The sequence below is a fragment of the Schistocerca americana genome, chromosome 7, assembly GCF_021461395.2.
Source record: "Schistocerca americana isolate TAMUIC-IGC-003095 chromosome 7, iqSchAmer2.1, whole genome shotgun sequence".
In the NCBI taxonomy this organism is placed as follows: Eukaryota; Metazoa; Arthropoda; class Insecta; order Orthoptera; family Acrididae; genus Schistocerca; species Schistocerca americana.
In genome coordinates this window covers 241,938,309-242,010,397 of record NC_060125.1, presented here as the reverse complement: position 1 = coordinate 242,010,397, position 72,089 = coordinate 241,938,309, and the positions used below count along the sequence as shown (strand labels likewise).

At 43.3% G+C, this 72,089-nt stretch overlaps 1 long non-coding RNA gene across 1 annotated transcript; it reads left to right on the top strand.

Annotated features, from left to right (window-relative positions):
• The first annotated feature begins 17,670 nt into the window (after positions 1-17,670).
• On the top strand, positions 17,671-43,149 carry LOC124622059. Its single transcript, XR_006980595.1, has 3 exons — positions 17,671-17,829; positions 26,866-26,970; positions 38,411-43,149. It is a non-coding gene; the product is annotated as an uncharacterized LOC124622059 (long non-coding RNA).
• Positions 43,150-72,089: the final 28,940 nt, after the last annotated feature.

Genomic DNA, 72,089 nt, shown 5'->3' with positions numbered 1-72,089 from the left:
CACTCTAATAATGCAATATTTCTCAACAAGTGGCTGCAGCCATCACACACGCCATCGCTGACTTTGATCATCGCGACCCTACTCTAATAATGGTCCTGCGTCATGCAGTTAATACTTTGAATGAAATAGTTAACTCATTTAACGAACTTCTCTACAGTGAACTTATGTGCTCGACCGTTCTCTGTGGCTGCCTCCACTCGACTCTAATCCAAAATGATACTGGAGTTAGCGCCTCAGACCTTTTGGCCAATCAACGGCCAGAGAAATTCTCGCTACCTTATAAGGAAACGAATATTCTCTCTCCAAGTAGATTTGACGTATTAATTTGCCGTCATAACGCCTCCACCTCTTAAAAGGCTCCCCAACAATAGGCCTTGCAACATATTGCACAACATTACTACTAGTGAAATACTCATTTTCCAGAAATACTATAACTCGATTAAAGATGTTGCTACATTGTGATTTGTGATACAACGACGTTGATACCCTACAGCCACACGTCCACTTTTAACGTTGCTTCTTCACAATTAACTGGTCAATTGCACAGTTGTTGTTCACAGTTGTTAGTTAAAATTGCCATCGTAGTTCCTGGACTGACACAGAGAATAAAATCAGTCTCTAAAGTTTTTGGATAGGCAATGTCTTCCTACAATAAGTTGGTAAAAACCAGAGGAAACGTTCCTGTAATTGTTAGAAGTGTAAGTGCAGATATTTTTATTGTTGACTGAGGACAGTATATTGAACAAAGTTACATCAGTATTTGCTTCATTTGCAGACTAATGATTATAGCTATTAGGAGTAGTATGTTTTTAGGTTGTTTAGTACATCCAAGCCGATGTGGCAAGAGCTTATTCTCCCTTGGGTAGCAAGTCAGGTGTTGAGGCGTGGACACGTGGATGCAAGACGGATAGTCTACACTGACAGGGGTAGTCCAGTTAGTAGTGCGGTTACGGCTGTACAGAAAACATCAAGTAGTAAATTATGTGATGTGTTTGTGGGAAAACTGTTAGATGCAGAGAAAAAAGAACTAACACACTGAAGTGGATACGTAATAAAGTACCAATGATCACAATATCTACACTCACACCCTCCACAATCTGTATACTTGGAAACAAGTATTTGTTGAGATATGTGCCTTTGAATGTCCGTAGTTCAAACCCTGCATTTTACATGGAGATGAGGCAGGATTCAAAAGAGATGGCATAGTAAATTACTATAACATCCACGCGTGGATAGATGATCTTCGAGGACTCTTGGAGGTGAGGCGTCAGGATCGCTTTAGTACCAACGTACAGTTGAGGACAAACGATCTGCGTTGCTGGCGAGTACAGTACCCCTCGCCTTTTCGTTATGCTGATCCGCACAGCCTTAAAGTCTACTGCACAGCATAACAGGCAAGGCGACGAAGTGCTACCAACATACTATGCACAGGCGTGAAATTGAAAAACCATCCGACCTTTGTCAGACTTTTTCAATCATATTTAAGACTATATTAATGCTGATTAAACGTAGGTGCGTTAAATTGATACTGAAATAAAGTGTCATGCACGGACCAATAACAATAAATTCTTAACTACTTGTTATAGTACTGCAGTATCTGCCATCGTCTTCAGAAGTGGATATCGCATACGAAGTTCGTAGGGCGTTAATAACTGGATATTGCAGACGACTTCGAACAAAATTTGAATGTAGCTTCGTAAAAGTTCCATGATCAAACGACCTGCGTTGCTGGCGAGTACAGTTTACCCTCACTAGACAGTGTATATTATCATTATACACGAGGTGAAAAGGGTTAGGTGCTTTGGCCGAGCGGTTCTAGGCGCTTCAGTCACGAACCGCGCGGCTGCTTCAGTCGCAGGTTGGAATCCTACCTCGGGTATGGATGTGTGTGATGTCCTTAGGTTAGGGAGGTTTAAGTAGTTTTAGGTCTAAGGGACTGATGACCTAAGCAGTTTGGTCTCATAGATCTTAGAGCCATTTCTTGACCTGTCGCGTAAATTTTCTTTACATAAACTGCCGTATCTTTAGATTGCGTAGACATAAAAATGGTTCAAATGGCTCTGAGCACTATGGGACTTAACATCTATGGTCATCAGTCCCCTAGAACTTAGAACTACTTAAACCTAACTAACCTAAGGACACCACACAACACCCAGCCATCACGAGGCAGAGAAAATCTCTGACCCCGCCGGGAATCGAACGCGGGAACCCGGGCGCGGGAAGTGAGAACGCTACCGCACGACCACGAGCTGCGGACGCGTAGACATAGAAGCTCACTTTTTTACACCACCAAGGGACCGTATACCGCAGGAAGTGCGATACATTTCCGCTTATTATGTCTACCCGTACTCGAGGTAAATGGGTTGTGAGGGTTAGGTAGACAGATAGATGGTCAAGAAAGTGAGACTAGTAGGGTTCCATTTTTACCGCTTCATGATTGAAAACACTCTGACAAAATTCGGATAATTTTTCAATTTCACGCCTGTGCATAGTGTGTTGGTAACACTTCGTCGCCTTGCCTGTTATGCTGTGTGGCAGACGAAAATAGCTTCGACAGTTACTGAAGATGAGGGCCGCATAAATAATTCCCCCTACTCTTTATTCGAAATGCTCTAGTTGCAGTCGATACATCAGCATATTAATCGTAGCTTCGCTTTCGATCGAAATCATGTTTACAGGAATGCAAATAAAATCCATTTGCCTATGCACGTGGTAATTCAGATCCCAGTATTAATGCCACCGTTTTAGAAGTGCGAGCATTCCCATTGCTAGCTAGCTTAAGAAACACTTCGGCTAATAAACGTTTTCTGGCTATGGCAGGTCTATTGGAGAATTCGAAACATTATAGAATACGTTTGGCAGCTATGTCGCCGTTTCTTTCCTGGGGTGGTGCAGAATTATCCTACTAAATTTACTCGCTAATAACAGTATTTTGTTATTTAGATTGGCTCTGAGCACTATGGGACCCAACAGCTATGGTCATCAGTCCCCTAGAACTTAGAACTACTTAAACCTGACTAACCTAAGGACATCACACAACACCCAGTCATCACGAGGCAGAGAAAATCCCTGACCCCGCCGGGAATCGAACCCGGGAACCCGGGCGCGGGAAGCGAGAACGCTACCGCACGACCACGAGCTGCGGACTGTTATTTAGATACACATTCTGAATGAGTGTCACACAAGCGGTGGCATAAAGGTAGAAAATTCATATTTTTGAGTCCAGAAAGATCTATGGAACAGAAACTGCAGATCATTTTACCATTTTAATTGCGAAATTGCCGGCTTATTCGTGTCTGGGGTAATAATAGAGGGCTGTTTGCCTCGGTTGTCTGTTAGCGTAGTGAAAGGTGTTTGCTACTGCAAGGAAAGTCTGGTTTGTTTTCGGTTCTAATCTCGATGGAGGCAGATGGACTATCAGTAAAGCACTTTTAAGAAATTGCCGCACCCCCAATACGTTTTATTGCTATCTTTATTCCGTACTGGCTCCCTGTGGATGTCAATATGAAACTCTTCTAGAATTTCATACTTGTTGCTGCCTACTTTTTCCGCTTCTGTCAATAACTCAATTGACTTAAGTGTGGCACTGAATGATTTTTGACTGAATTTAATTATGAATCTTCACACATAGCTAAATTTGCACACTTTCATGGTAGGTCAGCAACGGTAATCCAGTATGACTGGTCTGAACGTTGACACAGATCGTTTCGCTGCCGAATGCGCATAATATTTTGCTAATTCGAAACGATCTGGGGTACTTTGTCTTACTAAAATCTCGATGAGCTGAAATTCATTTTTATTAGTACAGTTCATGCTAATTAGTGTTTCTTCTTTCATTTATATCTTATACCTACATGTTGCGTTTAACACACTAATCAGCATTAATATAGTCTTACACATGATTGAAAACACTCTGACAAAATTCGGATAATTTTTCAATTTCACGCCTGTGCATAGTGTGTTGGTAACACTTCGTCGCCTTGCCTGTTATGCTGTGTGGCAGACTTTAAGGCTGTGCGGATCAGCATAACGAAAAGGCGAGGGGTCTCGCTCGTTTTGTCCACGACTGTACAAGCAGGAATTCTGGGTGATACTCAAAGGATCATACAGTTTAAACAAATTTACAGGTGCTGTGTAGCACCGATTTCTGCGTGACGAGCTAACGGCGCTATTGGAGAAAGTTAGCACTGCAGAAAGATGTTGACTGTGCTTTATGCACAATGGGGCATCACCCCGTTTTAAAGGTACTGGTAACTGCCCAGACCATCGACAACGATCAGACGTAACAGCATCGTGTAACCGATGCAAGTGATGCAACCCTAATGCAGCCAGGTGTGTTTAAAACAGCGGTCCAATGTGAAGAAGAGCCGAAGGATGTGTCAGAATGAGTGGTAACCACTTGCTACATTGCCTGCAGTGTCTGTTTCCCCCGCGTAACATACAGATGAGAATGACAGAACGGATTAGCGCATTTCTCAACAGGTGTTGGTTCTCGGACATATCGTACTAGAAACTTTCCCACTAGTTTTGAGCAATATTATCGCCTATCAGAATATGTGACACTTATTTTTTACATAGAGATGAGGCAGGATTCAAAAAACATGGCATAGTAAAGTACTACAACATCTATGCGCGGATAGATGCAGATCCTCGAGGACTCTTGGCGATGAGGCACGAGGATCACTTTAGTACCAACGTACAAGCAGGAATTGTGGATGATACTCAAAGTATCATACATTTTACCAAACGTATTAACAGGTGCTGTGTAGCACCGATTTTTGCGTGACGAGCTAATACCGCTATTGGAGAACGTTACCACTGCAGAAATATGTTGACTGTGCTTTATGCACAATGCGGGTCACCCCATTTTAAAGGTACTGGTATATGCCCAGACCATCGACAACGCTCAGACGTAGCAGCAGTGTGCAACCGATGCAAGTGACGCAATCCTAATGTAGCCAGGTGTGTTTAAAACAGTGGTTCAGTGTGAAGAAGAGCTGAAGGATGTGTCAGAATGAGTTGTAACCACTTGCAGCATTGCCTGCAGTGTCTATTTCCCCCGCGTAACAGACAGATGGGAATGACAGAAAGGATTAGCGCATTTCCCGGACGTATCGTGTGTGCGAAATCTTATGGGACTTAACTGCTAAGGTCATCAGTCCCTAAGCCCACACACTACTTAACCTAAATTATCCTAAGGACAAACACACACACCCATGCCCGAGGGAGGACTCGAACTTCCGCCGGGATCAGTCGCACAGTCCATGACTGCAGCGCCTGAGACCGCTCGGCTAATCCCGCGAGGCCCCGGACGTATCGTTCTAGAAACTTTCCCACTAGTTTTGAGCAATATTATAGCCAGTCAGAATATGTGACACTTCTTTCAAAAACTTTGTATTTGTAACCCTTATATTCTTTGTTCCGCAGATGTAGGTTATAAATGATCCACAGTACACGGTACGTGCTGTTTGCCTACAGTGGGCCGTGACGCTACGGCCGGCCTCGGCCCGCAGCAGGTGTCACCCGGCGCTGCGGCGCATGGTGTCGGACTGCGGCCGCCGCGGCCGCCCCCGGCCTCCGCCCCCGGGCCCCGCCCCCACCGCCGCCGCCCCCCTGGCCGCCTCGCTACCGCCCCCGGCGCCGCAGCTGGTGGAGCGGCGCAACGCCAGGGAGCGGCGCCGCGTGCAGGCCGTCAACTGCGCCTTCTCCAGGCTGCGCCGACTCGTCGCCTCTACAGCCGGCAGGTTGGCGCATGCGCACACACTGCTTCTGCTCGCTCTCATCGGCGTACCGATGGTAGCCACATACAGTTTCAGTTATTACCACGTCCACGAAACCTGGACACGGTTGGTTGGTTGGTTTTTTGGGGGAAGAGACCAAACAGCGAGGTCATCGGTCTCATCGGATTAGGGAAGGACAGGGAAGGAAGTCGGCCGTGCCCTTTCAGAGGAACCATCCCAGCATTTGCCTGGAGCGATTTAGGGAAATTACGGAAAACCTAAATCAGGATAGCCGGACGCGGGATTGAACCGTCGTCCTCCCGAATGCGAGTCCAGTGTGCTAACACTGCGCCACCTCGCTCGGTACCTGGACACGGTGTTGGTTCTTACCTATACAGGGTGAACCAAAATTAGCGCACTCTGACGCTACGCGCTATTCTTTACATTTTAACGGTACACAAGTGTCTCTAACAAAATTTCGTCCAGAGCATTTTTTGGTAGGAAAAGAAAAGCAATTGGGCAACGCTGTAATTATATACAAGGTGCTACAACAAAGTAACGAGACTGATGTGAAAAAAAAAAAAATGTTGCTCACCGTTTTAGTCAAGTTTAGTGTTGTCTCCTTCAAAGTAGTTTCCTTCTAGAATGAGATTTTCACTCTGCAGCGGAGTGTGCTCTGATATGAAACTTCCTGGCAGATTAAAACTGTGTGCCCGACCGAGACTCGAACTCGGGACCTTTGCCTTTCGCGGGCAAGTGCTCTACCATCTGAGCTACCGAAGCACGACTCACGCCCGCTTTACTTCTGCCAGTACTTGCCCGCGAAAGGCAAAGGTCCCGAGTTCGAGTCTCGGTCGGGCACACAGTTTTAATCTGTCAGGAAGTTTCATAGTTTCCTTCTAATTGCACACACTTTTTCTAGGCCAGCCGATGTGGCTGAGCGGTTCTAGGCGCTTCAGTCTGGAACCGCGCGACCGCTACGGTCGCAGGTTCGAATCCTGCCTCGGGCATGGATGTGTGTGATGTCCTTAGGTTAATTAGGTTTAAGTAGTTCTAAGGCTAGGGGACTGATGACCTCAGATGTTAAGTCCCACAGTGCTCAGAGCCATTTGAACCATTTGAACACTTTTTCTAGCTCTTCTGCCATTGATGGTAACCTTTCTGGACCTCATATTCTGTAATATCCTCAAAGACCGTCGTCACAGCTTTTTGGACATCTTGTGTTGTTTGAAAATGGTGTCCCTTGACCGCCATTTTGACTCTTGGAAATAGAAAAAAGTCGCACGGAGCGATATCTGGTGAATAAGGTGGCTGTGGTAGTACTGAAATTTGTTTTGAGGTTAAAAATTGCTGGACTGACAGAGCAGTATGTGATGGCGCATTATCGTGATGCAGAATCCAACTATCAGCAATGTTGGCACGGACACGAAGAACTCTTTTACGAAGTCTTTCTAAAATTTCTTTGTAGTAATATTGGTTAACTGTTTGACCAAGAGGTACCCACTCTTTATGAACAATTCCCTTGGAATCAAAGAAGCACACAAGCATGCATATCACTTCTGACTTTGACACGCGAGCTTTTTATGGTCTGGGTGCTCCCTTTGAGCACCATTACGAACTTTGGCGTTTTGTCTCTGGATCGTACTGAAAAAACCAACTTTCATCGCCAGTGATAACACGGCTCAACAATTCTGGATTTATTTCCGTTTGCTCCAACAGATCGGCTGCCACAGTTTTCCGTGTTTTTCGCTGTTGTGGTGTGAGGCTTTTGGGTACAATTTTTGCACAAATTTTCCTCATACCGAGATCTTCTGTTATTATTAGACGAACCGTTTCTCGATTGATGTTCAGTTCATCTGCAATCATTTTCACGGATAATCTTCGATCAGATCGTACGAGTTCACGCACCCTGGCCAGGTTGACACCAGTCTGTGAGGTTGATGGTCGTTCACTGCGGTCTTCATCTTCAACATTCGTTCTGCCTTCACTAAACATTTTATGCCAACGAAAAACTTGAGCTGTTGACATAACCTCTTCTCCAAAAGCCTTCTGAAGCTTACTGTAAGTTGTCGTCGCGTTTTCACCAAATTTAACGGAAAAAGAAATGGAATACCGTTGCGCTATATTATGCGGTTCCATTTCCGTGACGACAGACACAAACGCGTGTTAACGTATTGCAGCATAACTCACGACTGAGCAGTTGCATCGATGTCCAGCTTGGACTAGAAGTAGCTTATAGACCTTGGTCAAAAATATTGTGCCTACGCAAGTCTGCAGGGTTGCCACATCTTGCAGAGAAAATTAGTCTCATTACTTTATTGCTGTACCTCGTATACGACATATATCTTCATTCGGTACTCCATAGCTGTCCACTGAGTGCAGTAGCAGAGTACTGCGTTAAAGTACCCAAAGGTCGAGAATTCCAGTGGAGGTGTAGTATCACCCATTACAACGGCCCTTACAGAAATTATTTAGTACTATACAGATTTGAGCGTACAGTCATGTCTATTCCATGCATATAGACTGAAGTGACGAGTTAAAATTTCTACCAAGGCCAGGACTCGAACCCAGATCTCGTGCTTACTAGACAGATGCGTTAACCACTTAGCCATCTTGATCCAGCGGTTCACGGATTAACCTGCCACGCTTCCCTCCTCGATCCAAAGTAGATGGGAGCTGCAGTGAGAATTTGCATCGAAGAGGGAGGCGCCGGCCTCATTTACTTTGGATAGAGGACGGAGACGTGGCAGGTTAATCCGTGAACCGCTGGGCCAAGGTGGCTTCGTGGTTAACGCATCTGCCTCGTTAGCAAGAGATCTGGGTTCGATTCATGATCTTAGTTAAAATTTTCATTCGCCGCTTCAGTCTATATAGATAAAATCATATCTATATGAGACCAGTAAAGTCTCTGAAATTGTCATTTCAATCGTTTTTATCGTTCTCCTTCTTTTAAAGACATATTCTGCCTTTAAACGTTTTTCTGTTCCATACATTATACGCTCCCCCCCCCCCCCCCATCCACCGTCTTCCATGGTTTCTAGTCCATTGCTCATTGCTAGCACTGTTTTTCTTCAAGGGGGTAAGGACGAGGTATGGTTTACCTGATACAACGTTCGACTGCGATCTATGAAGTACTGCGAAACAACGCACTTTGATGATGTGACTATGGGATTTGTGTGGTTGCAGCGGAACTATCTAGGATAAAAGAAGCAGGTATAGAACATGAAGGAGAGGTATGGAGTCGGTTTTAGGGTTCTGCACATCAATCGATGATAACGGAACTCTTATAGGATCACGTTGTGGTCCATGTCTATCTCTCTGTCCGTCTATTAAGCCCCCTTTCCGTCAGGTACGGGTAGAAGTGTAAAGTTGAATGCTTCTAAGTAAATGCAATCAAAAGATACGACCTTATATGTCACATGTTTTTATACTCGCTAACTCATTCATCAAAACGTTTTGATGAACTGTTACATAATTAAATTTGTACGGAACCCGAAGAACGCGAGTCCTCCTCGTACTTGTCCGGTTTTCTTATTTTTACTTTGGGAGAAGGGAAACAGAAACAGTTCTGATAAATTAGTGACTGAAAAGTATGAAGGGGTACAGTGTGTGGAAGAGAAAGAGTGATCGTTTCGAGCCAAAATACTCCTTTAAAAGGGAAATAATAGAAACGATTGCACTATACTTCTAGTTAGTATTAAATAACTTGTATGAAATCATCTGTAATTGCTGTTAACGATGAAGAAGTCAATCAATCACGATATCACATAGTCTAAAACGAGAGAGAGAGAGAGAGAGAGAGAGAGAGAGAGAGAGAGAAACTACCTCTAGACCTGAAATTAAACTCGAATACGCAAAAGCAAACCGAGAGAGGTGGCGCAGTGGTTAGGACACTGGACTCGCATTCGGGAGGACCACGGTTCAAACCCGCGTCCGGCCATCCAGATTTAGGTTTTCCGTGATTTTCCTAAATCGCTTCAGGTAAATGCCGGGATGGTGCCTTTGGAGGGGCATGGCAGATTTCCTTCCCCAACCTCCCCTAATCCGAGCTGGTGCTCTGTCTGATCTCGTTGTCGACGGGACGATAAACGCTAATCTCCTACTGCTCCGCAAAAGCGAAATTCTGCTACTGCACAAACAGGTCAGCACAGCTATAGCGTATTGAATGAAGATTTTTCTCGTACACATGGCTACAGTGCAGCCATACTGCCTTTCTTTGACGCCAATTTCTACCGAAAGTGTGCGTGGTGCGACATTACGTTACAGGTATTTTCGTATTATTGTGTTCTACAATTCGCGTTGTCACGTCCAAGAGCGCGATTGTTTGTTTTCCCTGTACGTTCACCTTTCAGTGCGGTACAATTGAAAGTCACCTCGGTCGTAGAAGTCCGCATTGCAGGAAAAAGGCAGGAGTCATTCGGTGCCGTGTCAATAGAATGCGGGGAGGCAGGCAAAATTTAATAGCGGCAAGAAGCAGCATGTGTGACAATGTCCTATAGAGAATTAGCTGCGGCGTCGTTGTGGAGTGAAAATACCCAATTGGACAACTCCCCGCGACCCTTCACATTGTCAGCATCTTGTAACCACTGCTGCACATTTCGGTAGTATGCTGCTGTGACCGTATCCACCTTACCAGAGTAATCTATTAGCACAATACCCCCAGTAAAAAAAAAAAAAAAAAAAAAAAAAAAAAAAAAAAAAAAAAAAAAAAAAAAAAAAAACTCGTCTTTGCCTGGGAATGTAGTGATACACCTAAAACACACCATGGTGATTGATGCTTAGCAACCAATCTTATGTATTGGTCCGAGTTGCAATCTCAGGCTTTCTTAAGTGCAATAATCAGTTACAGACAACAGCTAGGGACGGCTTTGTCAAGTTCAAAATTTCGTACCCGATGTTGAAAGCTGATACTGATTTTCAATTTTTCCACTATCTCTTGCACTGTGATGCACCGGTCTTCGAGCACTATGACCTCCACCTCCCTGACGATTCCCAGTTCTTCCCAGAGAGACAGTCTACCGTTTTCTTCTTCGTCGTTCAGGCTTGTGTTCATCACACACTTGTCATATGACGGTGGATTGTTGCAGTACACTTCCACCAACGCATGATGAAGTGGTCGAGCATTCATTCCCGTCAAAGCAGAAAACGAATTACCGCACGGTAATACAGGTTACCAATGACATGCGCCATTTTGTTTTGGCCCCACTAGCAGCCTGCCAGGGTGCTGTGGCGCGGGGAATTCCACGTGTATCAGAACTGCAAACAAACCAATATAAAAACAATTACATAACTTTGTTTTTTCGAGCTGATAACTGAAACTTCGTGTCTCCTGTTGTAAGCTAACACCATACTACAATACTTGTTCAAACTTGCGCTTCCTGTTGCATAATCGGAAGTACCCCTATTAAGAATGGTTTGTCATATGGCCAACATTATGCAGAGTCTTAGCGGTATAAATACAGATGTTTTTATTGCTAACTGAGGACAGTGTACCGAACGACGTTACTTTAGTATTTAATTCATTTGCAGACTAATAATTACAGCTATTAGGAGTAGTATGTTTCTAGATTGGTTAGTTCCTCCAAGTACGAGGGTTGCCCAGAAAGTTAATCACCGCATTTTTTTCTTCAAATGTTCCTTATTGAACATAATGCGAATTACACACACGAAAGGTTAGTGTTTTATCTACACACCCTATTTTTTAATGTAAAGTCCATCCCGTTCTATGGCCTTCCTCCAGCGCGAAACAAGGGCGTGTAAGCCCTGTCGGTACTAATCCTTGTCCTGGTGGCGGAGCCAGTGTTTCTCTGTCTGAGTCACCCCCTCCTCGTCCTAAACATGTCTTCCACGAATGGAATCCTTTAATGGACCAAACAAGTGGAAGTCCGAGGGTGCTAGGTCAGGGCTGTCAGGTATGACAGCCGTGGACGGACCGCTGCAAATCGTGGAGCTCCGCCGAACAGCCTTTTGATGACGTACCGTCCGTGCCCAGCGACTAACTGTACTTCCGTCGACATCAGATGATCCATAGACTGCACAAGCGTTTCTCAATATTCTCCACAGTTTCTTTCTCTGCAGTTAGAAATTCAGTGACGGCACGTTGCTTGTAATGTATATCACGCACACACGCAATTTTGAAACTGTCCTTCAGCTACGTTATCAGTCTAAAGTGACGGAAATTGGCGCGTTCACTCAGGAGACTTCAAATAAAACGTACGTAACGTTTCGCATTCATATTATTGGTTTCGGCTGAGGAAAAAATGCGGTGCATTACTTTCTGGGCAGTCCTCGTACATGTGGAAAGAGCAACCATTAATGTTTTCTCCCCTTGGCCCCAGGTTAGGTGTTGAACGGTGTACACATATACGCAAAACGGTTAGTGTGTACTGACAGGGGTGCAGTTACAACCGTGCAGAAAACATCAGATAGTAAGTTATGTAACGAGTTTGCTGGAAGACTATTGGGCGCAGAGGAAAGACAACTAAGACTCTTAAGTGGATACGCACAAAAAGAATCAATGATCACAATATCTACACTTACACCCGTAACACCCTATGCATTGAATATGATACAACACACCATCGTTATAAGGCAGAATGCGATTTTTAGCGTACATCGATATGTGTGAATGCACAGTGCCAAAGTACGCAGTTACCGAGATACAACCTTTTAAGAGCCGTTTCTTGTTAGTCCCACGATTGAATAGAATGCAGTCAATGCAAAACCGTAAGCAGTTCTTCATTTATCTTAGAAAGCACATACATGTATAAGTTTTATGCCAATAAATTTTTTTCTAAAAGTGAATCCCAATATGAAACTACTACTAAGATTGTCATAATGATTTTTCTGACGGAATATTGTAGGAGCTGACGTTGGCCAAGGTTGCTATGGGTTAGGGAGTCGCGCGGTGGTGTGGGAGTGATCCGTTGCTACATCCAGAGACATCAATAACACAGCGATATCTAGAATGACACTGTTGGGATGAATACACAAATTAATGTAGTTGTTCCGTAGTGCCGAGCAGCGCTGTTCAGCGGGTACCGCAGGTGAATGAGCACCGGGTGACACTAAGGCATGCGGGCTGCAGCGTGGGAAGTGAGTAGGCGTTTCTGTTACTGGGCGCATCGCAATACAGGGCGGCTCGATACCTCATTGCTCTTGTGGACTCTTGTGGACAGCTCGTCGTGTGCTTAGGTGAGTGAAGCCGACTGCACGTTTCAGGAGGACAGTTTTCGTGAAGGACACGCCTTGGTCTCCGATCTTGGAACGACCAAGAGTACAGCAGATGCTCACGGAATGACCAGGGAGCTGCCCAGATGCGCCACGCCATGTCATATATTGACGATATACCGTGTTGACTCGCCCGTTCTGAGTTGGCCTATTTGGCTCTGAGCTCGACAAGTAATGATTTCAAAAAATTTAGATGTGCACACTGAATTCGTTTTTGGGTGCTACAATATACTGAAAACAGGCGCAATGGATATTTAAGTTGTTCAGTAATATACGTGACGTACACCTTGTATGGACTTAATGTGTTAAGGCTTACCAAATATCCCAGACAAGCCTGAGGAACATTGTCCGATTCCTCAACAGCGACCTCTGTTGCGTCCTATAAGGACTCTGGTGGGTCAGGACGATTACAAACCGCTCGTTTTAGCATGGGCCATGCATTCTCAATAAGGTTATAGCTGCAGAATATGGAAGCCATTCCATTCAACTGATTCTGTGTTCCACTAGGAGGGTCTTCACAAGACTATGACGACGGAGGCGTATATTGTCATTCATCAGGGTGAAACCCCACTCCAATACGTTGACCAAATGGAGTCACAATGCGTGCAAGGATATCATCCCGATATTTCACACGTCATCCTCCCATGTAATGGCACAAGGGTTGTCCGCGGCCGTAAGTAATTCCTATCCAAAACATGACTGAACCGCCTTGATAAGGATGGCCGTCTACTATACAGTAAGGATGCAGACGTCGTCCTCGTTGCCTCCATGTACGAATATCAGTATTTCCAGGGTGGAGACTGATGCGCGTCTCATTAGAAAAGATCCTTCTATCCCATTGCGGCCTCTTCCACAAAAAGCGGTTTCGTGCAAATGCTAGACGAGACCCGCTCAAAACTCGATTTTGAGGAGGAGCCTTGTGAGATCTTCTGGAACGCAATCCCTGCTCATGGAGCCTATTTCTCATCGTTTATGTTGACTCTTGCAGCTTTTTAGAAGTGCCGCCGTAGACGTATAGCATTGTGTTGAAGGTTTCTGCTTGCTTTTATACGCAGATATTGGTGCCGCACACCTGTTGTTTTTCTTCCACGTACACTTTATGAAACATCCCATTAGAAAAATTTGTGATTTACTGTGCTCGAAAACCTCTTACATTATTTGATTTTCAAACAGCTGAGCAGAACTGAACGTACTCAGACACTTCTCTCTTTACTTATTCTGATCAACACCAAACTGACACACAATATTTTCACCGCAACGCAGTCTGACTTTCAATAATCCCTACAAAAGTATGGCCCGGACTAACAATAACCTATACCTTTCATGAATCACTTACCTCACAAAAATCTGCGTTACTCGAACTACTGTAATACAGCGAGCGCCAATATTGCCAGCTAAATAAAGGATTCTAACTTCTGATAGGCGTAGTTAGCAAATGAAAGATTTTGATAGAGAACAAACAATGTATTTACCTTAATAATGATTCAAAAGTCATCATGTATATATCAGTTCATGATATCCAAAATTACAAATTTACTCTTTCTGATGGACACACGTCCAGATCGTCCGCTCTCAAAATTCTGCCATCTCTCTCTCCACATCTACCACTGCTGGCGGCTCACCTCCAACTGCGCAACGCTACGCGCTGTTCACTAGACTTGGCCACTGTTTCTATGTTTCGATACAGTGTATCGACACGTGGAACTGTTTCAGTGTTTCGGAACGGCTACGGTTCACTGTTTCGAAACAGTGGTGTTTCATTCCGCCCCTGTCTCGGATAACTGGACCAGATTCGATCTCGAGACAGACACAGAAACTGTATCGTTGTTTCAAAAGAAGGCTGTTGAAGTCCACCTGTGATTGGAACGGACTAATTGTATCGAAGCAGTGATGTTTCATTCCCCTCTGTGTCGGACGAGATTCGGGCTCGGCACAGGTACTGAAACACATTTAACATACCACTTCATGAAACACTTTCAAGAGTGTCGAAATCTTTTTGACAAGCAATAGCATGAAGCTTAAGATATCCGAAAATAAAGCTTTGTTTCTAGCTGACTGTCATATTCCGAAATGGCATAACATCTACTTTATAAACACTAACCAAACAATAAAACAACGGATACTATTCACATTGAAAATAATAAATATGTGAAAATCATTCAGTTAAATTACACTTTTTGATAATATACGCTTCTTTGTTCATGTACAGTAATCATATTAAGAAATGTAAGTAAGCCTACAACATTTTGAATAAAGAAAAGGCATAGAGTGACAGTTATTAGACACATACATAAATTTGATGTAGGTATAATTGCAAGCAATCTGTTTGACATATCACTGATAGTGTAATGATGAACGGAAAGGACCAGAAAGCATGGTGAATTTATAGTAACGGTTCGAAACACCTTGAAAGACAAAATTTTTTTCTGTTATATTTTGTTATTTATTCGAATTATTTGGCGTTATTTGTGAGTCTATAGTCACTGTGTTTATTATCCTCAATGATTCCCTTTGTGTGCATGGAAATTAGCAGGATGGGTATATTACCCATACTAACGGAATGTGGGAATCCCAGTAGCATATCCGTTGTCTCTGCCGTTTGCTCCCACTTCCAGTTCCGTTCGTGGTGGTTCTTCTGTCTTCAGCTATTGAAAAGTATGAAAGTCACATGACACGAAAGCAGAGCATTTGCTGCAGGAAATACGAAACTGCCAAGACGCCTAAGTGATAATTTCATACTTCCAGCGATATGATTAGCGCTCTTGCACCTCATTTGTGTTTATGTGGACATACTTATACAGTAGACGGTCAAGCCACCGACGACGTAGAGTGCGACATACACCTGTCTCACTCCCTGCTCAATGAGAGTGAGTACGAGGTGCGGCTAGAAATAAACCGGACTGATGCTGGAAAAAACATTTATTTACAATTATTTACAATTTCATGTTATCTCCTTCAATGTACTCTCCTCCTCGGTCTCTACACCGCTCCATACGAATTTTCCACTGTTCATAGCAATGCTGCAGATCATTTTCGGTAAGTCCATACATTACTTCCGTCGCTTTTTCTTTTACTGCTTCAACAGTCTCAAATCTAGTTCCTTTCAAAGCTGACTTGACTTTAGGGAAAAGAAAAAAGTCACAGGGGGCCAAATCAGGTGAGTAGGGTGGATGATCTAAGATGGGAATGTTGTGTTTTGCCAAAAACGTCTTCACTGACAACGCACTGTGAGCTGGGGCATTGTCTTGGTGAAGGATCCATGACTTTTATCTCCACAAATCGTTCCGTTTTCTCCGTACTCGCTCACGTAGGGTATCCAGGACGCTAATGTAGTAATGCTGATTCACTGTTTGTCCCTCTGGTACCCAATCAATGTGCACAATCCCTTTGATGTCAAAAAAAAAAACAATCATCATTGCCTTGAATTTCGATTTTGACATTCGTGCTTTTTTTTGTCGTGGAGGACCAGGAGTTTTCCAATGCATCGATTGGCGTTTAGTTTCGGGATCGTAAGTAAAAAACCACGATTCATCGCAAGTAATAACATTTTGTAAGAAGGTGGGATCACTTTCAATGTTTTCCAGGATGTCAGAACAAATCATTCTTCGGCGTTCCTTCTGTTCAATTGTGAGACACTTTGGAACCATTTTTGAACACACTTTGTTCATGTTGAAACTTTCATGAAGAATCTGCCTAACACTTTCCTTGTCAATTCCTGTTAACTCAGACACTGCTCTGATTGTTAAACGGTGATCTTGTCGAACAAGTTTACCGATTTTTTCAATGTTTGCATCAGTTTTTGCTGACAATGGTCTGCCAGTGTGAGTGTCATCACTGGTGTCTTCGCGGCCATCTTTAAATCGTTTAAACCACTCAAACACTTGTGTTCGCGATAAACAATCATCGCCGTACACTTATTGTAACATTACAAACGTTTCACTTGCAGATTTTCCTAGTTTGAAACAAAATTTGATGTTAACACGCTGTTCTTTCTGTACACTCAACATTTTCCGACGCACAGACAAAACGTCAACTACTTAAAACAGACGCCACGGGCAGACTGAGTGCAGGAGGCAGATGAAACTCGAGCAGTAGGCGGAGCGAGAGTCACGTGACAGGCCACGCGACTTTCAGCCTTATTGCATTCGTTTTATTGTTTCACCAGTACTAGTCCGGTTTTTTTCTAGCCACACCTCGTATACAGAGCCTCTTATCATACGCTACTGTTGCTTTAACCCTCCTGAAGCAACACTTCTCTCGTAAGGACACAGAACAAGTACTGCGATGTTTACAGGTGTCGCGGTTGCCGCAGACTGAGCCTGCCGTCCCCTCACGGTACAAGTAAGAACTGTTTACACTAGAATAATACTACAAACAAACGTATTTATGGATCAAAACGTTCAGTATTAAGGATTCCGCATATGCGACATTTATTTTGACCACTGTATCTTTTAGATTAAGTAGTAATAGGCATCAGAAAAGACTGACACAACTTCGATTCTTATTGTATTATTATACAACATTGTTTACACTAATTGGATTGACTACGACCGTCGTATATCATTTTGTGTTGTGATTATAATTGTTAATTGTATAATTTATGATGCGTCATATCTATACAGCGAGTGATAAAGATAGTTCAGCAAATAAATAAATAATAATACTATACGCACTGTGGGCCATACTCAGTGGTGCCTGGTTTTACAGCGGGCGCCGCGTCAGCAAGGTGAAGACGCTGCGACGCGCCATCGACTACATCCGGCAGTTGCAGCTGCAGCTGCAGCTCCACGCCGCCGGCGAGTGCCTGCACCCTCAGCGTCCTGACGTTGACGACGGCGTCTCTACGTCGCCGTGGACACGCATCCCCGACTGCTGTGAAGTAGGTCTCTTGCTGCTCGGCCCTTTTCGCTGCGTCTACTCCTACATCTGTTTGCCGCGCATTACTGGCATAGCATATATATTTAACTGGGCCATGTATTAAGTTTCACTTTCTTTCCTCTCGCGGATGGAGCATACAAAGAGTCAACGACAGTATATCACTCTGTTGATCAGTTGTGGACTTTGCTGTTTTCTTTGGCTTGTATGGTTCAAATGGTGCAAATGGCTCTGAGCACTATGGGACTTAACTTCTGAGGTCATCAGTCCCCTAGAACTTAGAACTACTTAAACCTAACTAACCTAAGGACATCACACACATCCATGCCCGAGGCAGGATTCGAACCTGCGACCGTAGCGGTCTCGCGGTTCCAGACTGTAGCGCCTAGAACCGCTCGGCTACCCTGGCCGGCTCTTTGGCTTGTATTTGTTATTATTGTTCACCTACATTTGTATGCCTCTGTATTAATTCAGACTTATTTGTTTGACAATTATATTTCCGACAATCTACACTTTTCTTCACTTGTAATTTTGTGCCTGCGATTCTTAGTATGCATGTATTTTTTTACTTTTACTGTAACGCATTGATTTCTTTGGCTTTGTAAATCCCCTTACTGTGAGTATTGGATTAGCTCGTAGACCTTGGGTGTCACCGCAACTCTTCGAATCTCACTTTGGAACACACTAATTTTTAGGTATGCAACATATTTTTTGTTATTGACTATGTTTCTTTTCTTTTTTTGTTGGTTGTTACCTCGTGCTCTACACTTATACTTAGGAAGGTGAAGTTTTTACTGGTTCCTTATGGTGTGATTTTATGTTATCTATTCGTCAGCACACAACTTCTCAACCGGTTGTATTTTTAGACCCTAATTGACACATTCCTCAGTTCATTTCTGGGATATTCGACGCGTGGCTGCTTCCAATCTCAACCCAGCTTCCCGTAGTTTGTTCCAGGCTGTTCGTGGCGATACTCCGCCCGCAACCTCTGCCCGAATTTCAACTGTTGTCATCCGTCTGTTCATCAGATCCGGTCGAAGATCCAGTCGAATACTCCCACGATCCTCTCGTAGTGCAGTCGCTCTCCTTTCTGGAGTATATCCACAAGCCACCTGACGATGATCGGCGGTGGGTACTTTGTGTAACACTCTCACTTTCCCAAATTTCCTGTGCCGGTGGCGTATGGCTCACGTGAAAAACGACTGCTGGTAAGCCTCCGCGCGGGTTCGAATCTGTCTAATTTGATCTTCATGGTCTCTTCGAGAGATATACGTAGGCTGAAGCGATACATTGGTTGAGCCTTCTATGAACATACGTGCTCAGTGTTTTAACAGTGGAAGAAACCGGCCATGCAGAATGCTTCCCTCAGCGTCTGCTACTGGATTCCGCTGAGCATCTCAGAGATGCTTTTGCGCTTACCAGATGAACCTGTAATGAAACGTGCTGCTGTTCAAAATGGTTCAAATGGCTCTGAGCACTATGGGACTCAACTGCTGTGGTCATAAGTCCCCTAGAACTTAGAACTACTTAAACCTAACTAACCTAAGGACATCACACACACCCATGCCCGAGGCAGGATTCGAACCTGCGACCGTAGCGGTCGTGCGGTTCCAGACTGTAGCGCCTTTAACCGCTCGGCCACTGTGCTGCTGTTACTTCGATCGCCTTTGTTTCCTATATCGATCCTGGTACGGATCCCAGACTAACGAGCAGTATTCTTGGACAACATGAACAATATCCACATATCCATAGACGCTAAAAACCTGCGGAAGGAACTGAGTCACGTATGGAAAGTATAAAACAACAACGACTGCAACAGGTGATAACCGCGATAGTGTTCCTGCACCCCAAACCATAACTCCAGGTGCAGATTCAGTGTCTAGCACGTAGACAGGGTGATTGCAGGTCCTCAACTATCTAGCTCAGGTGTACATACGCTCGACATCTACTGCAATAGGTAGTTTTCATTGTACTAGGTTTAGTGAAACATGATATGTGCAATTCTGTAAGTGCGGACCTATCGCTTAACCACTGCACCTGCCGTCATGACTGTATCGGAGGCACAGTCAGTTCGATATTGGCATATTCTTATTCCACATAAAAGCAGTTCTACGAACGTCTTTCAGTCCATAATAATGTGACGATGCTCTACAACGGCGAAACGCGTCATTTAAGTAATATTTTCCCAACCAAAACTGTTTTATTCACGAGAAATAGTATTACTGAGTTATTTTATTTCCTTGAAAATTATGAGCTGTAAATTATGTGTGACGAAACCACTTACTTACGAATGCTTCTTGTATTATCACTGTGTTGTCTGTACACTTCAGCAGTGGTAGGAACTCTTACTTTAACGTTTCTACAAGAACAGAGTATCACGATGTCTTACTAGCAGTATGAAATCAAGTGTACTCAATTCCGATTACAGAGTCGCCCATGTATTTTGATCTAGAATAACCTCTGCTACTCTACTTTTGAACAGGACTCGCGATGTATGTGGTATTCTTAAAGTTAATGTGACTATCTGTGAATGAAACTGAGTGAAAAGAATGGCTATCGACAGCACACAGAGTGGCTTTCACATCAAACAATCACGACACACTGGCTACCTGTCGCATATTGAAAACTGAGACCCTGTTAGAGAAACGAACGTATTGAATCAGGTGAAAATTTTACAAATGAATACACTTTACATCACAAAGTTCGGTTAGCTCCTACGATTGATATTTACCGTCGACGGGTAACTCAGCTCTGCTCTGTATGCTTAACTGTTTAACGTGAAATGTTGACTCCATGATTCTAAAATAAATCGCTGCGAGGCTAATTGCCTTCTCATTTACTTTAGACTGCTTTGCCAAACAGGAATTTTGTTTCTTTTCCAAAAATGCAGCTAGCTGTCCACGCAGTATTGCAAGACATAGCAGTGAAGTGATGCTGCGATTTGCAATGAAACTGTGATGATTATATTAATGAAATGTTTTGTGAAAGAGTAAACAGTACATATTAGATTGAAGTGGTATTCGGAATTCTTTAACTACAGAGAAATGAATCAGATCGACATGGAACTGTAGTCTTTCGCTGGCATTGTCATATACAATGAAAACTGATTCAGACAGACAGTATTTAATTTACAACATTTCTCTTGGCTTTTCCTATAACGTACTTTTAACTTAGTGTCGGTTGACATGTAATTAACATTCTGAACACATGACTGTTAATTCGCCCTAGATACTAAAATGTAAATGTTCTGGCCAAAGTGGAATCTTTACATTACAATAATTACTAGGCTAGCACTTGCAGCAAATAAGAACTGTATTCGTGTTACCTTTCTATTTAATCACCATAAAATCATTATTTATCATCAGTCATAGCAGGGACTATCTCAAATGAAATTCATTCTCTGTTTAGCCCATCCGCCATCAAAGCTCATCAACTCATCATTGACCCAACACTTTCTCTCTCTCTGCGCAACCGACTCACTCTGTCGTTTACTGTGAATAGACATCCAAAGATGCTCATAGTGACAAAGATTTCAAACAGACTGTGTTCCTCTTGGTATATAAACCGCTGACCTTGACTAATTTATTGTACAGATTAAAGCTCCGCTAGGAAATATTATTTGAGGGTTTTATTTCTTCATTTTTTTAGAGCGCTTGTAAGTTAAGCATGACGCTGTTCTATGACCATGAAAATATCTTCTTTTTCCCGTACCTTTGCCCCGCATCGCCGCAGGGTCGTCATGTTTAGTAACGGATTAATTTAAGGGGTGGCCGGGTGCCCTTCTTGTCGCCACGCCGTTGTGTACGTCAACTGTGTCCGAATCGTGTAAATGAGGCGATATTCACCTAGTGGGATGTGGGAAATTGCCTAAAACTAATTAAGATGAGCGGCAGTATTGTAAATAAGTATATGTATTAGGACCCACTAATGTATTAGGTGGTGGGTTAATATGTATCATGTAGTTTGAAGAAGAAAGAACTACAAAAAGATAAAAGAAAAAAACGCCTAAAAACCACATCGAGGTTGACCAGTTCACTGACCCTCATCGTTAACCCACCGGGGGGATTCGATCCGGGGCCGTCGCGCTTCCTCGTCCCGGAAGCGGCATATTAACTCGCAAAGCTACCCTTTCTTTCCATTCTGTTCGTCTTCGTTCTCCTCTTTTGGTCTGACCGAACACCACATGACGCCCCTTTAAGTTCGTCGTTGATTATTTCAATCAGTTTTTCTTTTCTTTTTTTAATTATTGCAGAGGGCAGCCAGTCCTCTGATCGAACACACTGAGCTATTGTGCCGGCTGGGTGGGTTGCCAATGAAAAGATCTGTTAGTGGTATAAGTGCTAATGTATTTTTAGTGTGCGAAATGGATTGGTAAACGAACTCATATGGACGGGGTGTTCAAAAAGTCTCTCCGCAGTGCCGTACGATTCTTAGCCGCGCGTGCCGTATGATTGTTCGCCTGCCCGCGTTACTTCCCTCCAAGTGGACTCTCCCAACATTCCACTGTTTCGTTTATCTCAGCCAGCGTCAGTAGTATCATTGGTGTGTGTCGTTACGTGTTGACGTGAACGTTTAACTTTAGTCCCATTGTTCGTTTGTTTCGTTTCTATCACTGTTAAAATGCTAACTATTGAAGAACGTGTGTTTTTAGTCGAAGAAGTGTTCAAAGCTGGCGGGAAATACACAGTTTCAGTTCGTCAAACATTTAATTCAGTTTTCCTGAAAACAACTCTCCCACATCGCAATACTGTGCAAGATCTGATTAACAAATTTCGAAGTACGGGTTCAGTGACAGATGCACCGAGAAGTGGCCGTCCTAGCGTTTTGTCAGATATTTCTGATAAAATGTGCATGAGTCTGAACAAGTCAGTAAGAAAACTCGCCCAGGAAATCGATGTTAGTGTCGGAACGGTCCACACGGCTGTAAGGAAAAAATTAGAACTTTTCCCATACAACGTGGCAGTCGTGCAAGAATTCAAAAATACTGATCATGGCAAGAGACTGCATTATTTCAATGGTTCAAAAATTTCGTTCAACAAAATGGAAGGGATATTCTTAATGAACGTTTTTCACTAATGAGGCGTGGTTTCATTTATCCGGGTACAAGAACTCGCAAAATTCTCGTATGTGGAGTACTGCAAATCCATTGTGTATTCATAAGGAACTACTTCATTCTGTGAAAATAGGAGTTTGGATTGCAATTTCTAGACGTCGGATTGTGGGTCCCATATTTTTCAACGAAACAGTAAACGCCCAACGATGCTGCAGTGATATTCTGTACCCATTCATAGGAGAACTTGTTCAATGGATCAAATGGCTCTGAGCACTATGGGACTTAACTTCTAAGGTCATCAGTCCGCTAGAACTTAGAACTACTTAAACCTAACTAACCTAAGGACATCACACACATCCATGCCCGAGGCAGGATTCGAACCTGCGACCATAGCGGCCATCGATGAATTGAAAACTGCAATATCAACTTTCACTGCTTCTGTTACAGAAGAAATGTTACAGCTTGTCTTTTGAAACATGATTAGACGAATTGAATTGTGTATTCAACAACGGGGGGGGGGGGGGGGGGGGGGGAGGGGGGGAGATACTTTCAACATTTATTGTGAAAATTTGTATCCAAAAATGAATATTCAATAAATTAATAACTTGTATTTCACTGAGTTTCATTTCGGTGTATTCACTGCGGCATACGGCACCCGCGGCTAACAATCATATGGCACTGCGGAGAGACTTTTTGAACACCCCGCAAATGTACAATCACCAATTCTTTAAACTGATTTTTACAGTGAACTCGATTATTGTATTTCGTTAATATTGAAATGGACCTTTTTCTATTGTTAGAATATTGTGGCGATGTATGGTGTTACTCCTTCTCTACATATTCATCCTTTTCTGCGTCACATTTTGCCCAATGATGAATGACTTGGCGGAGACCCTGGTTGTTCAGGAATCACTCCATCTCGAAAATCACGTCGTCTTTATGAAAATGTTTGCCACGCAATGGCTTCCTCATAATGACAAAGATATCATTGCATAATACGTCAGGAGAATGAACGGCTTACACTCACCGTCGTGAGACCAACTGAGAAGCTAGTGTATTCAGATGTAACGACTCCATGTCACAAAAACTGACAACGACCGGAAGAGCGGTGTGATGACCCCGTAACCCTCCATACTGTATGCAATGACGCCATTATCAGAGGATGACACGGCGGTCGGTCGTTACCAATGGGACCGTCATGACCTGCGGATGGAATTTGTTACCACGCCATGGTAATCCGAAGAGACTTACCATAACCTCTTCCGATGACGGTTGGGTCGGCACCTTTTCGACATTGGTGAATCCTCATGTTTTCAATGTTAATTTGCGCGTTTCCGCCTATGTTCAGCACTCGTGCATGGCTGTTAGGCAGCTGAAGCAGTTATCTCGATTGGCCCTACACAGCCGCAACATTTCTACTGTAGCCTCTGGTCGGTTGGCTGTTTGAATGTGTGTAAGCAGCTGCGGAACCAATGGGTGTCGACAATTGTCAACGTTAAAAATGTAATTCAAGGTGTTGAAAAATGATCCCTGACCTGTTTTCAACTTCTTTCCCTATCGACTTTATTCTGATGCGCCGATCTTCGATCACCGTGGCCTGCACTCCTCATGCGACCCTCGTGTCGTCACAGAGGGATGGTCTGTCACTTTTTTCTTCAACATTCAGAGTTGTTTGGCCATATTGGAAGATACTGCGCAAACTAACCATTGTAAATGCATCGTTACTGTATACTTCCATCAACTCATCAGGTATTATTACAGCATCAGTTCACATGACTGACACCGAAACTGTACAGTTTCATCTTCGGATGTGCTTGTGGCACTCCAAATCAGCTGAAATCTGAAGTACATAAAGTGATCCAAAACGTAATATCATCAAAAACCAGTACTACTGTAATTATAAAATATACCAGTTCTTGTGTGGGTACTGTAATACTTTATCCCTACATTAGAACAACCGCTTTTCGGCATCGTTGTGTTCTATATCACTTGATTTACTTCAATAGTTCAGCTGAAGTGGACTGACGCAAACACGTCTGAAGCTGAAATTGTATAATTTCCAACTCGATCGTGTGAATTAAATGTCATCAATAAAAATAGGTGACTGGGCTGTCCAGTAACAGTATATTAATGTAATACAGCCGAAAGCCCGTAAGGTTACATCTATGAAGACGAATTACACCAAAATTGCTGTAAGGGGCAGTCAAAAAGTTTTAGTTCGAAGCACGTACAATCCAGAATCGGTATCCCAATCACGCAAAATCACCTTTAGCATCAATCAATATTTTACGTTCATGTAGTATTACAATCGTCAAGGCAGATGTTTCATCAAACTTGCTGGAGTGCCGCGATCTAGGCAACCCGGCTAACACTGCGGGAGAGCAGAATATCTTCTTGGTAGGCGCTACCCACTCAAAGAGATCCGACTGCCAGAGCAAACCAAGATATTTAGATTCGACGTCACCGATCAAGCCTGCTGTATTAAATGAACACACGTTGTTTTAGCACCTCATCAACAAACTTTGGGGAGAGGATAGGTCACACACTAATGATCAGCTGCTGTTAAGGTACGTATCCTTTCTACACAGTTATGTCCACTGGTTAAGGTGCACTGGACATCATACGCCAGACTTTATGGTTAACACATCGTAAGCTGTTGTTCTATTTTGAAGCCGTGATTATGAATCTTGTTAGTTATCGTTGTTTTCATCTGAGTTACTGGAAACCACATGGATTAAGAAGAATTTAAGCTGTATGAGATAATTATGTGAGCCGAGAGAAAATGAAACAGATGATAGTCTCATCACCGAGCAACCATTTCCTAACTAGGTTATATGTGCGCTATAGTATTCCTGATGCAATTTATAGACACTTTGATAAAAAAAGCAGTCTCCGTCCTAGGTAATTAGGAGGATACCTCGGGAAATGCTATTATTGAACTTACATATTTGACACTGATTTATGACGTTCTTGTACATACAGAAATCACCGCGTTTTTGAAGCCGGAGTCGAACGTAGGCACCGAGATAGGCGTGCCTTGATTAAGACAATGGACTCGTATTCGTAAGAGACGTGGTACAAATCCCCGTTTGATTTCTCTACCTCGCGTTTTCCGTGTATTTCTGAGTCAACGTGGGGCGAATTACTGCACGATTTCTTGAGAAACGCTGAATCTGGTTTCCTAACCCATTCTTGTCAAGTTCGAGTTTGAGCACCTACGCTACTGACCTCGAGGTCGGCAAAACTCTCATCTGTTTTTGCCACTTTCTTTCGTACGCATACTGCTAGATAACAATATCCCAATCTTATATTATGACGCATAAATGTAAGTATGACGTCACCATGACCACATTATGGTAGTGAAGTCTAGAGTAAATGACCGCACACCGCGCGGTGGAGGAGAACAGCGAAGAGTGGAATATTCATTGTCTTATATGGTCGTTTAATGTCAAATGTCAATATGAGATATGGAAGTGTACTGGCTGTTCATCCGGTTAGTGCTACCAGAGGTTATTTATTTGGAATTAAACGAAGGAAGGTTGAATATAACTACAATTGCAAAAAAGTTATGTATTACTACAAAATGTATTTTTGAAATAATTTATTTACTTCTATAGTGTAACATACTCATTTTATAACTGTGGAGATATTTGTATGAAATGTGTCTGATACGAAAAAGTGCTCCCGTCAGAGATCATTGTTCTCATCTTCTATTTAATTAAATCATTCAATAATTGGTACTGAGCGCCATATTTTCTCCATGGAATTTGGTATTATCCTTAAGATCTTCCAGATCAGAGGCGGTAGAAGAGGAAAATGAATTGAATCTTATATGAACCACTTGACGAACCAATCTCCTATAGTAAGATTTGTTATTTAAGAAGCTTTAGAAGTTCCTCAATTTCCAAAGACTAATTAACAATATTTTATGAGGAAAAATAATATATGTTCGTTAACGTATTACTTAGCGTGCATCTCTGTGCTTAGTTGCAGACGAGCGACAAAGAGAATTCGACGTCGGGCCACCAGTTGCCGCCTCCGCAGCAATGCCAGTATACAGTTCCTCGGCAGGAGAACAGCGACACTGACAAGGTTAGTGATTAGTACTTTACTACCCACGTACAAAGGACATCGGTAGTTTTATGGTACTGTTTAGTGCGGAATCGTTAGTTATCGAGTAGTCACTTGTCGCAGGATAAAGCCATACACGTCTGCTTTTCAGTGCTCAGGCAACAGTTTTTCCTTGCATGTGCAAATAAATAGAAATTTGTCTACCGCGATCATTACAACATCGTAAAAGTTATGCAGACCATATTTTTCGTACTAATTGTTTACTATTATTTACGTTACCTGTGTTTTTCCCCTAAAAATATCATTTCGTACCTGCGTCTAAATGTTCATAACTTACCCTACATCACGTGCGAAAGAGCTGTTCGTAAGTTACATCATTAACAAGGAATCGAAAACTCACAGTCGTCTTCTAGTTAAAATTGTGACTGATTGTTCCTTTTAAAAATAATGCCTTGTCAAATACCGTACATTTTGTGTCACCACCACAATATTTACGGAAAGCGTTCGCAAGAGTGGTGAAATAACAGAAATAATAGTGAAAATAAGACCATCGTGTAAGCTATTAATAAGCTTTCTCACAATCTCGTAATTATCTCTGTCTTTACAAGCGTTATCCAGCGTACAGGGTCTGCTGCTTTTGTAATACAGTGAATTATTTTAACTTTGTGGCCGGATGCTCTTGCTGTAGCCACAGTCGGCAGTTACCCTGAGAGAACGAAATGATACGTGGCAACAATCTGTGACTCGGATAAACTCTGTTCCGCATTCTATCGTAATTTATCGATTTGTGTATCTTATTTCCTGATTTGGAGATTGGTGACCAGCCCAGCGTTAGCCTAAACAAGTGTGGCAAACTCCCTGAAAACCACATTCAGGCTGACCGATATACCAGGCCGATAAAAATCAGTCCATAGTATGGGTTCGATGCCCATCTGGTTCACCGCCCTGTGTTGGAAGCTAGCGCGCTGCGCGCTAAGCTGTACGGACAGGTCATTCTTGTAACTATCTCCAGCTTAAAAATTTATTGCATACGCTTCATCTTATTAGCAATGCTTTGTTTTAAACATAGAGACTTCGGTAAAGACAGCATACTTTGCGTTGCAACGACGCCACCTGCGAAACACATGAGCAAAGGAATTGGAATGGTAATAACAATACTAATAAAATAATAATAATAAGACAATGTCTTGGAGAAGGTGGCCTCGTCACGCCGAAAGGTAAGTGGCATTTTCAGCTCTCTATTACTACGGGGACATTGGCGAAGATGTACTAAACGAGCATTCTGAAAGCAAGTCAAGCAATTTCTTTAAAAGTTTCGAAGCAATATTTCTCTGTTTTCAGGTAACACATTCGTATGTAATCATCACGAATGTAATTGTTTCGTCACACACGTCTTAGCTCTCAATATAGCCATAACCATTATCATATATCACTCTGTACTTATAAAGGATTGTATTGTCGTGTGTATCTTATGTTCCATCATCTTAGTCATAAACATTATAAAGTAGACCACTTCTGAAAAGCCTTTTCCCTTGTATCGGTAAAGAAAATGGTTCAAATGGCTCTGAGCACTATGGGACTTAACATCTGAGGTCATCAGCCCCCTAGAACTTAGAACTACTTCAATCTAACTAACCTAAAGACATCACACACATCCATGCCCGAGGCAGGATTAGAACCTGCGACCGTAGCAGTCGCGCGGTTCCGGACTGAAGCGCCTAGAGCCGCTCGACCACCGCGGCCGGCATCGGTAAAGAGCTTCACTACTTGCGTAGCTATATTTCATTTTTCATTACGCCATCATCCAGAAATTTCTAACAGTGGAACTGTGCGACATTCAGAAATCGTTTGATCAGTTCCTACCGTTGTTAAATGTATATAGGGTCAAGAAAAAAATGCCACTTTGAGGTCGGCATGCGATTCCTCATCCATTCATTCAAGACAAAAGTTTATTTAGCATAATCATACCGGGTGCATTCTGAAAACACATGTCTGAAAACGAGGAGCGGCAACACTGTCACATCATGCAGCGCTTAGGAATGCGCAGAGGAATGTGTGTCACTCCACACTACCGTACCAGCCGTCGTAGCTTACTGAGACGACTGCTGGGACATCAGACTCACATACACCAGGGAGCTCTTCGTCATCATGTTCGTTTACAATTTTGCAGACGTACATTCTCTAGTTCTCGTCGTTTATAAGCCGGACATCATTTTGTCACGTAACAATGGCCTATCACTTTACAGTGGGATCCGTTATACTGCATGCATGTATCTACTAACTGCGCCTTGCACAATCATATTGTCCTGTCACGTTCATTTTAGTGGCTTCCCGATGGATGTACAAACGATGGATACCTCGGTATGCTTTTGGTGCTGGATGCATCCAATAACGAAGCTGCTGCCGCTGCTCGTGCGTATGCCGCACGGTACCCGCAAAGGCGCCATCCGGATAAGAATGTGTTTGTCGGCTGGAACAACGCCTTCGTCAAACCGGTTATTTTCGTCCACAAGAAATGGACAGTAGTCGTACAAGGACGTACTCCACAAGCACAGGACGCGATTCTTGAAAGCTCATCAATCACCTCGGCGAAGTCCGCCCCGATAGCTGAGTGGTTAGCGTGACGGATTGCGGTCTTACGGGCCCGGGTTGGATTCCGGGCTGGGTCGGAGGTTTTCTCCGCTGAGGGACTGGGTGTTGCGTTGTCTTCATCATTTCAACGCCATACGGCGCAGGTCGCCCAACGTGACGTCCAATGTAATAAGACCTGCACCAAGGCAGCCGGACCTGCCCCGCAAGGGGCCTCCCGGCCAATGACGCCAAACGCTCATTTCCATTACCTCGGCGAAGTACCAGTGATATTGTAAGACAGTGCCAGATGTCTCAAAGGCTGACTGTCGAAGTGTTACACAATGAAGAACTGCATCCGTAGCATTACACATTAACTCAACGCCAGCGGGCAAAAGACCGTATTCGACGAAAATAGTTTTGCGAATAGCTTTTGCACCAAGTGGAAGATAACGAACATTTTACAAATTACCTGATATGGATTGCAGAATTCAGTTTAACTCGTGAAGATATTTTCAACTTGCACGGCAGCCCTTCTTGGTCGGAACACTATCCACAGGGCACCAGTGAACTCGGCTGTAAGGCACGCGCCTTGGCATAAACCTGTGGTTATATATATGAAGATGGTATCTGTTCTTTCTGACATGTGCTTAAGAACAGATACCATATATATATATATATATATATATATATATATATATATATATATATATATAAGGCTCACCGGCCATTTGACCATCTTCTTCTGTGCGGATGCACAAGCAGTGCCCGGAGTACTCTTACGGGAATCGGCAGTAAAGCCGCGAGTAATGAGTGTAATGGGCAGGATCACTATGAATACAGTGCGGGACAAAAAGTTGCGAATGTGGATCTCACGGGAGGCGTGCCAGAGATAAATCCCTACATTCGCGCTATCGTCTCTCTCCTCGGTGGCTCAGATGGATAGTGTGTCTGCCGTGTAAGCAGGAGATCCCGGGTTCGAGTCCCGGTCGGGGCACACATTTTCAACTGTCCCAGTTGAGTTATATCAACGCCTATATGCAGCTAGAGATATTCATTTCATTGAATTTCATAAACCTGTGGGGCGGAATTGTGGGAGCAGTGCTTTTGGGCCCACGTATCGTAAGCTTCTCCACAATACTTTGTCGGGCGCGTTAGAAAACTTTCCACTTGGTGTTCGACAACAGCTATGGTTTCAGCTAGAGGGTACACCGCCAACTTTGGAATGAACGTGACTAACTATTTAAATGAAATGTTTCATGGGAATAGATTGGTCGCAGTGGTGCCACGTTCTTGCAGCCACGTTTTCTGGACCTTAGTTCACTAGATTTTTTTGTGTGGGGACACAAATCTTCGGCTTTGGTGGGTGCAGGCGAGTTGCGTAGAGTCCCGCGACGAACAATCCAGCAAATGCCGAAGTTTTGGCAAATGCAAGGTGGTCGCTTTGAACGTTTTCTCTAAAGCGTACATTGCTCGTACGTGTACTTACTAAAGTGCGCGTCATTTATGTTGGCGGCCGAGTTTAGGTTCGTTCTGCGCATCTGACGTCACAAAACACAGTCAGCCAATGAACAGAGAACGACGTTGCCACATCTCGACTGCAGTGCAGAGCATGGACGAGTGTCTTCAGTTTTAGAAACGTTCAGTCATAAATAAAATAATAGAACAAAAACAATGTCTTGATAGCAGACATTCTTTTATAGAAAGTTTGGAAAAAGCATTCTTTATACCAATTGCTTCATATTCTATTAATTAATTAACCCAGCCGGCCGCGGTGGTCTCGCAGTTCTAGGCGCTCAGTCCGGAACCGCGCGACTGCTGCGGTCGCAGGTTCGAATCCTGCCTCGGTCATGGATGTGTGTGATGTCCTTAGGTTACTTAGGTTTAAGTAGTTCTAAGTTCTAGGGGACTGATGACCACAGATGTTAAGTCCCATAGTGCTCAGAGCCATTTGAACCATTTTTGAATTAACCCAAACAAGCAATAAGACTCCTAATTCAGGCGATAGCAAGGAAAGGTGTTTGTATCACTCTCACAAACCGCTTTTTCGCAATAAAGAACAGCGGTAATTGTTTATTTCCTATTGTACTTCGACGAAGCGTGAGTAATTCATAGTCATACCAACAGTGTGTGTCAGTATTTTGCGTGACGTGTTATACTCCTCATGGCGTTATGTAGTCAGATGAGGTGCGTCAGCGTAACGGTTAAGGTGTTGGGCTTCTATGTGAAAGGTTATGAGTTTAAACCTCATGCGGTGCTTAATATTTTCATTATTTAAAAACAATATCGAAGTGCCTTACTTCACGAATTATATTCGTTTGAATGCAATTTTTTGAAATTTCTAGTGCTTTGTCTCTTCATCAACCCTTTCGCTGCCGCAGACACGTGCTCGACGCATTCCGCGCTGTGCGCGACTTTGTCATCACTGCACTGGTCGCCTGTGCAAACACATGGTGTTCCCACTGCTTTGACACACTTATCATTCGACACACTTATCGACTGATAAGAGTGTCAAAGCAGTCGGAACACGATGTGTCTGCACAGGCGAGCAGTGCAGTGACAAAATCGCGCACAGCGCGGAATGCAGGGAGCACGTCTTTGTAGCAGCGAAAGGGTTAATGCGGCCGTGGTGGCTTTACTTCATGAACTGCTCGCTCCCCGCTACACGTAAGCTTGCGAACTATGCTATACTATGGCGCTGCTTCTATTGGCGCGTGCGTCGTGTGCAACTGGCAACGCAGCAATCTCCCGCGTCTGGGCGGGCATGCGCGAGCCGCCAAGAAAAAAGAATTGAACTATAGCTGTATGAAAATAAGTCTGGACGTCAAACGTGCCAAATGGAATTATTGTGCGTAGCATAATGTGCAATCTGGTGTAGCCTACGTACTGTATTTTTTGTACTTCGTTGGATAAGACGATATTACTGTATCCACTATTATTTTCTGTTGGCTTTATTTGTGTCATGAACGAAACAAAGTGCTCGTTTACGTCTATAAGAAGTTTACGTTATGTCTTAATGTTAAAATAAAAATAACAGTAGCAGAAAGAAATACACAAAGTACCGCATTGTGGAGATATAAATTGGATACAATTAGATGCTTTAATTGAAAAACAACAAGTTTTAGCGAACGCGACTCGAACATCGGTGGGTCTGCATATTGTTCCCCACTGTATTGCCTCGTCTCAGTGAGCTAATGAAACAGGCCCGGCACAGCACAGAGTTCTTGCTGCCTGTTCTCGGCAACATTGAAGGCAGTCAGAGCGTTGCCAGAGCCTCGTGTTTTAAATCTCATTTCTGGTGAACCTAATGGTGGGACTAGGTTGTGCTAGATACACTTTCTTCTTCAACTGAGATGAGGGATCGCATGCCTACAGCCAAGTGCGACATTTTTTCTCCATCCTGCATATATAAATTGAAGACACTTCCTCGCGTTCGTCTGTATGTGCAGGCTAATCTCAGGAACTGCTGTAGGGATTTTAATCCGCTTTTCATTAATAGATAGAAGGATTCATGAGGTAGGTTTTTGTGCATAATTTATAAATATTTCGTAGAAATTGTCTGAACTACGATCAATTACAGGTACGTTATGAGAAAGATGCCGTTGCCACTTAGCGAACAAATTCGATAGGGCAGCAGCACTTCGAGTTTTCAGAAAGCGTGAACTAAATTGTATCTAGAGTTATGGTCTAATGGTAGACAGTTTGGCTATAAACCATATGGCTGTAGGATCAAATCCTGGCTGGGCCAATTTTTTCACTCTGCCCTTAACCCTAGCATTCACCTCTCAATGACGTGGAGGATTCAACAAAAATAAAACGTGCATCGAATATCGCCTTACACTGTAGCTCGTTTTTCCCAGTTCGGTAACTCGTTATGGACATACAAGTCGCTTAAGTGATATCCAATTGAATGCAATCGTTTGAGAAAAATCATGTGAGTCCAAAACCTGCGCTTTTCAATTATTTATGCATAGAGTAAAACGCAGCGTGGCATGCAGCTTTACTTTGTTTGTATAAAAAAGTTTTGCAACAGCGCAACGAATGACTCTTCTTCAAGCTTCCTGCTGCTCTTGAGTCGAACATAGATTCGCAGACGATACACTGCGTGGCAGTACGAAAGATATTGTTGTTTGGACAGTTTCAAATTATGCAGAAGACTGGCAACCGAATTTCCAGTGGTGTGAAAGACATTTAGGCCTATTAAAGATCATAAAGACATGGACATAATCTTCTTGAATGGAATTCAGTAAGTTCTTTTGTATGAATTAGTATAATTTCGAAATACTTCCACAGATGGTTCATGGACTCATTTCGAAATATGACAATTTCAGACCGCCAGTTTGTGTTTCCCTCAGATCACCAGTCGCATTTCACACTCATAGGCCTAATTCACTTCAGATTCTTCGGACAACGGGAAGGGAGTTACTCAACTTTGAAGCGCCGTAATAAATATGACCAGTGAAACCACCTCAACAGACGGATGTGATGTGAGACTCAGTGCATACTAAGTTTCACAAGAGTAATGCTGTAAGACGAACTAAACATGTAGTTAAGCGTGTTTTTCCTTATTTTTTCTTTTGTTTGTGCCACGTCAGCCAGCCTTCGATACATATTGACTGACTCATCTAGACATATACCCATGATTCGCAAACATTACTTACATTGGTTATAAACATATTACTTAGATCACGATGTGCTCCCACCATTGCCATGAGTGCCACTCCAGACGTCAATTCAATATGGAACACATAGCACTCACACCTGTAGACAAGTTTCCTGGTGTGCATTGCTTGCATTTGATAACTTATAAGAAAGCGATGATATTCATTAAACGTTGTTCTGTGAATTTTACTTGCGGCTCTCCAAACATAGTTCACCACGCCAACGAAGTCGTCTGGCCGGAGGTACTTAAGATTGCAGAATCACAGTTTGATGTAAGCACAAGATAAGCCTTTGCAAATGTAAAATGCTGGTGCGTTAATAACCCTGAAATGCTGGTACATTAATAACCTGTGTAACCGCCAGAATGTTGAATGTAAGCATGCTAACATGCTTGCATTGTGCTGTGCAGCTGCCAGATGTCAGTCTGTGGAATTGAGTTCCATGCCTGTTGCACTTGGTCGGTCAAAACAGGGACAGTTAATGCTGTTTGTGGATGACGCTGGAGTTGTCGTCCGATGCTGTCCAATAAGTGGTCGATTGGAGACAGATCTGGTGATCGACCAGGCCAAGGCAATGTGTCGACACTCTGTAGAACATGTTGGATTACAACAGAGGTATTTGGGTGAGCGTTATCTTGTTGGAAAACACACCCTGGAATGCTGTTCATGAATAGCAGCACAACGGGTCGAATCGCCAGACTGACGTTTAAATCTGGTTTCGCAGGACAGAGAGGACCAGGTTGTGGAAAGGGGCCAAGCTCAATTACTGTTAGTTATACAAGAACACATACAACTTTATTCCTCAAACCAAAGCACAGTTTTCTCTTTAAAACAACAAAGATCAATTCACGGCTGAGGGCCCAAGTAACTTCTCCAGAATAAGTTTAAATGATTGCTTTTAAAACACCAGGATTTAGAGAAACGGCTGAAGGCCTTAAGTAAAATTGCAATATCTTCCCGGCTAAAGGCCGAAATAATATTTCAGATCAGCTAAGGAAATTGTTTAAAAGCCAAACATTTACAAATTGCGCCTAAAGGCCATATTAAGGAAAACTCAAGTTAATTCTTCGACTGAAAGCCAATTGAAACAGTTTTCTTTACATAATAAAAGAGAGACTTTAAAGATAAGCTGTTACACAGTACAACAGAAAAACAGCTTAAGAAAACTTGAAGTATCTTGTCGGCTGAAGGCCCAAACAATTACTCAAGGATAATTAAAGACAACCTTAAGATAAACATTTACAGAACACGGCAGAAGGCGATTTCAAGAATTCAAGATAATTAAAAAGAAACCTTACAGACAAGGATTTACATATTAAAGCCACAGATTCTGAAGTAAACGCGGCTGAAGGCCTAAATACAGAGCAAAAAGAATTTTCAATGAAACACAGCTGAAGACCTAATCTTAAGGTTGTGATGAAGTTCAGCTGAAGGTCATATCCTAAACATAAAACAGACAATATCAATACAGTGCTGAAGGCCTGGCACAGTACCTGCGACCAGATAAAATAACAATCACAAACAACAAACAGTGGTGCACAGAAGCGTTCCAAGGGTCGGCCTGGGGAGGAAAAAATGGTTCAAATGGCTCTGAGCACTATGGGACTCAACTGCTGTGGTTATCAGTCCCCTAGAACTTAGAACTACTTAAACCTAACTAACCTAAGGACGTCACACACATCCATCCCCGAGGCAGGATTCGAACCTGCGACCGTAGCAGTCGCACGGTTCCGGACTGCGCGCCTAGAACCGCGAGACCACCGCGGCCGGCCGGCCTGGGGAGGAAACTCTAACCACAGTTTAGGTGAGACAGACAGCCAAGTGTAACACTAAACAATCGGGTTGCAGCACGACCTACTGACGGCTGACTAACCAACCAACTGCTTAATTAATTCTCTTCCGCCCGACCAACAGCACGACAACCAAAGATATCAGCGAAGACAAGGATCGCAGCAGGATTGTGTCTTAATAAATGGTGTATAAACACAGTCAAGCTACAATAAACACTCAAAGAGAAAAAAGAACAACACCAAGCTGTCAAACTACATGCCATACCAGACAGCATCAACCCAGCGAGGGAAACACACTGCCACAGAACTACGCTGCAAAATTTTGCCGACTCCAACACACCATCACGTTGCTCCTTTTGGGGACACCCCAGGATGCAACAACCGGCAATCTGAAGAGATGTCACAACGGTTGAGCTTTCATGACAGGATCACTGATTACTCAACTCCAGTATGCAGGTGCGGTGGGCGACGATCTCAGCAGAGCAGAAATCGCAGCTAGAGCCACACAACTCCGACCGCGCGTGCACGTCGCCAACGGCTCCTGCCTGATCACACGCCGCAGAGACTTCCTCGCCGCTCCGCCGCGACGGACAAACTGCCCCACACACACCATGATACGGAAGTATAACTGCCACACCAAAGAAGTTACGGCAGTACTAGTATCGATAAACGCAGCTGTTGCCATTGACGGAGGCAAGTGAGCAGCTCGTTCTGGTAGTAACTGAGGGAGGAATAAGACGCCACTCGATGGTGACAAAATGCCCAAAAGGAAAAATGGCACTAGCGCGAGCCGATATAATTTTAGTTAATAGTGTGTTTATACTGGCTTCTGGTGAGGAGGAAAGTTAGTTATTAGTATTTTATTAATGATCTCATTCATAAGCAGCCATATCACACTCATCACAGTCGCTCAAGAAAGTTATAATTAAGCTTTACTTGCTTAATCAGAATCGGACGATGACTCTCCTTGTCCGCAGTCTCGATGATTCGAAGCGATCTGCAACCCTGTGTAAATAAAATGTCTTGGTTTTCTTGTGTTGCGTAGTCAGTCGGGAAACCTCAGATCAAGCGGAAAGTTTGCTTTGATACAGTTTAATTACCCGATGAAATAATGGAGCTCTTGGATCTAATGATTACAGATTCGTTTCCAATTCATCGGAAGTTCTCTTCTGATTACCAACGAAACGACACCTCCGTGCAAATTTCCAATTAGAGAATACATATATAATGAAATTCCTTGCACACCTTTGATGTAAATGCTCAGTATATATTTTCTTGAGTAGTATACAATATATTTTCAATTTCTTTCTTCCAGTAATCTCGATAGCAAAATTACAATTATTCAATGCAGCTATTCGGCACGGAGAAGATCCTAGAAATCCCCTCAACACACCAGAGAGAATATTACAAAGAGTACTTATGCGCTCATGGAATAGTAATAGTACTGTACTACTTTGCGCGTCGATTCTGCGATTATACAGATGGTCAAGTAGGAAACTTAATTCACTCACAGAATTGTGTAGGGATAATTAGTAGAATATAAAGAGATATTACACCGACCACGGCTCAGACGTAAAATTTGCAGTCATGTTGTGTGAGATAACCACGAGAGAGCACCTGTTACCATACGAAATCGCACCCTAGACCATAGCTCCAGGTATAATGTGTGTCTAGAACCCAGACAGGTTGGTAGGAGGCCCAGAGCTGCTCTTCTATCAAAGACACAGCCATCACTGGCACCGAGGCAGAACCAGCAGCCCCCCAAGCTGCCCTGAAATGGGCTCTCGCCTTACACCACTGACGCTACAAATTGTGCTGTTTTGAGCCCAGTGGAATGTACGCTACAGGGCGTCTGGCTCGGAGCTGTCTTTGAAGTAACGGATTTGTAACACTTCGTTGTGTCACTGTGGTGCCAACTGCTACTCAGATTGCTGCAGTATGATGCGCCAGAGCCATATGCCGAATGCTACGGTCTTCCTTCTCGGTAGTGCTACGTGTTCGTTTGGAGCCCGCTCTTCTTACAACCTACCTTTCCGTGACCACCACCGCCAGCAATCATGTATAGTGGCTACATTCCAGCCAAGTTTTGTACAATATCGCAGAACGAACATCCAGCTCCTCGTAGCCCTATTTTACGACCTCGTTCAAACTCAGTGAGGTCTTGATAATGGCGTCTTTGTCACTTAAAGGCATTCTTGACGAACATTAGTTCACGACGTCCAATCTCAAAGGTAACAAACACTCACGACCGTTAGAGCGTGTGTTTAAAGCAAACCTGACATTCAACCTCATAGGGGCGCTACTGGCGAAATTTCAGGTGTAGTAACACGCCTACGAACTTTCGTTTGCGCGTCACGACTCCTTTTGCGGTTGCGATTTCTTTTCCGTCAATGACTATTTTTTTCATTTGAAGATAAAAATGTGATTTTGTTGTGTTGGCAGGTGTGCGCGACAGGGAACTACCTGCAAGGTCTCGACTGCGATTTGGATGGACTGCTGCGTGGCTGCTACCACCACCAACTCCTCTGACTGTTCCTGAAGACACATCTCTGCCACTCGCCAGGGCTGCACGCTGAAAAGCGTACCCGAAGTCACCTAAGTGGACATTTAGCTTTAGCATCAGTGACGGTAGAGGCAGCAGGTCATGTGAAGAGGACCGTGCGTGGGAATGCGTGAAGAAAGAGGACGTTTCGTCATAAAGCCAAGCGTGCTTAGCGTATGCGGTAGAAGACAAAACTTAGAACGTCAGAAATAACGGAGAAGATGATCGCACACTCTTTTTGCAAACTGCAGCTTGCGATTAGGCTCTTAGTGTATCTTTTAGGGACACGACATTTTCGCTTCGCTAGTCACCGTGCCGCGCACATCACCATATTTTGTCTTAGTTCGTCGGTATATAAACACTTCTAGGAGCGTTGAAGATCTAGTCATCAAGAGCTTGTCACAAGCCACGGTATGTTTTCTACTGAAAAAGCGTTTCACAGATGTCTCACTTTCGCAATGCCGGGTGGTTAAGAGACAGTCAGAACAGTACTTGATGCGAACTTTAAGAATACACAGAATTTTTGTCTTCTGATTTCTAGAGCGAGTGTCTCAGAACTTCCTAGTGTAGAATGCAGAGCTCGTCCCTTGATTAATGAAAAGCGCAATTACTTTAACAGTTTAGTTAATTACAGTGCAAAATGCATTTTGGAATTGCAGAAAGTGTAATTGGTATTAGCAATAATGTTTGTAAAAGGAAGTAAACGTGTGGCGTAGTGATAGGAAACCTGTGCTTATTAAAGATAATAACTGCTGCATATGTCAGCCATTCTATGTAGGTGACGGCCTGTCATTACACATACCTCCATGATTTTGTTTCTTATTTATTTTTTATATTTTCTAATACTTTTAATCACTACGTCTAAAGGTAGAGCGGACTGTTGGAGTCGGATTTTTCATCCCAATACCTATAACGCCAGCTGGCAGTGCAGCAGAGTGAGTCGCAATTGCGAATATTTAAGAGGCCACTATCAGCTTCAGCATTTCCTTTGTAACAAAGGGAGATCCCGCGAAAACATTGAAGGGAAACAGAGGATGTAAATCATTTTTAACATAATTCTGGGTCAATATGAAAGCCTAGTGTATGTGTAGGAGTATTTGTTTACTTGTACACACAGCAAAGTCTATGACGCTCGTCATGTGCAGTGTAAATACGTCGCTGTTGGGGCTATGATTCTATTCGTAGTTCAGAGAATACATACATTTTGTCGGAAATTTCTCTCCATAACCACCGTGCTCTCATATCTCTCTGAACAAAATAAATGCCTACCACTGTCACGAATTACTGTCGATGAAAGAAAGATCATTCAACGTTTCTCATTTGAACGCCTGCATCGTCAACCAAAGAGTCACAAATCTGTTTTTAAAAGTATTGCTAGATATCTCAGGTTTTAGACTTCTGCTAGTTAGTTCTCCAGCTGTTGCTGCACTAATCTTTTCATCTCTGCACATGTAGTACATCCAACGTCCTCAGTAATCTACGACACTACCCTTCTCCACCAAAAATACAAACTGAGAAAAATTCAGGTTTCATGCTCGAATAATTGAAATAAAACTCCGAGAGATGCTTAATTTTGCGGAGAATTCGTAACTAATTTTACTTACTTGATGCCTTATCATATGCCTTATGACACATCTGAGTATCTGATAAACTTTTTCGTATAAGGTTATTTTCACAGTCACACTTACTAATACCTCCATATCTAATAACTCATTTGGCCATTCATTTATATTTCTATAAAAACGCAATCAGAAGCTGCCCGTTTCCTGTTCATCAGTTCCATACCACCTGATGACAGATACCAACATTTGCTCAACAAATTTTCTTGGATTAAATTAATCTGCTTCTGCTGCTTTCCTTGCTTTGACGATTTACTGGAATAGTGATTCGAAGATATCGTAATTATTTCGGGTTTTGTAGCGTATTAGATGTGTAACTAAAGAAATGACACTCTTTTCAACTGTTTTGTTCCAATAATTTTACAACTGAATATAATCCCTTTCAGGGTACTTGCCTTTGGAAGCCATACAATGCTGGAGACGATTCTTCCATTGGTCATTACAGTGCTGGAAGTCGGATACTGGAATAACCTTCAGCTGGTCGATTACAGTCATATTAACGTTGTCCAAGACCCCAAAGCTACGTCCCTTGTGGTGTGTCTTCAATCTCCTCACCGGTGATGACATGTCCCAGAAAATATGGATTATATTCAATCGATTGTAAAAAGCCAACGCGCCTTTCTCTCCTGATGTCTTTTTGGTCCTGTGCGAGGTTTCTCGGAACCAGATTTGAGCAGATTTTTCTCATCCCCAATTCCTATGCTTCAATCAATCTGGCTGTCAATCGATGATCTGCACATACAAGATGCCGGACTCAACTGCGAGGTAAATCTTCAGTTGATCGTCTTTCTTCTGCAAATACCTTAAACCTCAGAAGTACATCGGCCCTTGACAGAACACTGGCTCTGACGGCCTGCCTAAGTTTTGCAACAGTTTCCTTTACAGTATGTCCAAATCTGAAGCAAAACCTAATGGCACACCGCTACTCGAAATTTTTGTCACTCGTTGTCAGAACGGGCAAGAAAAACTTTCTTCACTAGAAGAGGATCGCTAGAGACAAGCAACGAGACACTGGTGCGATATGACGTGCACTGATGGCATGTCACATGTTCACCTGCCTCCCCTCCTAGTCAGGCATAACCAGCGTTGCCGAATCAAACACTACGCTCTCAGTCACATTTCTTTATTTGTACTCATCGTATTGCCCCAAATACAGATGGCTGGAAAACCCTTACTGTGTCTTCAACAACTCTTCACCACTTTCATTTTGGCTTTCTTATTGTTAACCCACTCCGACGAGCGAAGAAGCTGTACTGATTAAGTTGCTGGATTTGTATTGTGGAAGAGCAGGGTTTGAGTCCACGTGTGACTGATCTAACACACGTGTTGTTTCACTAAACACTCGAGACAAATACCTACGCGGTTACTGCAACAAGACGAGGACCCATTCCCTCTACCCTTCTTCCTAGCTAAACATGCAGTTCCGTCTCAGTGGCCTCGGTGGCGATGAGGACTTTATACCTCCTTCCACTAAACTGACTTTTGAAGACAAAATAGCTTATTCGTATTTGTTGGTAAATGGACTGTAACTCCACAATCCTTACCGATCTCTTGCTTCATTGACAGGCTTATGCGATAGCTTTAGGGATGTAACACAGAATATTCAATTACACCAACTTCCCACCAGCCTTCTTCACTCTTTATAGACGTTTTATTGGAATGTCACACAGAACAGTTGTTTTAAGAGTTTTTAAAAATCTGTTTCTACAAACTAATCCCGGTACGTCAACTTCTGCATCCTATTTGAGTGTTTACCGCACACTCTACACTAGGTTCCTTCCCAGATGTGCACATGAACCTCGATTTGTGTTTGTCACAAACACAGAGAGTAAGAGCATTTCCTTTAGCAGCATTCCAACAGTTTTTTTCTTGTTAATTAATCATATTACATCTCAGGTTTTCTCTGCATACTAAGGGGACGTCCATATATTAAGTGAGGCACTTTTTTTTCTTTTTCCTTTTTCTTTTTTTAATGGACCTCCTGCCCCCTTGGTAAGGTTTGGTCAGATGTGGTGCGACAGCCCTCCTGTCTCTCACGTTACTTTTGCCCTCCAATTTTTTAACAATTCTACTTAATTGAAATGTTCATGTTTTTGCTTCATACTACTAAAATACCTATTACATTGCTCAGAATTAATTTTACAAATAAAACGTTATCCGTTATAAAAACGGATATCCTCGGAATATTCTGACATTTGGCAGATTTCAGGATAGTTAATTTGATTAAACTCATTATAATGCATCTTAAACGTAGTTATAATTTCACCCCTAATTTCAGAGAAAAAATTTAGTAGCTAAATTTAGAGCTTTTAGCTCGTGATTAAATATATTGTATTTTAAACGTGCCAGTCGTGAGTAGATTTGGACGGACGACAGGGAGAGACAGACAGTCAGACAAAAAAGTTCCGTAAAAATAGTATTAACCTTTTTGAAGGGTCCCTAAAAAACTGACCTTTTGTTGATGTATTATATACATTACATGTGACTGATTATACGTTCCTTTGAACCGTGTGATTACGTAACTTTTCAATCTCTTAAGTTATGTGATCAATAAAATAATTCTCGTCGGTGAACTTCAGCTTACCTGTCTTCCACAAACGGCTAACCCCACGGTGGCGCGTTTGTTTCGCCTTGTCCGCATGCTGCTTTCCATACGCACTGTAAAAGTTTTGGTAGAGATTCATTTTGAACACAGTAACATAAAGATTATATGCGTTGCAGGATACCACCAGTGACTCCATGACTGGGACGCAGTGATTTCGACTGGCACGGCAGGGAACTCTCCGAATGAAATCTCACTTTTGTTCGGCTCTTGTTTCAAATCATGGAATGCCGGGCATGCACTCATGTGAAGCACGCAGCTCAGAGAGGCCATAAAGATTGTCTATGCTCGGAATTACTTTCCTAAAACAAAATATTAGCCTTTATAATAACGCACATTCTCTGAATTAAAAAGTTGAATTCATATTTTAGCTATTGCCCCCTCCCTGGTGTCCTTAAATGAGATTTTTACGGACCCCCCCCCCCCCCCGCCCCCCGCCCATTTTGAGTTTACCTAATTAATGGGCGTCCCCTAAGCATTACCCATAATTAACAGCTATATTTAAGAAATAAAACAGGAATATAATAGACGGCGACGAAAAATGTGCTAAAGTAAACAAATAATTGGGTTACACGTATATTTTCCAGTAAGTTCGAATACACTGCGAGTTGTTAATCGCTGCTGCCGTTTAGCGCTTCACAACCTCCGTAGTTTATATCTTCCGAATTTTCTTCCCGGTGGTTTATGGAGTCCATAGCTTCCTCGACACCTGTCATCCACCTCCTAGGCCGTCAATTTCGTTTCCCTTTTCCCTGTGGGATCCGCCTCCACACCTATCTTCTGTTATCATCGACCTTCCTAACAGGGTACACTGTAGTAGCGTTCCCTTATCAGAAGCTCCCAATACGTTCCTTATCACTTCCACCACTCTTTCTCGTAATCTGTACTTATTCTAAAATTAATGATCTTTTAGGAACCCTTTATTCGTAACAGGTGAATTCATCACAAAGCTATTTACTGCGAAAGATTTTCATACATCTTCCTCATGAAACTACTCATTCTCAAATTTGATTTATTCTTTCTCTCTTTGTGGAACACTCTGTGTCAAGCTATTAGATGAATGCGTACTGTCTCTCTAGTCAGGCTCAGCAAACTAGTCATGCTTTTTACAGAAATAAGAAATATTAACTAGCAACAACTTATTAAATTCTAGTCGTTTTTATTCCATGCAAATGTTGTTTCTGTTTCAATAAAAAGATCAATAAAGCCCGAGAATTCTTTCTTTATGTGTTAAAATTCCTTTCCCCATAGTTCCCAAAGTAGTTGCCTTTTATTATTTTTCACTGTCTTTTGTAAACTGGTTCTTTAATTGCAGAGTTTCCTACATTATTTATATGGAACACGCAAAGACAAGCAAAATTTTGAAGTCAAAATGCGGTTACTGATAGTATAAAAATTTTTCGTAGGTAGTTAAAAAAAGAAATTGTCTTGGACTGCAATGAACTATTCATTTGTAGTACGGTCATCGATTTGAAAGGTTCAAGGTCCATTATCAGATGTAGGTGGCACATACATAGACTCGATGTGCGGTTTGTTCATCTTTGGACCGTGTTTACTTATATCAATTGTCCTTTAGCAAAGTGTGCTGGAGAAATATGTAAGGATGTTCAAATGAAAAGCTCCGAAACATTGTAACAACCAAAACGGTTGAAATTTACATATACCGCTTAGGGATAATGTAGTTTGACATCTAGGGAAACGAATGTGGTATCGTCACCTCCCGCAAAAAATTCACAGCTGCGCCCTCAGCAGGCAAAGTGATGCTTGCAGCCTTTTTCGACTTCCGAGGTCGGATACTCATCGAATTCCTCGAGTACTAAAAAGACATTATCAGTGATGTGTGCTGTGGAACACTCTGTAGCCTACTCAAGTCCATAAAGAGCAAACTACCTGGGTTGATCGCGGAGGGAGTGATTCTGCGTCGCGGTAAGGCGCGTCCACAGGTCTCCAAGGTCACGCAAAGTCTAATGCCCAAGTTCAAGTCGGAGCAGCTTGCGCATCCACATGGTTATGTCGGCCTGCAATTTCCATGTGTTTAGCCGGCCGCTGTGACCGATCGGTTCTAGGCGCTTCAGTCCAGAACCGCGCTGCTACTACGGTCGCAGGTTCGCATCCTGCCTCGGGCATGGATGTGTGTGATGTCCCTTGGTTAGTTAGGATTAATTAGTTCTAAGTCTAGGGGACTGATGACCTCAGATGTTAAGTCCCATAGTGCTTAGGGCCATTTGAACCATTTTGAACTTCCATGTGTTTGTTCTGCTAAAATGCATCTCTTAGGGAAGCGCCTCAACTTGGACAACGAACGAAGGATACAGTGGTAGATCGGCTCCTGTCACAGCCACAGGAATTCTGGCAACAGGGAACAACCCTTCAGTTCGTGAAACAGTGGATCAATTGTGCGGAGGCCTCTGGTGATTACTTCTGAATCAGGACTTTAATTACGCCCACAGTGTTGTTTCGTACCTTTTCTTCTGAACGCCCTCCAGATATATTGAAGAATCTGCAACCGACCACTGTGAATGTCGCTGCGTGGGTGGTGCCGTGGTCCCTGATTTGAGAGGTAGAGTAGTATTGATGAAGTGGGTGTTGTCCGTCATGCATGCCAAACATACACTGACGAGCCAAAGAGTATAACCACTTGTTTAATGGCTTGTTTGAGCATCTTTGGAATGAAATAAACCACTGAATCCTCGTATCCGGGATCCGATAGGTCATTGGTAGCTTTTGGGGGTATGTTAGTTCATTGGTTTTAAGGCTGGAGAAGGGAACAAACTACGAGTTCATCGGTCCCTTGTTCCTAATAATCCAATTGAGGAACTACTCGACCGAATAGTAGCGACTACGGTCAAAGCAAACCAATATAACGACCGGGAGAGCGGTGTGCTGACCACACGCCCCTCCTATCCGCATCCTCAACTGAGGATGACACGGCCGTCGAATGGTCCCGATGGGCCACCTGTGGCATGAAGACTGAGTGCATTCCTAGAAGAGTAAATATATTGTCCCTCCTACATATAGCCTTTCTCGCGAAAAGAGCATGAAAGTAAAAATAAAGTTTAGAAAAAGGCGCACCATGAAGAAATTATCCAAATGGGGCGAAAATCGGTAGGTGTGATGTACATGTACCGACAAACAAATAATTATAATTTCAGAAAAACTGGGTGATTTATTCCAGAGAAAGAGCTTCACAAATTGAACAAGTCAGTCCGCAGCTCGTGGTCGTGCGGTAGCGTTCTCGCTTCCCACGCGCGGGTTCCCGGGTTCGATTCCCGGCGGGGTCAGGGATTTTCTCTGCCTCGTGATGACTCGGTGTTGTGTGCTGTCCTTAGGTTAGTTAGGTTTAAGTAGTTCTAAGTTCTAGGGGAATGATGACCATAGATGTTAAGTCCCATAGTGCTCAGAGCCATTTGAACCATTTTGAACAAGTCAGTAACGTGTTGTGCCGCCTCTGGACCTTATTGATTGATTGATAGAGTAGTTGCTTGTCCTCCTGACAGATATCGTGCCAGATTCCGTCCAACAGGCTCGGCGACGTTGCTGGCCTAGGTAAGGTCTAAGCAGCATGAAGGCGAGCAGTAGAAACTCTCGTCATTTGCAGGTGGTCATACTGAAATGTAAGCCTGTGACGTACCGCTGTGTTGTCAGCGTGACGCAGATGATAACGAAAGGGCCTGCTATGAGAAAAATGGCTCCTAGTTGTCGGGCTGTATGGCTGGCGACAACCAGGTTAGTATCGTACCGCTGCTGTCAGGGGCGTTTCTAGACACGTCTTTGGCGTAGATTCTCTTCAGTGACGCGTCCCTCTTCGAACTGAGACCTGATGACCAGTGAAGACGTGTGTGGAGACGCCCCAGACAGTGATAGGATACCAACCTGACGCGCCCTCCATATGGCCCGAAAACCACTAGTGATGGTCTGGGGTGTAATTTCTTTTATAGCAGGACACCTTTCGTTGTCATCCACTGAACCCTTACAGCGCAGCAATACGTCGAAGATATTCTATGTCCTGTTTTGTTGCCCTTCATGCAAGCCTTCCTGGTCTTAAATTTCACCAAGATAATAACCACCTGCACATGGTGAGAGTTTCTACTGTTTGTCATCGTGCTCGCCAGACCCTATCTTGGACAGCGAGGTCGATTTCTCCCCAATTAAGGAGGTCTGAAAGCATTATGGGCAGGACCCTCCAACCAGCTGGGGATTTTGAAGATCTAATGGACCAGTTGGACAGAATTTGCCACTATGTTCCTCAGGAGGACATTCAACAACTCTGGCAATCCACGCCAAATCGAATAACATCTTGCATAAGGGCCAGAGGGGGGCCAATGCGTTATTGACTAGTGGTTAAGTTCTAATGGTTCAAATGGCTCTAAGCACTATGGGACTTTACATCTGAGGTCATCAGTCCCCTAGACCTAGAACTACTTACACCTAACTAACCTAAGAACATCACACACATCCATGCCCGAGGCAGGATTCGAACCTGCGACCGTAGCAGCAGCGCGGATCCGGACTGAAGCACCCAAAACTGCTCGGTCACAGCGGCCGGCTGGCTAAGTTCTTATGATCGCTGCGCGCCTACGTAACATCCTGGCGGCCGAGCCAACAGAGGGCGCTGATCAGTGATCTGTTTTTTTTTTTTTTTTTTTTTTTTTTTGTTCAGTCATTTTGTCATATAATCATTTTATCTTTCATAGGTAATTTATAGGTTGCTATAGGCAGTGTATTACGTATACATCATTTTTTACCGTAAATTCGCCATAAAAGTGACAGACCTATTATATTTCCTTTAGATAATTTTACATGGTTAACTGCATTCGTCTTTTATTTTATCACAATTGGTTTCTATAATAGCTATCAAAATTTAAAAGTCTGGTACATGTATTTTGCCTTTTCATCATATTATGGTTCTTACGTAAATGAAGAATACATCTAAGCCCACAGTAGCGACATCTATGAAGCAATAGGCAAACATATTTCCGGTAGCTACTGCACTTCAGTATGTTCTGTACAGTAACGCCAGTTGCAAAATGACTGTGGATGATGTGGCGTATTTTACGCCATATTGTAGTTCTACGTCACTATGCTTTGTTGAGTGTATTTATATGTTTTGACGATGCCATTACGGCGTTATCACATTAGGACGTGGTGTAGAACAGGTACGCTTTACCTTATTTTATCTGTACATTTACCAGTTTGTATGAGAGTAAATCGTGATATAAATGCTGTGTTGTTTTGAAAGATAGACTGCCCAGTAGGTGTACATTTTTATATTGTAGACCTGAAGATGGTCATTACTGACTGAGACCGGTCATCGTCGAAGGACTTCATATTGTGATCAAAGACTGGATAAATTAAAAAAAAATTGACAGTACCTGGATCACTGTTTGTATTCGCGACTATGTCGCAGCTGGTGAAATTGACTAGCTTAATTTATGAAGCTCTTTGTCTTGAATACATTATCTAATTTTCTGAAATTGATCACTTGTTTGTCTGTACATACGTCACATCTACCGATTTCCGTCTCATTCGAAAAATTCCTTTGTGGTGCGTTGTCTTTTTGTCCTAGAGTGTATACGTATCAGCTAAATCTCATTATGTGGCTAGAAAATTCGAAATAGATCGTGGTATACTAAAACGAAGACCATTTAATTGAAATCTGATGCAGTTAACTATATGACTGGGTTCCCAATAGCATCGCCAACGATGAAAAACTTAGGTGTTTTTCTGGGTACTTTTGCGATTGCTAACATTTTAAGAAAACAAACACCGTATCATTTTACTTTCGTGAGACAAAGTAAAGAAGTTACAGATATGGTTCTGCAAAGGTGTTAATTTGTAACTGATTTCAGAAATAACTCGGCATGTATTTACAAAAGTTTCCTTTATGTTTCTGTTGGTTGGGAGGCCTAATACCTGAAAAAGGCGATGGGAATGATTTTGTTGATGAAATAATTAAAATAGATTTATTCATTGATCACGCCATCACACATCGTTAAAAATTTTTTTAGTTGTTGCAGGAGACGTATATTGTCACTAGCATTTCCCATGTGTACTATGGCAAGGCTATGGACAATAATACTAGGAGGGAGTTTCGTAATGTAGAAGACATTGGTTGTTGCTAATTTTTCGTGACGATTTACTCCTTTAAATTTTGACTGTAGGTGGTTTTTATCATTAATTGAATTAATACTTCTATTGTTACTAGTGCGCTTGTGACCTTGGAGTGCCTCGTTTTAACAAATCAGTGAAAATTGCTCGTCTCTGTCCCTGAAGTTCATTCACTTGTGTCACTGCCGTTCACTTCCTCGGGTCAAGTCGTTTCTAAATACATTTGCTACACTTCACCTTAGCGTAGGTCGCTGAAGACTCAAAATGTGAAGCAACAGAAGCCAAACTGTGAAATGAAATGGAGAGCAAGACTTAAATACAGCTGTTATGTTGAATGCCCCAGCCGAAGGTGAGTGTGTAAGGCGTTTTGGAAAGTGGACAACGATTACGAAGTCACCTGGTAATGAGCTTGCTGAGAAAGATTACTTCAGTCTAAATTTAGAGTATTGGTAGCATTACAATCCACGAGTCTTCTCACTCAAATTAAAAAATTTCTTTGCAGTTCCTTCTCCAAAATAAATGAAATACACAGTCAAACACATACAGCTCTTCTTTGGGTCATGTAACACTTGTAAAAAAACAGCTTTTTCGTTACAGAATATAGATATTAATGGCCTCCGGAAGTCACTGAAGTGCCCAAATGAGATCTCTTTAGCCAGAGAAGAACTCGTAATTTTACACGAACTGTGAACGAATATGAGTAGCAACATCAGATGACTATGAAATATTTAATGACAACATGTGGGAGCGTACATATCATATAAGATTGTTCTTATTCTTTCATTTGTAGGGTTGTAACAGAAATCTGAATTAACATTGATCTACGTATTGATGAACACGAATACTCACGCAGCCACCAAAATGCTGTAACTAACAACTAGCCATAGTGTATGAAAGCGTAACAGCTTTATAGCCTCACGAAGTTAGCACTAGGCTATTCAACTATTTTGCGAAGGGATATTTCCTCATCTGAATGTGAAGAAATTGTAATGAGCCTTCAGTAGGACTCGATCTTGAGCCTGTTACTAATATTACTGTGTTAACTGACTACCATTTGGTAGTGAATCAGGAGTCGGAATTAGTTTTCAAGCCGACCAAAGAAAAATTAACGAGAAAATGGTAACATTATGTTTTATGAAAGTTATTAAATGGTTTTACACAGACAGGTGAACTGTAAGCTTTGAAGAAAAACTGAGGAGCTTAATCAGCTGTGAAAAGTGAAAACCACTACTAACAAGATATAGTAAGTTGCTGAGTGAGCACATGAGCAATAGCATAATTTTGAATATACCAAAAATAAACATGCTAAAACATTTTGATTCAGGTCCTTTAGACGCATGACTAATTGACGACGTTATCGTCACAGAAACCAGTAAAAACAAGTTTTAAATACATCCATTCTTTGATATCTTCCAGGATACTATTTTTAGCTTACTCTGTCGACGAGTATTTGTTGCTCAAACGTTAGTACATTAATGTATTCAAGTCACGGAAGGATATCCAAAAGGCATTAATTCAGTCGTATGGTCTTAGTATAAATACACTCCTGGAAATTGAAATAAGAACACCGTGAATTCATTGTCCCAGGAAGGGGAAACTTTATTGACACATTCCTGGGGTCAGATACATCACATGATCACACTGACAGACCCACAGGCACATAGACACAGGCAACAGAGCATGCACAATGTCGGCACTAGTACAGTGTATATCCACCTTTCGCAGCAATGCAGGCTGCTATTCTCCCATGGAGACGATCGTAGAGATGCTGGATGTAGTCCTGTGGAACGGCTTGCCATGCCATTTCCACCTGGCGCCTCAGTTGGACCAGCGTTCGTGCTGGACGTGCAGACCGCGTGAGACGACGCTTCATCCAGTCCCAAACATGCTCAATGGGGGACAGATCCGGAGATCTTGCTGGCCAGGGTAGTTGACTTACACCTTCTAGAGCACGTTGGGTGGCACGGGATACATGCGGACGTGCATTGTCCTGTTGGAACAGCAAGTTCCCTTGCCGGTCTAGGAATGGTAGAACGATGGGTTCGATGACGGTTTGGATGTACCGTGCACTATTCAGTGTCCCCTCGACGATCACCAGTGGTGTACGGCCAGTGTAGGAGATCGCTCCCCACACCATGATGCCGGGTGTTGGCCCTGTGTGCCTCGGTCGTATGCAGTCGTGATTGTGGCGCTCACCTGCACGGCGCCAAACACGCATACGACCATCATTGGCACCAAGGCAGACGCGACTCTCATCGCTGAAGACGACACGTCTCCATTCGTCCCTCCATTCACGCCTGTCGCGACACCACTGGAGGCGGGCTGCGCGATGTTGGGGCGTGAGCGGAAGACGGCCTAACGGTGTGCGGGACCGTAGCCCAGCTTCATGGAGATGGTTGCGAATGGTCCTCGCCGATACCCCAGGAGCAACAGTGTCCCTAATTTGCTGGGAAGTGGCGGTGCGGTCCCCTACGGCACTGCGTAGGATCCTACGGTCATGGCGTGCATCCGTGCGTCGCTGCGGTCCGGTCCCAGGTCAACGGGCACGTGCATCTTCCGCCGACCACTGGCGACAACGTCGATGTACTGTGGAGACCTCACGCCCCACGTGTTGAGCAATTCGGCGGTACGTCCACCCGGCCTCCCGCATGCCCACTATACGTCCTCGCTCAAAGTCCGTCAACTGCACATACGGTTCACGTCCACGCTGTCGCGGCATGCTACCAGTGTTAAAGACTGCGATGGAGCTCCGTATGCCCCGGCAAACTGGCTGACACTGACGGCGGCGGTGCACAAATGCTGCGCAGCTAGCGCCATTCGACGGCCAACACCGCGGTTCCTGGTGTGTCCGCTGTGCCGTGCGTGTGATCATTGCTTGTACAGCCCCCTCGCAGTGTCCGGAGCAGGTATGGTGGGTCTGACACACCGGTGTCAATGTGTTCTTTTTTCCATTTCCAGGAGTGTACTTTGTTATGTCATTTGACGTCAACTATGTACTTCAGGTGGCGAGTAATAAAAATATTCACAAACAAAGTTCTAGAAGGAAAAGTAATCTTCATTACTCTCTAGTGCATCTAACCCTGGTAAAGAAAAGTTCGAATACACAGTTACAAAATTCTTTGACAAACAACAAAGGCCAGTGAAGTATGAGACGGACATCAAATACGTTTTACAATGTAGATTATAGCTGTTCTTCCTAAACAATTACTTGTACATCGTAAGGTAGAATCCTTCGACAGGCGGCCGTGGTGGCCGAGCGGTTCTAGGTGCTTCAGTCGAGAACTGCGCGACTGCTATGGTCACCTCGGGCATGGATGTTTGTGGTGTCCTTAGATTAGTTAGGTTTAAGTAGTTCTAAATCTAGGAGACTGATGACCTCAGATGTTAAGTTCCATAGCGCTCAGAGCCAATTTGAACCATTTGAATCCTTCGACAGAAATAAGAAATCAACGAAAACCTTGAAATGACCGGAATATGGTGATATAAATGCTTTTTCAGCATGAGGTATTTGAAATCTGAGACCATTTGATTGGTTCCACACCATAAAATTAATCATTAAAATGATATTCGAAACACGGGACTAAGTAAACAAAGTAAATATTCTCGATTATGTTACAACAATTCTCGTCACCAAAATTAAATTGTTAAATTTTATTGCCGTAATCTTCCTTGAAATCACTCAGATGACGCTTGGAGGAGATTCCGGCTAGTATTCCCCATGTATAGTGTGGATAGGCTATCTTCAATATTACTAGGAAAAACAGTTCAATAAAATACAAAATTTTCATGATAACTTAGCACTCAATTATATTTGTAATTGAATTAATACACTGATAGCCGCTGTCGGCATTGTATTCACTTGTCTAAAACTAAACTAAACTCCGTCCGAACAGGCCTTGGAAGTCCCAACGCAATCGACCGGCCGCCGTGTCATCCTCAGCCAACAGGCGTCAGTGGTGCGGATATGGAGGAGCACGTGGTCAGCACACCATTCTCCCGGCCGTATGTCAGTTTACGAGACCGGAGCCGCTACTTCTCAGTCAAGTAGCTCCCAGTTTGCCTCACAAGGGCTGAGTGCATCCCGCTTTCAACAGCGCTCGGCAGACCGGATGGTCACCTATCCAAGTGCTAGCCCAGCCCCATAGCGCTGAACTTCGGTGGTCTGAAGGGAACCGGTGTTATCACTGCGGCAAGGCCGTTGGCATTCACTTGTCTAGTTATATCTTTCGAGCGCTGGAAACGTAGACAGTGGGAAGTCTAGAGAAAAAAGAAACTGGAAGCATTTGAACTGTGATAGACACACATTCACGAGCCTAACGCTGTGACAGCTGCCCACGAAGAGTTGGAATGCGGAAGGGGGCGTTGCGCGCACATGATTGGGTAACGTGAACATTATTGCGGACCGCCTGCATCCTTTCATGCTTGATGTCTTCCCCGAAGCCGATGGGTTCTTAAAACACAGTAACTGCCCGTTTCACAGGGCCAGAATTGGCATACTGTGGTTTTAGGACCATGATAGTGAGCTCACGTTGTTGCCGTGGCCACCAGATTTGTCTGACCAGAATCCGATACAACTCATCTGGGACGCTATCGGCGGCCAGCTGGGCGGCCACAAACCACAGGACCGTAAATTACGGGAATTGTGTGACCCGTGCCTAGGCATCTGGTACCACGTACACACGGAAACTGATCGACCCGTCGAATCGATGCCACACTGAATCACGGCTGTATATTGTTTGAAAGGTGGAACAACACGCCATTAAAGAAGTGCTCATAAAGTTTTGGATCATCGTTCCATAAACTGTGGACGCATTGGACATCTATCTATATCCATACGATTACTCTGCGATTCACAATTAAGTGCATGGCGGAGGGTTCATCGAACCACCTTCAAGCTATTTCTCTATGGTTCCACTCTCTAACAGCGCGTTGGAAAAACGGGCTCTTAAATCTTTCTGCGCGAGCTCTGATTTCTCTTATTTTATCATGATGATCATTTCTCGCTATATAGGTGGGAACTAAAAGAATATTTTCGCAATCGGGGGAGAAAGTTTGTGACTGAAATTTCACAACAAGATTCTGCCGCAACGAAAAAGCCTTTGTTTTAATGACTGCCATCCTAATTGACGCATGTCTGTTGCACTCTCTTCCCTATTTTGCGATAATACAAATCAAGCTGCCCTTCTACCCTTCTTTGAACTTTTTCGATGTCCTCCGTCAGTCCCACCTGATGCGGATCCCACACCGCACAGCAATACTCCAGAAGAGGGCGGACAAGCGTGGTGTCCGCAGTCTCTTTAGTCGATATGTTGCATTTTACATGTATTCTACCAATAAACCGCAAAGTTTGGTTTGCTTTACCCACAACAGTATGTGATCGTTCCAATTGCAGTTATTCGTAATTGTAACCCCTAACTATTAGCTGAATTTACAGCCTATAGGTTTGTGTGATTTATCGTGAGACCGAAATTCAGTGTATTTTTTTAGCTCTCATGTAGATAACTTGACATTTTTCATTATTTAGAGCCAGTTTCCACTGTTTGCACCATACAGGTATCTTGTCTAAATCATTTTGCAGTTGTTTTGATCATCTGATGACTTTACAAGACGGTAAATGATAGCATCATCTGCAAACAATGTAACAGGGCTGCTCAAATGGTCTCCTACGTTGTTTATGTAGATCAGGAGCAGCAAACGGCGTATAACCGTTCCTTGGGGAACGCCAGATATTACTTCTGTTTTACTAAATGACTTTCCGTCAATTACTACGAATTGTGATCCCTGATAGGAACTCACGAATCCACTCGCACAAACTGAGACTATACTTCATAGGCACGCAATTTGATTAGAAGACGCTTGTGAAGAATAGTGTCGTAAGTCTTCTGGAAATCAAAAAATACGGAATCAATTTGACAACCCCTGTCGATAGCACTCATTAGTTCATGATAGTAGAGAGCTAGCTGTGTATCACAAAGACGATTTTTCCTGAATCCGTGCTGATTATTAGTCAATAAATCGTTTCCTTATAGATAATTCGTTATGTTCGAACACAGATTATGTTCTAAAATCCTACAGCAAATCGACGTTAGTGATGTGGCTCTGTAATTCAGCCGATTGCTTCTGTTTCCTTTCTTGGGTATTGGTGTGACATGTGCAACTTTCCAGGTACAGATCTTTCAATGAGCGAGCTCCTGTATATCATTGTTACATACGGAGCTATTGTATCAGGATACTCTGAAAGGAACCTAAATGGTATGCAGTCTGGACCGGAGGCCCTGCCTTTATTAAGTGATTTAAGATACTTCACTACTCCGAGGATATCTACTTCTAAGCAACTCATGTAGCTAGTTGTTCTAGATTCGAATTCTGGAATATTTACTGCGTCCTCTTTGGTGAACGAGTTTCGGAAAACCGTGTTTAGTATCTCTGCTTCAGTGGCACTGTCGTCAGTGACATAACCATTATGTAGTGACGGACTACTAAAAGGAAAAGGTGAGGAAAAATCTGTGGAAGACAGTTACTAGGTACATTAGTGGTGCATCTGCCATGACAAAGAGTTGGCCTGATGCTGGGAGCAGTAGCGGGGAATAATAGTGATGGCACCCGAAGATTAGGATATGCGAAGCATATTATAGGAATTTTGGGTTTAACGGTTACGTAGAGATGAAAAGATTACGGCAAAGGAGGGGTAGTGCACGCGAGCATCAAACCGGTCAAAACTCTGACGACTTGGAAGAAGTTTGCCTTAATCTTTGTTAAACCTTTTTATTACAATCATATCCTGCAGGTTCTATGATCTGCAAGCATCCGCATTTATGTTAGTTTATTCTGTAGCCTCATTGAAGGGTATCAAAATGGTACTCATGTATGACGTGCATAGTATGACGAGGGCGGGGAGAAGGGGGAGAGTTGGAGTGGGGTGCTTAGTAGCCGATGATAACAAACCTTAAACGCAAATGAGTTTGTTTTCAGAATTCAATTGGTGTCTGGTGATGTTAGGAAGCAGGCGCATGTGTGCTACCAGCCAAACTCCCCAGTGTTGCATGTTGCCTACACGACAAACTGCAGGGTGTGCCTGTGTACTGGCGCTGGGAGCAATTATCAAGTGGGTATAGTTGCAACGTCAACCACAAACGCCGTTACCCCTGTCGCAACGTGACTTACTGCCTGTTTCTCACCTTGAAGATAAGGCAGAAATCAGATGATGGCTTTAACGAAGTGGTCTGCAATTTATCATAAGTACTGAAACGGCTCTGGAGGATTCTTCCAGAATTGTACAACATGTTCAACGGAAGACGGATATAAGTACATATACTATCTTTTTGCAGATGTTAACACTAAGCATTATCGCAATCCTTGGTGAAAGCACGCTATACACAATCCAGTGTTCTGTTTCCTGAAGGTGAGAGCCACAACGCAGACGCACCTTATTGGCAGATGACTACAGTATAAGGTAAGACATTAGTGAATGATAGGAAAGTGCTGCAAATTTCGCGGAGTATTTTGTGGCGGAGCTGCAGACGGTTGAGCGAAGAAGGCGGAGAAATGGTCAACATTGTGCTACAAGCAGTTAAAGCAATTGCCGATCAACATTAGTTCAACGTGTGACTGCTGTCTAGTGACTTACCTGCAACTTCAAGTTAGGTTCTCTAGACTGCTGGGTCTAAGAAGCTTGTGTTTTGGAAACTCATCTTGAAGGTTGGTTGGTTGGTTTGTGGGATTGAAGGGACCAGACTACTAGGGCCATCCGTCCCTTTTCCACAACTTGAAACACCTACAAAGAATAAAAACAAACAATGGAGATGATAAGAAAGACACAGACAGAGAGCAGAAAAAAGGAATTAAAATCACACCGAGTGTGACAGTGGTTGTCCGACCATAGAAACAAAAAAAGGAAAAGCCAATCACCAAGAAATGTACTAAAAACCCATCTTGAAGGTTAAGGATTTGAGAAAAATATGTAGAGGCCCTTATTGCACGAGGGTATCTTATTGCCATCGCATTAAAATAGGCTTGCAGTGTTTATCTTTTTACTCGATTTATAAATGATGTTATTACATCTTCAAGAAAGAATTATTTTAAAGTTAAGTAGTATTTATGAAAATAGAAAAAACCAATACTGTGAAACAGCAAGGAAAAAAGGATTCGTCGTGCTCTGAGGCTAAGTCAATCATTGTTAGGCCAGTGTTTTCCTGAGGCTTTTCGTGTTCGGCGCCGCTGTATTCTACCAAACTCTATCGAATTCCTGTATTGCAATCAGATTTCACCTTTCCGGGGCAAGAAGTTAAATCTAAGTATGCTAAACATGGCGCATATTTATATAGTACAATACTGATCCCCTAATACATCTGGAATAACTTTTAGCAGGTGAAAGATACAGGAACCTACGAGCGCCTGTTTTTCTTTCTGTACATCAACGTACTGGCACCGCTGTCTGTACCTTAGGCAACATAACCGACTGCCCAATCAACCTAAATTGTATCATAGTGGTTAATAAATTTCGAATTTTCAACATATTTAAAAAGTTGTGACATCAAAATTTATGACAATCCAGGACTCAAACCCATAATTCCTGCAAATCGTAAATAGCGCATTAACAGTTAGGCAATATCACCACGAGGTTAGGTCCGAGACAGATTTTTAATGTTACTACTTTCCTCCTATTACTTTGGAAACTTGAACAGCATCCATAAGCAAGAAATCCGGATTCGCGTCCCGATCTGGCATAAGTTTCATTCTTCACTAAATGTTCATTCTATTGCAGGATCAGAATTTCTGAACAATTTCCACGGAATCATTTCATTCCAATGTGCATTCAATTTGTGCACCCTATTCATTTTAATCAACTGATACGTTAAACATATGGAGCGTGCAGCAGCCAAACTTTTCTTCGCTCAGAGGAGCACCTGTTAAATGGTGTAGCGGAAGGCGTCTTGAGTGTTATTCTCAAATACACTCCTGGAAATTGAAATAAGAACACCGTGAATGCATTGTCCCAGGAAGGGGAAACTTTATTGACACATTCCTGGGGTCAGATACATCACATGATCACACTGACAGAACCACAGGCACATAGACACAGGCAACAGAGCATGCACAATGTCGGCACTAGTACAGTGTATATCCACCTTTCGCAGCAATGCAGGCTGCTATTCTCCCATGGAGACGATCGTAGAGATGCTGGATGTAGTCCTGTGGAACGGCTTGCCATGCCATTTCCACCTGGCGCCTCAGTTGGACCAGCGTTCGTGCTGGACGTGCAGACCGCGTGAGACGACGCTTCATCCAGTCCCAAACATGCTCAATGGGGGACAGATCCGGAGATCTTGCTGGCCAGGGTAGTTGACTTACACCTTCTAGAGCACGTTGGGTGGCACGGGATACATGCGGACGTGCATTGTCCTGTTGGAACAGCAAGTTCCCTTGCCGGTCTAGGAATGGTAGAACGATGGGTTCGATGACGGTTTGGATGTACCGTGCACTAATCAGTGTCCCCTCGACGATCACCAGTGGTGTACGGCCAGTGTAGGAGATCGCTCCCCACACCATGATGCCGGGTGTTGGCCCTGTGTGCCTCGGTCGTATGCAGTCCTGATTGTGCCGCTCACCTGCACGGCGCCAAACACGCATACGACCATCATTGGCACCAAGGCAGAAGCGACTCTCATCGCTGAAGACGACACGTCTCCATTCGTGCCTCCATTCACGCCTGTCGCGACACCACTGGAGGCGGGCTGCACGATGTTGGGGCGTGAGCGGAAGACGGCCTAACGGTGTGCGGGACCGTAGCCCAGCTTCATGGAGACGGTTGCGAATGGTCCTCACCGATACCCCAGGAGCGACAGTGTCCCTAATTTGCTGGGAAGTGGCGGTGCGGTCCCCTACGGCACTGCGTAGCGTCCTACGGTCTTGGCGTGCATCCGTGCGTCGCTGCGGTCCGGTCCCAGGTCGACGGGCACGTGCACCTTCCGCCGACCACTGGCGACAACATCGATGTACTGTGGAGACCTCACGCCCCACGTGTTGAGCAATTCGGCGGTACGTCCACCCGGCCTCCCGCATGCCCACTATACGCCCTCGCTCAAAGTCCGTCAACTGCACATACGGTTCACGTCCACGCTGTCGCGGCATGCTACCAGTGTTAAAGACTGCGATGGAGCTCCGTATGCCACGGCAAACTGGCTGACACTGACTGCGGCGGTGCACAAATGCTGCGCAGGTAGCGCCATTCGACGGCCAACACCGCGGTTCCTGGTGTGTCCGCTGTGCCGTGCGTGTGATCATTGCTTGTACAGCCCTCTCGCAGTGTCCGGAGCAAGTATGGTGCGTCCGGCACACCGGTGTCAATGTGTTCTTTTTTCCATTTCCAGGAGTGTATATCTCTTTCATGTGACGTTAAGAACGTTTAAAAAACCTATTATTACGGCATCGAACATTAAATAGTATGAACGGGAGGAGTCTGGATTTCAAAAACATAAGATGGTTAGCACACTTTCCATAGGCCGGTATAGTTGGAATAAGAGAGCATATCTCGGGTATCGACAAATCATGTTGGCCTTTGTGTTCTCTCGATTCTGGGATATTCTGTGATGTTGCTCTATAACAGCAGCAACTGTCCAATGAGTTTGCATCTGGAGAGATGTATATGACCAAAGAGAATCCCAACGGTATATTGATAATTTTTACTTATGGACCGCCTGACAGCAAACATACATTTAACATCTATAGAAAACCAACAGCCACAGACACAATAATACATTCCACATCCAATCACCCCCACAGCCAGAAACTTGCAGCACTAAGACACATGTTACATAGATTAAATAGAATCCCACTCAGCAAGAGAAACTATGAACAAGAAATGAGTACAATCATACAAATAGCTAGGAACAACAGGTATGACACACATGTAGTACACAGGCTCAATCAAAAAATAAAAACACAAATACAAAACAAACACAATATTTCCAGAATACAAGAGAACTCACAAGCTGAAAACTTACAAACACACTCAAAAAACACACACAAGGACAACACCGCACAGAAAAGAACCAGATGGTACACTATGACCTACACACATAAACTAACACACAGAGTTGCAAACATCGTAAAGAGACAGGGCTTCAAAACAGATTATAAACCTGGGAAAACCCTCCATTCACACCTAAGCCAGCCAGCTACCAAGAGGGACAAATTCCAACAATCAGGAATATATAAACTTGAATGTCAAAGTTGTGATGCAGCATACATAGGCATGACATGCAAGAATTTTGAAACACGATACAAAGAACATATCAGATGTTGGAAGTATGAAACAAACCATTCCACATTTGCAGAGCATTTAAAACACCATAACCATCATCCTACAAACATGGAACAAGATATGAAAATAATGAGAATAAGCAACCATGACAAACATCTTATACAAACGCAAGAAAACTTCCACATCCAGAAAGCCATAGCAGAAAACAAACATGTGATAAATGAAAAACACACATCAGCACAAGTTCCCTACTACACTTAATAAAGGAAATGATAACATAAAACAAAAAGCTCTTCCCCCTTCATCATCTGGACACACACACAGCGCACAAAAAAAATGTACCACACCAAAATACACATACGCACACGCACACACACACACACACACACACACACACACACACACACACACACACACACACACGGCACAAAAGAATTATATCACACCGAAACACACACACACACACACACATACATACACGAACAGATCACAGATACTTCAATAATTACACTCGAAAGTTTGGCAATAACATTCGATCTTTGGCAAAAACATTTGACATTCGGCAACAGAAACCAAAACATTGCATTGCAACAGGCGTTCAGTTCATAGTGCTGTGGAATGTGGGGAAAAAACTGCAAATTGGCATTCATAAGAAGAAGAACAACAGCAAAAATGCAACATATGTAAGAAATTGTAATATGTAAGAAATTGTCCACGAAACCTGTCAGTACAGTTCAAAACATTACTACTTAATAGGAAATACCAACCACCAGACATGTTTATAACCCATAGGCACAGTGACAAAAATATAAATTAAATAGCAAACATATGTACATATTCCAGGCCACTGATGATGCCTTGCAGAAAATAAAGACGAAACGCGTGTGGCACTAAAATTGTGTTTTATTCAGTTGCTGTCAGACGGTCCAGAAGTAAAAATTATCAATATACCGTAATATTACACGCGGTGAGGAAGACAGGACTACAAAAGTTGAGAATCCCAACGGTTGTGCGCTGTGGTTCGTGCCTGGGACCATCTCTTTGGATCTTGCCATGGGACATTAACGTAGGACCGCTGTTGGAGACAATACATAATGGGTTTGCATTCTTTGGAGATAATATGGAAACGCCCTACCCTTGTTGTCAGTGGCGGCACCAAAGGAGTAGAGCAGCACTAGTACAGTGGATCTAAACCACGAAACTTTTCCAATGCTTCTCAAAAATCGATTTTTCTAATGTTGAAGTGATGCTTGCACCATATTAGCAGATCAAGGCGACGTGCATGTACTAACTGGTGTTAAATACGGATCCGAATTATTGTATAAAGTATTTGGAATGTATAAATTATGAAACTAACGTTTTGGCAATATTACAACGGTTTTCCTCAGGGCAACACTGGTTTAATCCCACGACGTGTTTTGTCCCTGACGTGCTCGAAAATACGCAGACTGCAAAAATTCGCAACATCAAAAAATAATGTAGAGTAATGTGATTTGTGGAATACATCTGTCTAGGTAAAATATTTAAGTGGTTAACACTGTAAAATCACAGGTTAATGTAAGTGCGAGGCAAGCTTGCAAATGTGAAATGCTGGAAAAATAGCCGTTGTAGCCGGAAGAATGTTGAGAGCAAGCATGCAGTCGTGCGTGCCTTGTGTTGTACAGGGGCCGGAGTTCCATGCCTCTCGCACTCGTTCGGTCAGGGACTGTTAATGCTGTTTGTGGATGACGCTGGAGTTTTCGTCGAATGATGTCCCAGATGTGTTCGATTGAAGACAGATCTGGTGATCGAGCAAACCAAGGCAATATGTCGACGCTCTGTGGAGCATGTTGGGCTACAACAGCGGTATGTGGATCAGCGTTATCGTGTTGGAAAGCACCCCCTGGAATGCTGTTCGTGAATAGCACCACAGAGGGTCGAATCGTCAGACTGACGTAAAATTTGCATTCAGGGTGCGTGAGATAACAACGAGAGTGTTCCTGTTGCCATACGAAGCCGCACCCCTGACCACAGCTCCAGGTATAATGTGTGTCCAGCACGCAGACACGTCGGTTCTAGTCCCTGAACTGGTCTCCTTCTATCCAACATACGGCCATTACTGGCACCGAGACAGAACCAGCTTTCATCAGGAAACACAACAGACCTACACCCTGTTTCCAATGAGCTCTCGCTTGGCACCACTGAAGCAGCAAATGATGGTACTTTGGGGTCAGTGGAATGCACGCTACAACATGTCTGGCTCGGAGCTGTTCTTGAAATAATCGATTTGTTACAGTTTGCTGTGTCAGTGGGTGCCAACTGCAGCTTCGATTGCTGCTGCAGATGCAGTACGATGCGTCACAGCCATACGAGGACCACTATGGCCGTTCAGAACCTGCTGTTCTTGCGATTGTACATTCTCGTAACCACCGCTGTCAGCGGTCGTGTACAGTGGCTACATTCCTGCCAAGCCTTTCTCCAGCATCGGAGAAAGAAGATCCAGATTCTCTTTTCCCTAATACATGACCTGTTTGAAACTCAGTAAGGTACTGATAATGATGTCTTTGTCGCCGTACAGGCATTCTTGGCTAACATCTACTCATTACTTTCAATCTCAAAGGTAACTAAAGCTCACGACCGTTACAATGTGTATTTAAAGCAAACCTGATTTTCATCCTGATAGTGGCGCTACTAACGCCACTCTTCAGCCACTGCGGCGAAAACTGAATAAACATCATCTTTCGTTTGTAGAAACAAGCCTAACAACCTTAGTTTAGGTGGCATAACTCCTTCTTGACGCTGCGATTTATTTTCTTTTTTGCCGTCAGTGTACATTGACAGTTCCTATACTGGTGGTAGTTTAGGCTGCTGCGTCCTTACCCGGAGACGCTCTTGCCCCGTGACCGCTCGTGGTTCATCGGATTGAGATAACTCGCAGCCAGGACGCCAGAAGTTTGTAGCCGTCCACTGTATCAATGATGTCAGGCTGCTAAATAATTGCCGGCCGCTGTGGCCGAGCGGTCCTAGGGACTTCGGTCCGGAACCGCGCTGCTGCTACGGTCGCAGGTTCGAATCCTGCCTCGGGCATGGATGTGTGTGATGTCCTTATGTTAGTTAGGTTTAAGTAGTTCTAAGTCTAGGGGACTGATGACCTCAGGTGTTAAGTCTTATATTGCTTAGAGCCATTCGAACCCTTTGCTATTCTAATCGCCTTTTTCTTTCACTGTAAGGGCCCGTCGCTCATTGACTAAAGGACGATGCCACAATTAACCCACAGCGGTACATGGACACTTTGTAAAAACTGAAGCGCACCGTCAAGTCCACACGCCCAGAATTGAAGACGGACGGCATCATCCTGTTGCAAGAAAATGGCCGCCCACAGGTTCCCAAGGTTGCTTCGACAACGCTGCACAGGTTTCGCTGGGAAGCCCTTACGCACCTTCCATACAGTCACGATCTCTTCCCCTGCAATTATCATAGTTCTGAAGCTCCACAAAAGACATTCGCAGCCGTCAACCTGCTTCGGATAAAGAGGTGTGTGACTGAGTAAGTCGGGATGAGGGGTAAACTTAGCGTGGAGGGTCAAGGCCCCTATAATGTCACTCCTTAAACACAACTACTACCAAATCAATAAATTAACAATTTATTCAAAGACAATATTTATAAAACAGCTAAGAGACAATCAACACCGGGCCATCTTGCTTCTCAAGCAAGGTAGCAAATTACAATCAGAAACTGACTTAAAGAGATGAGCCACAGAGATTTCAATACTTAAAGGAACAATAAATTACAGTCAGAAAGTGATTTTAAGAAATGTGGCACAGATAATTTATTTGAAAAGGGCAATAATTTGCAATATGAAAGTGATTTATGAAACGCACACCAGTTCGTTAAGAACCCAAATAACACAAGCAAGACAAAGTTACAATTTAATACAATTCAGTCCCAAGCAAATAAAAAACTGTATATATATATATATATATATATATATATATGAAACACGTTAAGTGTGAAGCAACAGACCAGCCTCCAATCCACATCCAAACCCCGGGGCCCAACCGGGAGTCACTTCCCATTAGACGGCACGTCACAGCTTATACTAAAATGTAGACTTTCGCGGCCGGAAATGTCATGTCCATTACGATTATCCGGGCTGTTATGCCGTGGTCAGTTGATGAATTTTGTCTCAATTCCCTCGCTACTGAGCGAGCTGGCGGGTGTGCTGGACCTTCCATCGAGCTACAGACCCCCTTAAAGATGTCTCCCGCAGACGGGGACGAAACGTTGGGAATTGAGACAAAATTCATCAACCGATCACGGCATAACAGCCCGGATAATCATAATGGACATGACGTCACAGCTTCTCTGCACCGAAGCAGAACGTAGTGCCGATCCCACACACCCCAAATCGCAGAAAACAGACACAAACAGACCGCAGAAGATACGGCAAACACCAAGCAAACATCAATTAATATAAGTTAAGACATCAATAAACAATATCAATAAATGAAGACTCAATTGCACTTTACTTATACTGAGTAAGTGCATTCAAATAAATGCAAGCGTATTACGTTTTGCTTACAAATCATTGCCTTTTACAGAGTACAGGCCATTACTAATAACAGAGTGAGTGCTTTCAAATAAATGCACGTATATAAAGGAACTACGTACAAATGACTATCTTTACAGAATACGAGTCTTTGATAATAACTGAATAAGTGCTTTCAATAGAAGTGACCCAAATTTTACAGCAATATGCAACGGACGTCGATTTGATGGCGATCAAAATACACTGAAAATCTCATACAGACAACACATAAACTTCTGGATACAGTCCCAAAAAAAAAAAGGAAAAATATAACACGCACACCTTCGAGGTAATCAGCTTCCTAATATTAATCCAACCAGCGGATTTTTAAATAGAAATAGTAACTGCCGGTCTCCACGCGGTTACACACTCTGCCAGCTGCTCTTACTTCAACAACGCGTACATTAGGGCAACCAAGCAACAAGTACACTCGCTGCAACGCAAATCGTTCAACGAAACGAAGCACCAAAATCACTTACATCTTCGATGGAGAGCGTTGTTCTAGATGGTCTCCAGGGATGGGTCTCTCCGGGAAAACAGGCGCCAAAGCAATGCGACGAACAGCGCCCGGTGTTGACATCAGGCAGGTCCAGCACAAATTCGCGACCGGCTTACGAGGTCGGCCCGCCGTGCCGCTGCTGGTCGAGTTCGCGTGTTTTCCTCTTTCGTCCACGCAAGCACGTCATTGCGGCTCGTAGCGAGTCCAACACCGACTGGCCCTAGCGCCAAGCACCCGCGAGATCACTACAGGGGCAAAGATACTAGTACAGCCTAGTCGCACCAAAGCTGGTGTGCCAGAAAAGGCGCACCATGGCTCAAGGTGCATTCCTGGTTACAACAATAGTTACGCAAGCACCCGCAAATATTTTTCCACCAAGGCGTCGACCATCCTGTGTCACAGTAGAATAAATGTGTAAACAATTATGGTGATTAGTATTGAAATAACAAGGATTTACTTACTTTTTTTCTATCTCGTTTTCTTTTTACTATCACACGTTGCTCCAACTTTGTCCCTTTCAACATACATTAATGAGCTAATGCACTCTAAGACAAAAAAAAAAAAAAAAAAAAAAAAAGACGCAGAACTAAGGAATTATTCGAATGGGACGGAAATCGGTGGGTGTAATCTACAAGTACTGACAAATGAATGATAACAGTTTCAGAAAAATTGGATGACTTATTCAAGAGAAAGAACTTCTCAAACTGAGCGAGTCAGTAACGCGTTGGTCCTGCTCTGGCCATTATGCAAGCAGTTATTTGGGTTTGCAGTGATTGATAGAGTAGCCGGGTGTCCTCCTCAGCGATATCGTGCGAAATTCTGTCCAGTTAGAGCGTTAGATTGACTAAAATGTCGAGCTAATGGGAGGGCCCCACTCATAGCGCTCTAAACTTTCTCTATTGGGGAGAGATCCTGCAACCTTGCTGGTCAGGGTAAAGTTTGCCAACCACGAAGACGAGCAGTAGAAACTCTCGCCGTGTGTGGGCGGCCATTATCTTGCTGAAATGTAAGCCCAGTATGACGTACTATAAGGGCAACAAAAGAGGGCGTAGGATATCGTTGACGTGCCGCTGTGCTCTAAGGATGCCGCGGGTGACACCCAAAGGGGTTCTTTTGTGAAAATAAATGGACCTCCCAACCACCACTCCTGAGCCATATGGAGGGCGAAAGTCAGGTTGGTATCCCACCGCAGTCTGGGGCATCTCCAGAGATGTCTTGGCTAGTACTCTGGGTCCAGTTCGAAGCGGGACTCATCACTGAAGATAACTCTACTCCAGTCACTAAGATTCCAGAGCGAATACGTGTGGTGATCTGGGGTGTCATTTCATTTAATAGCAGCTACCCTTTGATTGTCATCTGCGGTATCCTTACAGAGCAGAGGTACGTCAACGATGTTTTATACCCAGTTTTTTTGTCCTTCATGGAAACCCAATCTTGGATTACATTTCAGCAAGACATTTCAGCAGACAAGACAATAGTTTCTACTACTTGTGTTCGTGCCTGCCAAAACTTACCCTGGCCAACAAAGTCGCCTGATCTCTCCTCAATTGAAGAAGTTAGTTGCATTATGGGTATGGCTCTCCAACGTCCTTGGGATACTGACCATTTAACGCACCAGTTGGACAGAATTTGGCGTGATATCCCTCAGGAGGACATCCAACAACTATCAATCAGTACTTGTTGTTAAGGGTCAGAGGTGGACCAACATATTAACTTGCTCAGTTTATGAAACTATTTTTCTTGAATAAATTATCAAATCTTTCTGAAATTGGAATCATTTCCAAGATTCTACTCCAGGCGGGTGTAAAAATGAATGTGCACAATGGAAAATACTGAAAGCGGAAATGAATATTTGGCTCTGTCTGACTACCCCGTGAAACAGATCTTAGGATATCTTAATGGTGATATTATTTCCTCCTTCTTACTCTTTAACATGTAAATTACAACATAAAACATAAATGAATGGTTAAGGGAACTTGTAACTACAAAATGATAAATGTTGTCTCTGCTTATACATTTATTGTAGATTAAAACCCCTTTATGTATCACAAATGTTTACACATCGATGTCCAATGGACATATAGGGATACAAATGAATTTTCTAATTGACATTACAGATCAACTGCCCAAATCTGCCCTTTTTATGGATACGCGATCTAATACACGGTGTTTATAAATAAATATCGGGGTTTTAATGCTTTATAATATTTATTGCATTAAACTTACAGTTATAAATGATATGTCAATTGAAAGAGCAACTCAAACAGTTTTACCAAGAACCTTATTAATGTTCAGTGTGAGCACCATTTGTCACTCGCCACACATCAGGTTGCAAGGGGCCCAATGACAGGGCTTGCATTGCATGGTCTCCACGTTCGCCCGACCTAACGCCATGTGATTTTTTCCTTTGGGACTTCATCAAGGATCGTGTGTACGTGCCTCCGCTACCAGCAGATCACCCTAAATTAAGAAACAGGATTGAAGCGGCTGTTGCTACAATCACTGAAGACACACTTATCAATGTTTGGGAAGAACTCGTCTACAGACTTGATGTGTGACGTGTGACAAATGGTGCTCACATTGAACATTTATAAGGTTCTTGGTAACACGGTTTGAGTTGCTCTTTCCTTTGACATATCATTTATAACTGTAAGTTTAATATAACAAATATTATAAAGCGTTAGAACCCCGGTATTCATTTATAAACACCCTGTATAAATAACATGAGATGACTGCCATCATCTGGGTACCAAATATTAGCAGACATTACTTTCAAAGATGATCGATCTACAGTGTGTGCAACTTCAGTGGAAATAAAGTTACGTGATCACAGCTATTTAGCTTTATAGCCCTAATAAGCCGAAGCAATTAGCTGTTTCACCGTATGTACTGCATCCGGTGCGCCGGAGTGATGGTTCTCATACACGTCTGCAACGACAGAACAACTCCAGCCACAAAATATAACAAAAAACCTCATTCAAACACTAGGATGGCAGTAGGCGGTCCTCTGACAGATGAGAAACGCGACCTCCCAGCCACAAGGACGGAATTCAGATAACGTCTCAATGTGAGTATAGACAGAAGAAGTGTTTTCAGTCACTGAACACTGCGTTCTCAACGACGACTTCCAACCCGGAGGCAAAGTCCAGAATCGTATAAGTTCGAAACAGTACAGTGCCTAACTGTTCTAACTATAAAATCTCCTGAGAGCAAAGACAGCAAGTCCGTCTCTACCAACAAAGCTGATACTGACCGACCAGCAAACACGGGCGCTCAAAATGCAAGACTTCATTCTCTCCACTGCTGGCTTCACTGCAAAGCTCTGCTGCCCTCCCTTGTAATTGCAGAAGCCGAATCATATTCTCGAAACCACGGAATATTCTCCCCCTCTACAGATTCTTCCGAACGTCGTACAACCATATTTTAGTCTTTTGTCGTCGAGCGCGGAAAGTTTGCGAGGAAATACCTATTCCCGTTAATTAGGAATTTAATTAGGATTTCATACAATGGTACGCTTCTCAGAGTAAAAAATCCTCAGGAATAACCCAGCCTGCGTGATTTCCGAGGTAACGCTTCCTCGTTCCTCTCTGACGCGCCCATGATTTTCAGAGTTTCCGAAGTATTATCCCGTTATCCTTTCGGCCTCGCTACAGTACGGCCAGCAGTCGCTCTATTGTGTTTCAGCACACAGGTGCCCCGAACATCCATCTTGCACTACTTTCTGTGTTAAGCAGGACCAACACACTTCTGTGGGCTTTTCCAAAAAAAATGGTTCAAATGGCTCTGAGCACTATGGGACTTAACATCTGTGGTCATCAGTCCCCTAGAACTTAGAACTACTTAAACCTACCTAACCTAAGGACATCACACACATCCATGCCCGAGGCAGGATTCGAACCTGCGACCGTAGCAGTCGCGCGGTTCCGGACTGAGCGCCTAGAACCGCTAGACCACCGCGGCCGGCGGGCTTTTCCACCCAGGGCCTGAGTTACGCCTGCCATTTCGTTTCCACTGGCGTTCCAACCTCTGCTAGTATAAACAATCATTCATTATGCCGTTTTAATAATAAAGACAACCTTTCACGCAATAAGCGTTAACAACTATTTACAAGGTGTACGTGACAATGTCAGGCTTCTTTAAATATTGATATATACCATGTAAAACGTCTCAAATGATAACTAATTTCAATTGTAAGTCACGACAATGTATGTAGACGAGTCCTTGTAAGGTGCGAAATTATAGCCACCTTACACATTTATTAGTCTGTACATGTACAACACATTTATCGATTTCGGCTCCATGCGGATAATTCCTTCGTGGTGTGTTCTTTTTTCTTAGAGTGCATTTTATGACCCCCTGTGTAATGTGTGTTGGTCCACATTTGGAACACGTTGCGTGGCACGGATTCGAAAAGTGATTGCCAGGTTTCTGAATACATGTTTCACCAAATGTCAACGCACAAGTCATGCAGTTAACGTAAATTAAGGGTTGGTAGTGTACACGGAGCTGGCGCCACATAGCGTCTCAGATACATCAAGTTATGATCACGTGTTTTTGGCGGACAAGACATCAACGACATCAACATGAGGGCACTACCACGCTCTTCAATCCACTGAAGCAATATTCTGGCCTTCTGACACATATATTTATCCTAGGAGACGCCATTACCATCGGGAAGATCATGAAAGAGTGCAGGCAATCCGTAATAATTTCAGTTGCTCGACAGCCGTAACTGTGCCTCCCATGCAATCCGAGGTGGCTGTCCACCGTAGCATAACTGAAACGTAACAATGAAGTGGTGGTGCTGGCATACGTAACAACATTCCAATTAACGAAAGTTCCACCCTTTTATTACACGCAAACATTTACGCAGAACAATCATTCAGAGGTGACTCCCAGTTAGCCTTACAAGAGAATCGATACGACAGTTATTACAGCACAACATTCTAATACTAAACAAATGAAGTTTTTTTAATGATACTTTTGAGATCAACGAACATAGAAAATTTTAATTTAAACTTTCATTCACCCTTTTTCTTTAAGGAACAGCTAATATTAAGAAAGCAGGTAATGAACCAGCATGACATTTGCGTTCTTGGAATCAACCAAAATAAAATTTCAAATTATGTACTGGGTTCATGTTCCTACATTTAGAACAAACAATTTTAAAGCGCCCACCTATAACCTTTACATAAAAAACAAATCGCATCAAATAACATGGCAAACAGTAGTCGGAAAGATCTCAATAACAATTAACAAGAAAAGATTTAAATTTACTGAGGGGTTCACAGTCCTGAATTTCAGAATAAATAATATTAAAATGACCACAGGTAATCCTTACACAATAGACAAGTCCATTACTACACTGAATCGATAGCTCAGACATTAACGTTGCCCATATACGCCCTCCTTCCCAAAATGTGAACGACACCTTTTTGAACAATAATTAAGTGAATAACAGAATGCACAGTACTCAAATGAATAACACATTATGTAACAAATATGACTGAAATTACAATGAAATGAATACCTTTAGCTGCATACAGTCGTTGATATAAGTCAACGGGGACAGTTGAAAATGTGTGCCCCGACCGGGACTCGAACCCGGGACCTCCTGCTTACACGGCAGACACTCTATCCATCTTTTTTTTTTTTTTTAAATCTCGTTTTGTCCGATTTCGTTCGTTGCATCTGCTCGTGGCTGACGTCGTAAGACACCCATTTAAGTTCGTCGTTGATCGGTTAAGTCAGTATTACAGAGGACAGCTAACCCTCTGACAGAACACGCTGAGCTACCGTGCCGGCATCCATCTTTTTTTTTCTTTTTTCAAATACCCAGTCCCCGGGAAGAGAAAATGACCAACCCGCCCGGGAATCGAACCCGGGACCCCGTGATCCAGAGGCAGTAACGCTAGCCACTTTTTTTTTTCAATGTCAGGCATACCACCTTTGCTGGCATACATTTTGTTGTACTACCGCATAAATAGTGTCTACAATGTCCATATGTTGACAAATAGTGGCTAATTAGAAAATTAATTAATTAAGAAACGAATAAAACCGAAAATGCCCTAATGAAAGACATGAAGACATTGCGGATAGTACAAATACAAAAGAAACATGCTCCAGTATCAATGAAATGAAATTCGTGTCGGGGGCGACACCAGCTCACGACCCGACATTCGATAGAGCAAGAGAGCCATCTATCGACTCGTTCTCCAGACGTTGGTGTAAGACTGGGTCGTCTTAACTAAGGGTCCGTAAGTGTGATCGATGTCTATCTCGGCTTCTTCGTCTATCTCATCTCTCACCCGTCACACCCCATCTGGCCGGCGGGTCGGTAAATGTAAGTCGCAAGTAATTAGCGAAGTCTTGCCCATATTTCTTATGCTGTTGCACCTTCGTGTGTCCATCCAGGAGAAAATGCCAAAAATCAATTTTGTCCTTTTCCTATTCGTTATACACGTAGCTCACCACCATTCCCCGTACCCATGTCACTGGATTGGTTTTTTGGACCGGAAAATAAGATTCTTGGAGGAAAAAAAGTGTGTCTGAAGAAATTGTGTGAGGGGCGGAGCGTAACAGGAACGCCAATATCTGTTGTGCCAAGTGCCACACTGGAGCCGTCCCACTACATGCTAAACGATGTTCATCAGTGTCAACTGTTGCGCAGCCTAAACATAGTGGAGTGTCTGCCAAATGAATCGCGTGGCGCCGTTGATTCGTTGCGAACTTCCTATTTACCACCATATACCATGTTGAGCGTACCGACGTTGGGAGGTAAACGTTCCGTATAACGCGCCATATCTGTCGCCGGTTCTTGTCTGTGTACTTCTTTTCCAGGGTATTCCTGGGGCACCGGCGCAGTAAGAGTTGGTATACATCTGGCGTCGTCGGCAGCCGTGTTGTTGGGAAGGAATAACT